At 32.7% G+C, this 72,089-nt stretch overlaps 4 protein-coding genes across 4 annotated transcripts; 2 read left to right on the forward strand and 2 right to left on the reverse strand.

Annotated features, from left to right (window-relative positions):
• Positions 1–6,158: 6,158 nt before the first annotated feature.
• On the reverse strand, positions 6,159–7,526 carry LOC127266102 (dirigent protein 23-like). The gene is made up of 2 exons (XM_051296225.1): positions 7,215–7,526; positions 6,159–6,571 (listed from the first exon to the last, which is right to left on the reverse strand). Exons 1-2 carry the CDS (start codon positions 7,474–7,476, stop codon positions 6,228–6,230), a joined length of 606 nt encoding a protein of 201 aa, XP_051152182.1. The 5' UTR covers positions 7,477–7,526; the 3' UTR covers positions 6,159–6,227.
• Positions 7,527–10,317: 2,791 nt separating this feature from the next.
• On the reverse strand, positions 10,318–11,416 carry LOC127265875 (uncharacterized). The gene is made up of 3 exons (XM_051295891.1): positions 11,110–11,416; positions 10,867–10,921; positions 10,318–10,585 (listed from the first exon to the last, which is right to left on the reverse strand). Exons 1-3 carry the CDS (start codon positions 11,414–11,416, stop codon positions 10,318–10,320), a joined length of 630 nt encoding a protein of 209 aa, XP_051151848.1.
• Positions 11,417–22,554: 11,138 nt separating this feature from the next.
• LOC127265876 (F-box protein At3g07870-like) lies at positions 22,555–23,624 on the forward strand. Its single transcript, XM_051295892.1, has 2 exons — positions 22,555–23,258; positions 23,375–23,624. Exons 1-2 carry the CDS (start codon positions 22,555–22,557, stop codon positions 23,622–23,624), a joined length of 954 nt encoding a protein of 317 aa, XP_051151849.1.
• A 24,386-nt stretch (positions 23,625–48,010) lies between these two features.
• LOC127265877 (zinc finger CCCH domain-containing protein 18-like) lies at positions 48,011–51,241 on the forward strand. The gene is made up of 7 exons (XM_051295893.1): positions 48,011–48,996; positions 49,084–49,251; positions 49,338–49,520; positions 50,528–50,580; positions 50,724–50,882; positions 50,975–51,041; positions 51,199–51,241. The coding sequence occupies exons 1-7, from the start codon at positions 48,011–48,013 to the stop codon at positions 51,239–51,241; spliced, it is 1,659 nt and encodes a 552-aa protein (XP_051151850.1).
• The last annotated feature ends 20,848 nt before the right edge of the window (positions 51,242–72,089 follow it).

Below are 72,089 nucleotides of genomic sequence, written 5' to 3' on the forward strand. Positions count from 1 at the left end.
TTTTTGTTTTGCTAGAAAAATAAACCTTTTTTTTTTTATTATGAGATACAAATAAAAAAAATTAAATATATTTTTTTTATGACAAAAAGAATTATATGTTATTATCATTATTATATTATATACAGTATTTATATATATACATATTATGTTTTAATATATTATATTTCATATCTAAATTTATATAATAATATTACAAAAAAATAATAATATTAATATAATATTCAAATATTTATTTTCAATGAATATTTATTTTTGATAATTCTCTCAATTATGTTTTGTTGTTCAATATATCATATGAAATTTATTGATATTATTATTTATCTAAACAATAATTTATAAATTAAATTTATACTCTCTCCGTCCCTTAATAATATATCAATTTTTCTATTTTGATTCATTTGATAACAAAATATCTATTTTTTTTAGTAATTGTACTTTCAACATTTAAAATACTTTTACAACTTAAATATATTATACAAATATTATTACCTTTATACGATACAATACTAATAAGGTTATTTTAGTTTTTTTTACTTTATTCATACCACATTCCAATATAATATTAATATTCCCAAAACTCCGTGTAAAAAGCAAATTGATATATAAATATGGGACGAAGGGAGTATAAAATAACAATTTATTTTTTCACTAAAATTAAACAATTATATATATTTTTTCCTATAAATTGCGTTATTTTTGTTACTTGAAAATGTAAAATATTACAAAACACATTGTGCCCACCATGGGCTGTCTAACGAGCCCACTTAGCCCTATGCAATTCAATCCAGACTATGTGATTGAAGAATCATCTCTTCAGTTTCATGATTTTTCAGCATATGTTTTGAATCAAGTATTGTTGTTCTCTTAGATTTACTTTTTTATTACTATCTACTATAGTGCTTATTTAGATTTATAATATTATATTACTTCATCTTTTCTACTCCATGTATTCTTTGGAGTTTTTTTAGTAAATTAAAAAGTAATAATATTTTTATTAGTTAGTGAAAATATACTCTTTCCGTCCCGAAATTAAATATTCATTTGTTTTTTGCACACAGTTTTAGAAATATTAGTATTATATTGGGATATAGTAGGAATGAAGTAAAAATGACTAAAATAACCTTATTAGTATGTGTGATATAAAGGTAATGACATTTGTTTAATGTATTGTAAGTTGTAAGGGTATTTGTAATGTTAGGTAGATAGTACATTTACTAAAAAAAGAAATAGATTAATCTTAGATAGAGTAAAGTTCATAACCAACCATTAGCACGTCTAGTGGAACACCGTTTGAATTTACACGCACTTTTATTGTGGAAAAATTGTGAGAATGAAGAACACCGTAGGTAAAAACAACAACATTAGGCTCGGATAATACTCAAGCCGGTAGTTCTGGAGGTTGTGGGAGTAACAAGCAAAATTAACTTTCAGAGTTGTCCATGACAAGGATGTCTAGCAGGCCAAAACAATGGTCGTGATAATCCAAAGAGAGGTTAACCAATGTTTCCATGTTGCAATTGGAGATGTGGCCTACAAAATATCCCGCTAGCTGATGGATGCTTTGAGGTCAACTATTCAAAATGACCTGCTTAAGACTCGAGAAGAAGAATGAAGAGCCTCTTCTAGAAGGAATAATAGATGGAATTATAGTCAGGCCGTGGGAGCAAAACCCATGGCCTAAGAAAGTATGTAACGGCCAAGAGGAGCACTATTAGGAAATAGCCATGGGACAAACTTGAAGTGTGGATCTGCTCGCTAGAGTGCTATTTGGAGTGAAGAACGGCTTCGTGGTCAGTCCAATCTACAATGTGGCCATCTTGGAATATTGAAAAGGCCACACTTCAAGGAAGAGTTGGATGATAATTCCTTACCTCAGGCCATCTGTTTGGGATTGGCTCTTCTTAGAGAACAAGGATAGATTCACACTCTCTCATCGTTTTTGAAATCTTGGCCAAGAGTATTAGGCGGGTGTTCCCTAAGATCAAATTCAAAGAGGAACCTATTTATCAAAAGCTCCATCCATCTTGGGTACTGAAATGTATTGCCATCCAAAGTAAGACTTTCAGAGTTCACCTTGTTCTCAGGTGATGATGGGAAGTCCATGGTTGAGCATATAAACAAATTCACAGTCCAATGTGGAGATTTGGACATTAATTAATGACTGGTATAATATATGATAATTGTTGAGATAGTTTAGATATTTAGTTTTAGATTTAGTAGATTTATATTTAAATTTGGTCTTATCTATATATTAGGTTACTTATATTTGAGTCTATCGAGTCAGCATAGTATTGCCTATATACAGACCCCTTGTTTTGATGATCAATAAGAAAATTTTATTATTTCCCCCAAAATTTCTAACATGGTATCGGAGCCTATTTTTCTCCTGCTGTAGATATAGCCTACCAACCCGCGTTTCTCCGGATACATTCAACCTGAGATGTACCCAGAGGTCTCCCAAGTTTGAAATTTTTACTATAGTTTCTAGTCCTTTCTTTTTTCTGATTCTGATTTTGTCTTCGATTGAAGTCATGTCTGCGCATATGTCTGCGATTCTGCGATCTATCTGCTGGGTTTCTTCAGAGCCATGTTTCTGATTGCAATGAGAGTCATGTTATATCCGACTTCGTGGAGAGTACTCCTATCGTTTTCGGCTCCAATAGCGAGTCATGCCGTTTTTTGCTCCAGTAGAGAGTCATGTCGTTTTCGATTCTAATTCAATTGAGAGCATTGCTTTTTGCTTTGACACGGTAGAGCGGTGGCGGCAATGAGAGACAAGCAACTGTTATTTTTATTTGTTTATGTATTCAACTTTCTTATCAAACTCAAGTTGGTTTCTGTTATACCACTTGAGTTTGAGAGAGATGTTGATATATTTTAGATATTCAGTTTTAGATTTAGTATATTTATATTTAGATTTGGTCTTATCCATATATTAAATTACTTAGATTTGAGTCTATCGAGTCTGCATTGTATTGTCTATATAGGCACTTTATTTTAATGATCAATAAGACAATTTCATTATTTTCCCTAAAATTTCTAACAATAATAATATATATATAACACATATTGTGAATGATATCATCGCATACTATATGTCATCATAAACACAAATATAATGTATGAACTTGTATGAACTTATAATACATGCTAATAAAGTACACAACATGTTTTTAATTCGAGTTATGTGTTATTTGTACTATTATAATACATTGATTATAACTAATCAGTAATGATGCCTATTAAACCAGATAAATTCCTAATTTTAAATATTCGATTTGATATAAATAATTATTATATGTCATATTTTGAATAAAAACAAAATTTTATTTAATATTTTATATAAATATAGATATTGAATATTTTCTCCGTTCAATAAAAAATATTCGCTTTGTCTTATTTAGTTGTCCATGATAAATATTTTTGTGAATTTATTTCCGAATCATTTTGGATTTATCGAACAATACCTCGCATATAAAATACAAATCACTAATAGCCGAAGTCATTGATTCGAATAAAACCCAAATTAATACAAACCGTATTAAAATTGATCTAATTAAAGAAAGGCATAATTCAATAGTGGAATTGACAAATCAAATAACCAAACAAAAAGGCCTTAATTAATTGAATTGAATCAAAGCACAAACGACTCCCTGTTCGATGGAATGTGTTTCACCCAATCGCGCCGGAACAAATTGACGAAGACGACAAAATCGACGACAGCGGCACGTCGCGGCACAGCAGCAGATTGATACTCTGACAAACTCGATTAGCACCGGACAGAGATTGCCCCTCCTATATTCTCTTGCGAGAGGACAAATGACGTTCGGCTCAGACCATGGTACGTGGCGGAGCCAAAAAGTTCGGATCGGTGCTGAAGGAAAGGTAAGAGAGGAGGATCAAAAATGAAAAAAATAAATTTGTCTTAGCATATTTTAAATTTTATTAGGTTACTTATCTATGTTAAGCATTATATTTTGTCATTTTTAATCATTATACAATAATATAATCTAAGTTAAATATAATTATATAAAAATCTATTGTGTAATAAAAATGTATTTTATAAAAATTTAGTAAAAAATAAAAAGAAAATTATTATAGTTTTTTTTATTAAAAATGATAGAAAAAATATAGTTTAATGTAGAAAAAAAATAAAATTATTGTTGTACAGGTAGCACACACGAATGTGCTAGATAGTCGCTATGTATGCTTTTAATTACTTGGCATTGAGGTATTATTATATATAAATATCGGTGGAATGAACATCTTATTTACTTTATTTTGTTACTGTCCTTTCTCTCTCTTTCCACAAATATATATAATTACACATACATAGACTATCATACTTACATATATATATATACACACACACAGTAGCTTACACACATATATTCTATGTCTATAATATTGTTACGTACAAAAAATAATAATAATAGTAGCAGGATCTTAAAAGAAGTTAGGACACGAAGTCGGGTGGAAAAGGAGAAAATATGCACTCAGGTCGGTTGGTCCGCGGTCGGTTGATCCGGTCGGTTGGTCCGCAGTCGGATAAGCAGGTTGGAAGGTCCGCGGTCGGACAGGCAGGTTGAAAGGTCCGCGGTCGGATAGGCAGGTAGGTTGGTCCTCGGTCGGATAGGCAGGTCATAAAGTCCGTGTTCGGATAGGCAGGTCGGATGGTCTGCAGTCGGATCAGATGATTTGCAGTCGGTTGGTTCGCAGTCGGTTGGTCCGCCGTCGGTTGATCGGCCAATACGGAATTTGGACCAAGCGAAGGTCTGTTAATTAGTCGCCTAATTAAGTGAACAGTAGTTCAGTCGCTTGGTTGGGGCGACCATTGAATCGTCTGGAAAGACCAGAGGGTGGTCGCTTGATGGGGCGACCAATGAGTCATTTGGTCTAGCGACCAGTTAGTCTCTGGATTTGTCGGTTGGGTGATGCGGTCGGCGAGACGGTTGTCGTAACCGACCATACGACGTTTCAAAACGTTTCGTTGTGGGCGGTTGACGGCGGTTGCTGGCGACGGTTTTGAAACGTTTTCTTGAAGGAATATTTAAGGATTTGGATTTATTCTGGAAAGGCATCTTCAATCGACATCAAATTCAAAAGAATTGTCTTTGGGATCACCACTTTATTTTCCAATATGTAGTTTTATTTTCCTATTTTATTTATGTATCCTACAGTGTTTAGATCTCAGACACTAATTATATCAAATTCGAAGATAATTTCTTATTTTCGGATTTTACTTTTTATTGTTTAAAAATTGCATCAACAAATATAATATTTATATCTATATATTGGTGTATATATAATATATAAAATAGTATTAGTGGTATAAATAATCAATATTTCTATTAGCTAATCCTATAATCATATTACAACAATTATTATTATTATTACTTCTGTAAAAACTAATAATAATAATAAAATAATTTTCATTATAAATATATTATTAAAATTAAAAATTATTAATTCTAAATTCCTGCTGCTACAGCTGTATATGTCACCATCTTGTGTCACTAGAGTACTATTTATTTATTTTTCTTTTCTATTCTCTACTTTCTCTTCTTTTTTTTTTTTTTTTCTTCTCTTAGTTTTTTTTTTTTTTTTTATTTTTTTATTTTTTTATTTTACCTACGACTGTTAGGGTTTCCTCGTCTTTCTTGTTCTTCCCCATTCTCAAATTAGAAACTGTCTCAAACCCCCAAAACTTAACTACATAACAAACCTTCTCTATATGGATAAGTGATTGGGCTTGGGATATATGAATTTGGGCTTGGAATAAAAAGGTTAGGCCAATTCCGTAGAGTGAGCTACAAAATGGACCAACTAATTTATTACGGAGAGATTCGTTGGATTAAGCTTTAAAACTAACAAAATTTCCAAAACTATGTTCATTTTCCTTTTATCTATCTCTCACAAATAATATTCATACACTTCAATATATTTATATTAATACGGGCATTTTTGCCCTTTTAATCTAATACTAATTATTTTTACACTTATTTATAACTAAAATCTAAAAAAATAAATAGTCACATTTCTTCTAAACAAAAGGAGTAACACATATTAATCAGTGCGCACTTTCGGGTAGCGGCTGCGGTTCTATGTCAAAAAAAAAAAGAAAAAGAAAAAAAGTAACACAATTAAACATAGAAAAAACATGTAATTATTCATTCACATTTCATACATACATAGTTAATAGTATGTTATAAATATGTAAATCAAACTCATGCCCCATAATGCAGAACTTGAACATTGATCTCCACCGTGACTCTCCCCGCCCCCGCGTCGAAAAAGTACGTCTTCCAGGTGGAGATCCCTACGGCGAGCCGGAAAAATCCCGTGCCGCCCACCACTGGCAACTCCCGATATGCGTGCCGGTACGGATTGTGCCCTAAAACCGACAGCGTGCTGCCATTAAAGTCCCCATCGGTGAACACAAAAATCACGGCGAACACCAATGCCTCCTCCTCTTGCGACGCCGTGCCGTACAACCCTCTTGCGTACCCCACGCGCTTCGACAAGAACGCCGGTGTCACTGTTAGCGGAATGTCGGCCGCCATCCAAGCACCTATTACATTTTGTAAATTTTCAAAATTGTATATTATTACGATGAAGTTATTTATAATTTACCTGTAGTTTCAAAAGTCTGATCATACTTCTTCAATATTTAAAAATTACACGAGACTTTCTTCTATTTTAAAAAATATTATACAGAATCCTTAAAAGAATCCCTTACTAATTGAGATAGATTCTTTTGTATTTTTAAAATATTACACAGAATCTTTAACAAAAAAAAAATAGTTTGTGGAATATTTTGAAAATTATGAAAAAGTCCAGTAACGGTTTCTAAATTATAAGGGAAGAGTATGGTGCAGAATTTTCAAAGTTTACATAGGTTATAAACAATTTTGCATATTATTAATAACGAAAAATTGCAAAGAATATCCTTTAAGTACACCCCATTATCACTTTTGTCTTATATTTATCTAGCTAGAAAAATATCACACATGCAAAAATCGTTATTTATATCATTTGGCTACGGGTAGTCTGCGTGACCGGGAATGAATATCACGCTCGGCTAAATGATATAAATAACGACTTTTGCAAACATGTAGAATATATGTTTTATGCAATTTTCTCTTATTAATAATAAAATCATAATACCCTAATCTAAATAATGAATCAAAATATCTAAAATATTTCAACAATACCGAAGTACGTAGGCGATGATGCCGTCTCGTTGCCGTGGGCGATGACTACCGACGTGGAGTTCTTGCCGCCAAGCCGGCCCTGGAAATAGAACCGGAGTTTGGATAACTGGTCGGGCCGCCGGTGGGCCATTTTTCTGAACCAGGTATCGACTTCCTTGGGGCTTAGAGCATCATCCTTAATGGGGGCGGTAATAACGCCGGAGAAAGCGAAGCTGAGGATTCCGACGGCGGCGACGGTAATTAATGCGGTGGAGTTCTTCATTGTTTTGTTGTAATTAATCAATTTCTCTCGGAGTTTATACCGACGACGGCCGGGCTCTTGTTATATAGAAAATGCACGTTTGTTTTCTTTATATGTTAATTAAATGCCACGTGGAAGACGTACGTGGCACGTTACGTGGCACTCGAGTATGAATGCCAAAAATAGAAAGAGTCCAGCAGGCGGCACCGAATATATAAAATTTAAGGATATATTGGTTGTAGGTGGAGGTTGGGCTTCAAATTTGAATTTTATTGTTGTTTTGGTTTCATGGTTATTATGATATATATATATATATATAATATTTTTTCCATCGTAAAAATTTATGTTCATTTGGTTATGAGATTTAATAATATTTATTTTTTTACAGTAAAAAAATTGTTCAATAAATTTTTATTGAAAAAAAAAATATATATATTTTTATAACAATTCAAAAAGGTAGCATAAATTTAGATGAAATAAAAAATTTATTAAAATTATAAACAAATTTATATAGTATTTTGAATTTTTGTAACTTAACTAAAAAATAAATTAAAAAGGTTTATTGTGTGTTTGCTTTGTGATTTCTTTTATATTTTATAATTTTCATTTAAATAATATCCGATGTAATGTAATGTAAATAATGTGAGTTTGTATAGTAAATATACATTCTTAGGGATTTAAGCGCCTAAAGGTTCGATGAAATTGCAAAAGCAGATTGAAACACAATTAAAGCACAAACAAAATATTACAAAATACGAAAAGAACACAAGATTTACGTGGAAAATCCAAAACGGAAAAAAAACCACGACGATGAGGAATCCACTAGATGAATCGAATGTTTTCAATGTTACAAATCGGATGATTAACTTGTCTCAACCCCCAAAAATATTCCATTATCAATATCTATGCAAAATAAAAGTTTTTACCTTCTAACATGGAAGGTAAATCAAATCTATAAAAATCACCGATATATGGAAGGATGGAGATATGGAATCTTAGAAAATCACTCATTGATCACGCCCATGACTCTACTGATTTGGTGCCAAGTCAACCTTGCCATCTTGGTCACGCCTGTGATTAAAGCCTTCAAAATCTTCTGATTTGGCAAGATATATAAAATCAAATCTAGAACAGGAAAGTCCGCCTAGTCACGTCCATGACTAAGGCTGCCGGAAACTTTTGGAAATCTTGGCTTGAAGAGAATTTGAGACACAATCCCAACAAACTCCACCTTGCCACAAATTCGATTTAAAAAATAAACCTCCTTATCACCAAGTTCCCGATGGGACACTCAACAACTATTAAGATTAACCAAGTCCAAACAATATTGGAACTTGGCAACGGCAAGTGGCTTAGTTAACATATCAGCGGGGTTCTCGCACTTATGAATTTTGTCCACTACAACTTTACCTTTTAAGACCGTATCTCGAATAAAATGGTGCTTCACAGAAATATGTTTGGTCCTTTCATGATACCGATTATTTTTCGTCAAATGTATTGCACTTTGGCTATCACAAAATATAGTAAGAACCTTTTGCTCGTAATCAAGCTCCATAACAAGACCTCTTAGCCAAATCGCCTCTTTAACTCCTTCGGTACCTGCTATATATTCCGCCTCGGTGGTCGATAAAGCGGTAACCGACTGAAGTGAAGATTTCCATGAAATAGAATAACCACATAAAGTGAAAATATATCCCGAAAGAGAACATTTGCGATCAAGGTCTCCACCAGCCAAAGTCCAATCCTCTAATGTGCCGGGTGTTCCGACTCCTAACTACCTTCTATTCAAGATGCGATGTACCTTTCAAGTATCGCAAAATTCACTTAACAACATTCCAATGAGCCTTTCCCGGATTGTGCATATAACGGCTCACAACACTCACGGCATGCGCCAGATCCGGCCTAGTGCAAACCATTGCATACATTAGGCTACCAACTGTATTTGAGTACGGAATTTTCACCATGTCCTCAACTTCATCTTCATAGCAAGGACTCAAGTTTTCGCACAATCTGAAATGCGCAGCCAAGGGAGTAGATACAGCTTTGCAAGATCGCATATTAAATCGATCGAGTACCTTCTCCACATACTTTCTTTGGGACAAAAATAACTTTCCACCTTTTCGATCTCTAATTATTTCCATCGCAAGAATTTTCTTCGCAATGCCCAGCTCTTTCATATCAAACTCATTACTAAGCTGCGATTTCAACTTAACAGTACAAGACATGTTACGTGAGGCAATCAACATGTCATCGACATAAAGCAACAAGTATAAAAATGAACCGTAAGAGTACTTCTGAAAATAAATACAGTCGTCATAGTTGCTGCAAGAATAACCTTGCCCAATCATAAATGAATCAAACCTTTTGTACCCTTGCCGCGGGGCTTGCTTCAATCCATAAAGCGATTTCTTTACCAAATTTTCCTTTCCGGAAATGACGAAGCCCTCAGACTGCTCCATGTAGATTTTTTCCTCAAGGTCACAATGAAGAAAGGCCGTCTTTACATCAAGTTGCTCCAATTCCAAATCAAACATAGCAACAGTACCGAGCAAAACATGAATAGAAGTATGTCGAACAACAGGAGAGAAAATTTCAGTAAAGTCTATACCTTCACGCTGACTGAATCCTTTGACGACTAGCCGTGCTTTGCAACGAGACTCTTCAGCCCCCGAAATGCTTTTTTTTTTTCTTGAATATCCACTTACAACGTAGTGGACGCCTACCCTTTTGAAGTTCAACAAGATCCCAACTCTCATTCTTGTAGAGACTTTGAATTTCCTCTTTCATTGCCATAAACCATTTAGGAGATTCGGCACAAGAAGTTGCTTCATCATAATTTTTCGGTTCACCGACATCACCGAATTATTGTGCCACGGACAGAGTATATGCCACCGCATAATCCTCTAAAAATCTGGAATGAGGATGAATTTGTCTCCTCGGACAATCTCTGGCAATTGAGTATGTATCATGTCTCACCGGAGCATTCAATGTGGTACTCGAACTAGATTCATCAACTTGCAGGTCAGAAGAGTTAGAAACATCAGCAGTGGGTCGGAACATCATTGGTAACTCCACCTTCTCTCCAGATTGCTGTTGGTCATTTGACAAGGATTTCGAACCTGCAGCTGAACTATTTCCAGAAGACAACATAGATTTTTTGTCAAAAGTAACATCTCAACTCAAAACTACATTGCGTGATTTATCATCCGCGTTCCATAAATGATATCCTTTCGACTAAGTTGAATATCCAAGGAAAATACACTTCAAATCTCTCGGAGCTAATTTTCCTTCGTCAACATGCATGTACGCGTGACATCCAAAAATACACAAAGAGGAATATTCGACTGGGTTACCTGACCATATTTCTTTTGGGATTTTAAAGTCAATAGCGGAGTGTGGAGATCTATTTACCAAATACACAACTTTGAAACAACTTCAGCCCACAAATCACGCCGATTCCATAATCCTGCATTCGAAAGCATACACCGAGCTCTCTCCACTAAAGTCCGATTGACTCGTTCTGCGACGCCATTTTGTTGGGGCTTTCTCGGCAAGGTCTTATGCCTCATAATACCATGCGATGCGCAATATTCATTGATTCACCACTGCAAAATTCTAAGCCATGGTAAGTTCTAAGAAATTTTTCTTTCTCACCCGTAAGATTCTTCACAAAAGCTTTCCACTTCTTGAAAGTGTCGAAAGCTTCATCCTTCCGCCTCAAGAAATACACCCAAATTTTCCGGAAAAAATTATCAATCAATGTCATAAGGTATCTTTTCCCGGTAAATGATGGAACCTTTGATAGTCCCCACAAGTCGGAGTGAATATAATCGAGCACGCCATGTGTACGATGAGAGGTAATGGAGAAACCGACCTTCTTTTGCTTTCCGAAAATGTAGTGTTCACAAAATTCTAAATTTTTTATTCCTTGATCACCAAGAAGACCTCGAGAGCTTAACATCTTCATTCATTTTTCACTTATATGGCCCAAAATCAAATGCCATAATCGAGTGAAATCTGAATCATTCATTGATGAAGCCGCTGCCGCCGAACCCAATACGGTATGACCTTGTAGGACGTATAAACATCCAACCCGATTCGCATTCATAATTGTTCTAGATCCTGTAGACACCTTCAAAATTCCACCTGTAGCTGAGAACTTATAACCAAGCGAGTCCAAAGTTCCAAGAGATATCAAATTCCTTTTGACATTAGGAGCGTATCGAACGTTCGTAAGAGTACGAACACAACCGTCGTGAGTCTTTATTTGAACTAAACCAATGCCAAGGACAGAGTATTGGGCATCATTCTCCATCAATACTACACCACCATTCTTTGATTCGAATGTAGTAAACCAGTCCCGATTGGGACAAAGATGGAATGTGCATCCGGAGTCCAAAATCCACTCGTTCTTAATGTGAGTTTCCGATGCCGCTGTCAAAACTGGATCGCCGTCTGAATCGGGATGCACGGCATCAACTTGTGTTGCCTCTACAGGTTTTTTTCCTTTCTCGAACCCTTCATTCTTTTTTTTCAACTTCCAGCATTCGGAAATAACATGGTCATACTTCTTGCAATAATTGCAACTCTTATGCGCATTCGATCCCCTCGACTTAGACCGAGATTTTTTCTTGCCTCAATTAGCTTTAAACATAGACCTTCTCCTCACAAACAAACCTTCATCGTTGTCATTTAATTGGCCACCAAAATCAGTTTTTTTTCTTTTGAAAACAAATTTGATTTAACTTCATCAAATCAAAGAGTTTCTTGAGAACCATAAAGCATTATTTCTCAAAAATGCTTGTAGGAAGGAGGTAACGAGACAATCAACAACACGGCTTTATCTTCATCATCAATTGTAACATCCAAAATTTCCAAATCCATGAGGATTGTATTAAATTCATTGAGATAAGATTGGATCGGAGTACCTTCGGGCATTCGAATTGTATAAAGGCGTTTCTTCAAATGAAGTTTGTTGGCGAGAGACTTCGTCATATACTGTGTCTCTAGCCTCAACCACAGCCCTCGTGCGGTAGTCTCATGAGCAACCTCACGCAGGACTTCTTTCGACAACATAAGTTGTATTGCAGTCAATGCCTTCTCATCCAATTCAGCCCAAGTATTGTCATTCACCCCTGCACTCTCCTGTCCATCCAATGCCTTCTTCAATCTGTTCTGAACTAAAATCGCCTGCATCTGAATTTTCCAAATAGCAAACAAAATCTTGCCATCAAACTTCTCAATTTCGAATTATGCAATCGACATCTTTAACCGTTGAATGCTCTGATACCACTTGTTAGGGATTAAGTGCCTAAAGGTGTGATGAAATTGGGAAAGTGGATCCAAACACAATTGAAGCACAAACAAAATATGACAAAATACGAAAAGAACACAAGATTTACGTGGAAAACCCAAAACGGGAAAAAACCACGGACAATGAGGAACCCACTAGATGAATCGACTGTTTTCAATGTTACAAATCGAATGATTAACTTGTCTCAACCCCCAAAAACATCCCCTTATCAATATCTGTGCAAAAAGGAAGTTTTGACCTTCTAACATGGAAGGTAAATCAAATTGATAGAAATCACCAATATAGGGAAGGATGGAGATATGGAATCTTAGGAAATCACTCATTGATCACGCCCATGACAAAAATATCATATGACTATGGTTTGTTTCTAATTTTTTTTTTTTTTTAAATAATATTCAGTCTGTTCACTTGGTGTTTTTAAATAAATTAATTTTTTATGTATGGTACGGAGAACTGTGTTGATAATATAAAAATAATATTTTATATTGAACAATTGACTTTTAATAAGTGGATAATGTATATATTATATTAATGTATGTATATTTATATTTTTAAATAATATTCGTAAAAACTTATTCCATTAAAAAATACTGAGTGAACATACATATTATTTTAGATATACTGAGTTGCATTGATATTATTTATAAGAAATGAATGAAAAAATAGATATATTTGACGACTACTTTTTTCTTGGATGATGGGAATGTATAATATGAAAAGAATCTATATGTTTTAAATAGATCATCTTGAGTATTCTAATTATATCTTTTTTTAATTTTTTTAATAAATTAATATATATATATATTAATTACTCATCATTAATACTTAAAAATTAATTAAGTTACACTTATCATATAGTAAAATAGTGTGAGTCTGTTTCCTATATTCTTTCGTCAATTTTTTTAATATTTTTATTAAAAAATTGGATAAATTTTATTAATAATAGTTATATGGATAAAAAAAAAAACGTGATTTAAGAAAGTCATTAAAATTATATTAGTCTACACCATTGAAAGTAAATAGTTCTAAAAAATTCACTATTGCAAGTAAATGCTACGTGATAAGAGACAATAATCACTTTAGTGATATGGAATCTTCTAACGCAAAACCCACATCGAAGAGTTCCTTTTCCGTCATGGAATAGTTTAATTAGGTTTCATTAAGTGCCTCAAATGCATAGTAGATTACAAAGGGTGTCTTGCTATCTCATTGCTCAAGTACTGTTCCTACGACTTTGACACTGGCATCACACATTAATTCAAATAGGAGTCTCTAATTCGGTGGTTGGATGAAAGGTGGAGTGGTGAAAAGGTTATTGATTTGATCAAAAGCTAGCTTGCTACTCTCATTGAATTCGAACAGGACATTTTTTTGCAAAAGTTTGAACAATCGACTCGCCATCTTAAATTTTTTTTGATGAATTGATGGTAAAATATTGCATGACTAAGGAAAGTGCGCAATTCCCTCACCGAAATGTGGTAGGGTAAGAAAGAAATAATGTCTATCTTAGGTTTATTGACCTCTATCCTTTTCGAAGAAACTAAATGATCAATGACAATTCCATCTTCAATAATAAACTGACATTTTATTTTATTTTATTTTATTTTGAGAAGCAATCTCGTTTCAATCCATCTTTGTGAAAATCAAAGTTAAATTCTCAAGACATGCATCAAAACTGTCGCATGCATACTAAAATCATCCATAAACACTTCAATTATTTGACCAATATACTTTGAGAAAAATGCTTACTATATACCATTGAAACTTTGTTGGGAGTGTTACATAATCCAAAAGACATTCATTTCTATGAGAAGGTGCTAAAGCCTAAAGGGGCATGTAAACATTATGTTCTCTTGATCCTCCTGTGCTATGACAATATGAAAGTAACTTGAAAAAATCCATCTGAAAAAAATAGTGATATATTCGAACTAATCACTCAACCATTTGATCAATAAAAGGTAAAGGAAAATGGCCTTTTTTTTGTAATACTGTTCAACTTATGGTAGTCGATACGTTAGCGCCATCCAATTTGATTTCCAATAGGAATTAACTTACCATCATTGCCAGCTTCAACCATAACTCCTGATTTTTAGAAACTACATGAATTAGATTTATCCATTGACTATCCGCAATAGCATAGATAATCTCAACATCTAGTAACTTCAAAATTTCTTTCTTCACCATGTCTATCATCATAGGGTTCAATCATCATTGAGGTTGCCTTTCTGACTTTACATTCTCCTCCAAGACAATTTGATGTGTACAAAGAAAGAGGTTGATACCCTTTATGTTAGCTATGGTCCAACCAATAGATTTTTATGTTCCCTTAGTATGCAAATCAATCGTTCTTTTTTATTCAGGAAGAGAGAAACTAATATGATAACATGCAAGGTTTTCTTTCTTCTTAATAAGCATATTTTAGCTTATCAGGAAGCAACTTCATCGCTAAACCCGGGGTCTACTTAATAGAATACACTATTTTTTTTTTTAGATTTGGCCAAAGTAATGTTGCATGTTCAAGTCTAAGTGTCCTAAATTCGAAAGACTGCAGGGTGTGCACTACTTATCTCAGACTGGAATTCACCAATTTATTTGCACTAAATTGTGAATCGATGTAGTATACCAAAGCAACCTCCAAAGCTTCCCCTCCACTCAATTCAAAAATTTCCTACGCACTTTCATCAATGATATCCACTCCATACAAGGTGTTAGTTTCTTCAGAATATTTCATAGCATAAAATTATTAAAGTTCACTTTCTCACCATCAAATTCATTAAAAGTATACCTTATTTCACATCAGTTTTAGTTTGTATGGTGCACATGATGTTCTACTAAGTAAAATCGGTGAAAGATTTGAAGGGTTATTATTATGCATATCAACCACATAAAAATTAACTGGTAAAATCATTTTGTTAACCCGTACTAGGATATCTCTAATCAATCCTTCAGAGTAAGCAATGGGAACACTATCATGATGAATTCATCAATGGTTACCGACAACAAGTGAATATTTTTCGAACTGAAAATAGTCGATTTCCCAAGTACAAATAACTAGGACATAATACTCGTTACCGATACGTGCTCCAGATACAAACACCGACATTTAAGGTATGAATGATAGTTATTTAGGTATTATCTATGCAGTAGCAGATATTGTTGGATGTAGTTAATTTCATTCAATCCTCTGACATATGAGCCAATTTATGAACTCGATGAAAGTACTTTCTCTCTCAGCTCCAATGGAAAAGTTTGGGCACGGTACATTTACATTCAACAACTCATGCCATGTTTTTCAATAAGAAGACCACAAAACATGTATGAATACCAACCAACATAATTTAACTAAGTCTTTTATGTCTTGTTTATCCATCCATAGTAAATATGTGTTGTTTACCTTTCTATATAGTTATAGGATTCACGAGAATACTATAATGATGACTTTATCTATAGTTACCGACAACAATTGAATATTTCGAATTGAGAATGATCGGTACACAAACACAAGTTACCAGAGCATAGATACTCGTTATCGGAGCATATGAGATCGTATTATAGGTACGTAAACCTTCACAGTATATGTATATATTTTTATTTCTTAGTGCAACACTAATGTACTCAGGTATCCGTGAATGCACTTCTGTTCATTGTAGATATTACTTCAACCATTCCAAGGTCTTTTAATGAATTAGTTAATTCCAATTTAAGAGCAGTATGCATAACTTTTCTGACTCGTTGCTGTTTTTACAAAAATAACCTTCCTAACTAATGGGTAACGTGTATATAAGCATATATATGTAGTTTGAAGGTATTTCGATCTAGTTAGACGGGTACATCGATCCGTTGTGGAGGTACAACATATGAATTATTGCAATTCTAATAATTTGAACAATTAATCATATAATCATTTACGGCACAATTCATAGTATTACCCCAAACATTAAGTTTCACCAAATTAAACCCACGATTCAATCTCTGAATCAATCTTAATACAATCCCATCAAACATGAGGAAAAAATCAAACCAATTTAACAAGCAATTCAATCCGAAAATAACATACTACCTAAATCAAGTACAAACAACATAACCCAAATCCATCCAAATTAATTGCAGACGTTCACTTATCCTATGCTGCTCATCGGAGTCTACAATTCAGAGGGCGGACCTTTCATTATTTTGGCTGCAATTTTACCACGTAGCTCTTCACATTATCAAACTCACCGCCGATGCTACAATGGGATGGACTGCCGTATTCGCATGGGCGTAACACTTGGCGAACATGCAGACCAAAGCACCACAGTCAAGCGTATCACCTTGGTACCAACATCTTATGTACTCGGGCGTCTCTCTCACAATAGGCCATAGGTGTACTGCATTCAGGTACAAGCATAATAATCACGTTTGTAAAAATAACATGATATTTTGTTACGTAATTTGGTTTATCCACGGTAAATTAATTATGTTTATTTTGTAAATGTACCAATCTATTTGCATTCCCTTGCCCGAATGATTCGCGTAGTGAATTTCAAAACAAACACAACCGACTTACGGTATGTAAATAAATACCTCAGTCCACATTAGGGATGGTTCGGTACGGTATATTGTATACCGTACCGAAACGGTCGTATCTATACCGTACCAAACTATTCGGTATGCTAAAAAACACACCGATACCGTCCTGAAGTTTTCAGAATACTGTATACCAAAACTTTCGGTACGGTACCGGTTATACCAAAAATTTCGGTATATAAAAAATTTCGGTACGATATCGGTATATACCGGTTATACCGAAATATATCATAAAAAAATTGATTTTTTTAAAAACAATACATAAACAATCTTAAAGTATAATTAATCAATACAATCAAATAACTAAAAAAAAAATAAATATGTCTTCCCAACATCATAAATCAATTCCATCACTGCAATATCATTACAATCTCATTCAGTAATTCCAAACGCATTCAACAATTTCAATTCAAACACCACAAATCAATCCAATTCGGTCATTCCATATAAAATTCGCATTCGACCATAGTCAAATATTTGGAAAGAAAAACAAAATATCTTCGAAACTTGAAGAAATTTCAGCCTCATTCGAGTTTTCGACCATAATCTCTTCAATTGCCTCAACATTTTCCTCACCTGAACTCCAAAAATAAAATGAAATATCCAAATAAAAAATAAAATTAAAATTACAACTTGAGCATCTAATTCAAAATTTGAAAATATAACTTCAATAACTGACAAACCAATGCTAAATCTGAATATGTTTCTTCACAAGTCAACTCCAATGATTAAAATAACATCTGAATGAATCAAAAATAGCAGCTAAAAGAATTAAAATAAATTAAAAATAATAGCTCAATCGAACTTTATATTATAGTGAAATGAATTAAAAATAAAATCACTTATTTTGCAAATAAGGAAATCACTTACCTTGAAAAAACAACACTTAAATATTTCAACTTGCTATCATGGTCATCACCAACACCTAAGAACAATACATGAAAATTTTCATCATGATATATCAAAATATTTTAATAGGCTTAATAAATAAAAATTACAAGACTTACAAGTTTATTAGGGAGATGAACTTTCTTGGGCCGAAATCAAAGTTAAAGAATGATCTTGAATATTTTTGTACCTATAAAAAGAGACAAAATTTTATTAATACATTGGACAAACATAAATAATTTTAAATTAAAATTACTTAAACATAATAATACTAATTGAATTTCTTACGCATTTCGATTTCTTCAATTTTCTTGTAAAATTCTAGATCATCATCGGTTGGATCCTTATAGAAGCTTATCTCATCGGCTTTCAACCAATCACTAGTGTACACCAATGCTTCTACAATTTTAGAACTTAAATTACTTCTAAAAGGATCTACAACTCGTTTTTCCAAACTAAAAATGGACTCACTAGCCACCGTTGAACCTGGAATTGCAAAAATATCCTTAGTAATAGTTGAAAGAATAGGATACTTAGTTTCACTTCCATTCCACCACTCTAATAGATTGACACATGGATTAAATCATTTCTCAATATCATCTGCCAAATATTTGTCCACTTCATTGGATATCTCTTCAAGATGATATTCTTCATTTTGTGCATTCACACATTTAAATAATTCATCACAAAGGCCAGCACCACCACCGCGCCGAAAAAACCATCTTCATTACTGCACTCTATCTCCATATTATGTCCCATCAATTGAAGTTTCATTCATTCTCATATATTCCATCCACAAAACTATCAAATTATTCTTAACAATATCAACAACTTCTTGAATCTTTTGAGAACTTCCTTTCAATATCTTAATGCGCGCTTTAATCACTTGGAGTTTGTTTCTTGGGTCCTAAACATTGGCAATAAAAATCAAATGATTCATGTTATCCCAACCCCTTCAATACTTATCAAATTTCAACTTCATTGCATTTGCAACTTTTCTAAGTGTTGGATCTGAAAGATCATTGCACATTTTTTCAATTTCAACCTGGAGGGCAATTAATGATTGCTAAATCAATTGAAAAGTTAACGTTTTGGATGCACTTAATTCCAATGTAGCATCATAGAACTTCTTCAAAAAGTATGTAAAGGCCTTTGCATTCTCCCAATCTTTCTCATTTGGTGGCCCTACTATTTCTTTGCCTTTTTTATTCTTTTCAAAAAAATAATTCATAAAGACACCCATTCTTCCACCATCCTATCAAACACCCTCCGATACTTCAATGCAACATCAAGCATCTTATAAGTTGCATTCCAACGAGTTTTCACATCCAGGGGCACTGTTGATACGCTAGAAAACTTGGTTAGAACTCCAAACTCCCTAATTTTATTCAATCTTGCAGGTGAAGAATGAATAAAATTAACTGCATTCCTGATTGATTTAATCGAAATATTTATTTCTTTCAAACCATCTTTAACAATTAAGTTAAGAATATGACACGAACAACTCAAATGTAAATATGTTCCTTCAAACATCAACATATTTTCCATTTTCAGTCTTCTTTTCAAATATTCAATAGCAGTGTCATTAGAAAATGCATTATCAACTACTATTGAAAAAACTTTTTCTATCCCCCATTCTCTCAAACAGACTTCAACCATTTTTCCAATCTCATCTCTAAAATGGCAGGTAATTTTAGTGAAACTAACAATTCGCTTGTACAATTTTTCTTCACTATCTATAAAGTGAGCCGTGATCACCATATAGTTAATATTTTGAATGGAAGTCCAAGTATCAGTCGTGATACTCACTCTTTGACCATTTATTGCAAGTTTCAGTTTAGATTTCTCCTCTAATAATAAATAATAAATCATACCTGCAACCTTTCATCGACCAGGGAGCCTGAATCTTGGTTGTAGCTCATGTACAAAATTTATGAATCTCTTTCCTTCAACTGCTCGGAAGAATACTTTATCACTAATCACATATTCAACAAGCTTCAATGCACACATTTTTTGCAAAAAAAAAAAAAAAATTTACTATTAGCAATGAAATTTTCAATAATAAAAAAAAAAATGTTACTATATTCAATAAGAAAAAAAGGTCCAATACACACGGTTTTTTATTGAAGGAGTGTGAAACTAATGAATTTCCTTGCCGAATTCCTAGAGACTTATTTGTCATAACACATTGTTTTTCTTCCTTTCCAATTCCTTCGTACAATGGACTTATTTTACATCTTCTCACCAAATGATTTTTCAACCCACTTGTACTTCCATGAATAGCAGGAATCTCAGCTTTACAATATTTGCAAATACCAATCGGTTGTTTGATTCCATTGCTTAATGTTCGAACTCTTTTTTCACGAAGGTAAAGTAAACATGAATTTACAGTTTCCATGAGTTCACTTGACACGTTACAAGCCATGCGTCCCTATCCGTTCACGAGTACATCAAAAGCAATTCCATAACTTTCTTAAAGTGGAAAAATTTCATACTTGTATATGTAACTCCTTTTAGTCTCGGCCCTGCACGGAAATTTCTCAAAGGAACTATTAAGAGATTAAATCTCAACCTAAATTTCTTGCAGGTCCGAACGCACACCTCGGGATGCATAAACATTATGCTCTCCAATCTACTAAATGTGAGCTTTCCACATTGAATTTATCTCCTAACGTTGTATCAAGAGGGAATTGGGTGTCTTACCCTTAGCAAATTTAAATGGTTTTTAAACCCATCTCAATAGACAACTTCTGCACTAAGTCCCTAGCAGTCCTTTTGTCAAAGTGTCAGCTAGATTATGTTGTGACCGAACGAATGCAACCAAAATTACCCCATTTGTGATAATTTCACTAATCATACTATGTCTAACACCTAGGTGTCTAGACTTCCCATTATAAATTTGGCTATATGCTTTGACAGTCCTTGTTGCACTATCAACGCACACAATTCTCCGTATTATTTGTTATGTTAAGGATATGCTTCTTCATGGTTTTTATTTTTCAACTCACTCGTCCTTCGTTCTTGCAGGCTACTCTGATGCAAATTGGGCAGGTGATCCTAATAATCGTTGATCTACTACTGGTTTTTGTCCTTCCTTGGTGACTCTCTAGTTTTTTGTCTCCAAGTCTTGTGTTGAGTCCGAGTATCATGCTCTTGCTGATTCTATATCCAAACATCCATGGCTTTGTTAGTTACTGTCTGATCTTGGTGCCCCCATCTTGTGTTTGTTACTCTTCATTGCGACAATTAGAGTTCCATAGAGATTGCGCATAGTAATGTCTTACACGAGAGCATGAAGCACATTAAGATCGAGTTTCATTTTGCAACACGTGGTTGCCAAGACTCATCCGTTGCATACAATTTTCACGAAGGATCAACCAACAAATCTCTTCACCAAATCTCTTCTTCCGGGTCATTTTCATGTACTTCTACGCAAACTCAAGTTGATGTCTACAACACCACCTTGAGTTTGAGGGGAGATGCTAGTATATATATTTATATTATTTAGTATTTAGATATTGACTATATTGCCCCTATTTACAAATTTATGTGTTAATTTTTGAATGAAATAAACAACTCTATTCTCCAAAACCAATATCTATTATATAATATATTCCCTATAAGAGAGTTTCATTTTTTCTTACTAATTATATTACTTATTTTTAGAAATAAAAGGAGATAAAATAATATCTAAGAAAATATCGCATAAATTTGCAAACTTCCTCCACATATTTGAATTTTTTTTATGATATTATTGCAAACATCTTGACCAATTTGGTTTAATATTAAAGTACAAAAGTATTGTGCTGATTTGAATGAGTTAGCATATATACAGAAGAAAGATTATATTTTTATATACCACAACAATATATTATATCATATAAAAATATGTATTGTGTACGTTATATATTATATTGTGTTGTATAAATATATCTACAATGCTGAAATAAATAATATGTTGTGCTACATGAAATTATATTATGTGTTGTTAAAATATGTATTGTATATTTTATTATCCTATGCTGTCAGATATCCGTGGTCTGTCTTATATATATATGTATTGACTGAGTCAAATCAACATAGTGCTAATTTGACCCAATTAGGACTATAACTGAAGCGACTTTACTTTATTTGTCGTGGATTTTGTGCGCGTGACTAGAATGACAATTCTTTTTTAAGGAAACATTAATTTATTTTTGTTGAGATTTTTATTTCTAAGATATTTCTTATTCATCTTCTTGTTTAAAATGTCGTGTCACATGTTCTCCAATGTCTACTTTATTCTTTTCTTCTTAAGCTGAAAAAAAAAAACCGTAATTCCCAAACCATCAATGGATTCTCTAATAAAGAAACAAAAAATGAACCTTAGCTCCATCAACCCCTTCTATAAGTTGCCCCATGAAACCATCGTGGAAATCCCCTCTAGACTCCCCGTCAGATCTGTAATTCAATTTACCTTTACCTGCAAAACCCTATACCCCATTTCCGCTGATCCTCTTCTTGTCAAACTACACCTCTCTAGATCTGAAAGTTCCTACCTAATCCTTCATTCTAAGAACCCCATTAAAACCCACATTTATTTTCTTCACCTTTCAGACCAGAAAGTGTACAAACTTGAAACCCCATTTGCCTCTTCCATGCCAGAATTAAGCATCATCGGTTCATCCAATGGTCTAGTTTATCTAATCGATTCTCTATTCCCAGAGCATACTTATATCTACAATCTCTTCACAAGGGAGTACTTTGAGATTCCCATTAAACGTGAGAATTGTGGCCAAATTTTTATCCATGGATTTGGATTTGATCATGTTGGTTGCGACTATAAAGTTGTGAAGATTTCATATTGCTGGGACAAGTATAGTCATCATCTTAAGGATGAGTATAGAGAGCTTATACGACCTTTACCATTGGTAATCAAGGTGTATAGTCTACATAGAAACAGTTGGACAGATAACGGGATTGTTCCCTACACATTAGAGACATGGTCATCTCCAGGAGTTTTAGTGAACAATAGGCTTCATTGGGTGACCTATGGGTGAAGAAGCCCAACTGGCAATGCCACAAGCGCTTGATTGTGTCATACAAGTTGGTTGATGACACAATTGATGAAATGGCTTGTCCTTGTTCCGATTTTAATTATATGTTTGATAGATGGATTATCAGTCATTTGGCAATATTGGACAAACGCCTTTGTGCTTCAGTGCCAATGATAGACCGTGATGCATTTGATGTATGGGTTATGAGAGAGTATGGGGTGGATGAGTCATGGGTGAATGAGTACTCCATATGTATTAACTTTCCGTGGTCACTGGTTAGGCATATTGAGACAACACACCATATTTGGCGGAAAAGGTTTGGAAAGAAAATGGTGAAGGTGTTGGGCATCTTGGAGAGTGGATAAGTCATTTTGGAGTATTTAGGAGAATGTTTGGTTGCATATGGTACTTGTAATAAAAGCTTCAAGGAATTGAAGTATAAAGGAATGCCTAGAATGTATCAGAGAATGTTTCACATCCGCAGCCTTGTGTCTCCACATTTGGTATATTCCACGCTCAATACTCCACATTTGGTAAATTCTAATATTGTTTTAAATGGTTTATATTAGGATTAAATGATAAATCAATTATTGTAATGACATTACTCTTTTTTCAATAGAAAGTCAACCTTAGTAGATACCCAATATCATCTTAATATGCAAACATAGTGTTAGAAGATGTTTGATGTTCTAACCGCCTTTTCTTGTAATAGTTTGCTTTTGAAAACTATATAAATGTTTTCTTGCAAGTGATACAACGAAATGTAACAATATGCCATGTTTGCAATTTGTGAAGGGTGACAAGACACCCTAGGATTTCATCAATGGGTCAAAGTTGCAATGTGATTGTAGATTGACTTTGCCAATTATTACAAAGTCAGTATGATTAAGTATTGGGTTATGTATTCTAAAAAAGGAACATATAATCTGCTTATATAGGTGATATCACCGATACATTTAATTTATTATATGTATATTTTCTTTTCTAAAAATCCTAACAGGTTGAGTTCAAATTATCTAATCTGCTTACTTTAATATAGCATAGATATATAAAATTGGTTACATGAATTGAAATATAAGGGAATGCCAAGAATTTATCAGTCAACATTTCACTTTGGTAGCCTTGTGTCTCTGCATTTGGTATATTTTACGCTTAATACTGCACATTTGGTAAATTATAATATTATTTTAATTGTTTCAAAGTAGGATTAAATGATAAATATATGTAATAACATTACTCTTTTTAAAAAGAAAGAAACCTCAATAGATACCTAATAGCATCTTAATATGCAAATATGATGATATAAGATGTTTGATTGTTCTAACCACATTCTCTTGTAATATAGTTTGTTTTATTTGAAAATTATAGAAAAACTATATTTTCTAATCATGTTGAATTCAAATTACTAATCCTAACATGTTGAATTCTCAAAATCCTAACATGTTGAATTCAAATTACTAATCAGCTCACTTTAATATAGCATAGATATATAAGATTGGTTACAAGTTATTTACTCCCTGTAAAAGTAAATTATGAAATTGTTCATTATTTTAAAGACATGACTTTTAAGTTGTATTCATACGATGCTAGAAACATACAATACAAATGATATAATGCAATGGCTACATAATTTCATTTGAATGATTTCTTGACAATAGATAGATTTCATTTGAATGGTTTCTAGACAATAGATATACAATCTGAATGAGATTATTATTTGGCTAACTACGAACGTAGTTGAGATTTTTATATATAAATTCGAAGTTCATCAAAACATATATTGCTTTTCTAACTAGATTTAAATTATATCCTAAGCATAGTTATTCATTTGCTTATTTTCAGTGATTTAATAGTATAAGCTCATTACACGTTTCTCATTAATTTAAAATAGATCATATTCGCATTTTTTTGATGAGTTTTACCTAGCTTCTCACCTGTCAAATTTTCTTTTATTTTTTTTTTTTTTACAAAAATTTTTAAGTGAATACACACACCTAATATTTTAAGGTCTCGTTTGGATTACTTTTTCAAATGGTCTTTTGGTTTATGTTTCTAAACAAATATTTTATACTTGTTTGTATTAAATTTTAAAAAATTTAGAAGCATTTTTATATTAAATTGTTTGTATTAACTTTTATAAAAAATAGAAGCATTTTTAAATTAAAATTACTGTTACTCAATACTCCACATTTGGTAAACTTTAATATTGATTTAATTTGCTTTATAATAGGATGGAATAATAAATCATTATAAAATAAATAATTGCAATAACATTACTTCTTTTGCAATAGAATTTTAACTATAGTAGATATACAACAAAATCATTTAATCTGCAAACATAGTGCTAGAAGATGAGTGATTGTAACCCCTTCCCTTGTAATTGTTTTGTTTATTTGAAAAATATATAAAAACTTATGTTTCCATACAGGTGATAGAATCTAACATATTTGCAATTGTGTATGGGCGAATTGGGTGCAAATACTAATGAAGCATAGTATGAGACACATAACATTGTTGCAGTGGATCAAAAATACTTTATGATTATGGACTGTGTTGAAATTGTGCTTTAGTTTGCGGCAACTTTATTTTCTTTATTTTATTTATGTTTCAGTTTTTAAAATTGTGGACTAAATCAAATAACTTAGGGTTGTTCCTAGCTTTTAGGAAGTAGTTAGTGATTCAATTTTATTGCTATCTTTTAAAGCCTCTCCTCAAGCGAATAAATGTGAGATCCAGTTTCAGTTTCTCAATTTTATTTCTCCTTCCAATTCCTAAAACATACCAACAATATGGTATCAGAGCCTTCTTCTAAAAGGACCTTTGATCGACTCGGAGTCACTATGGATTCAGAAGTTGTCTTCACTGTGCCGGCACCGCCTGTGTTCAACAAGGAAGGATACCAAATCTGGGCTGCACGCATACAGGTTCATTTGGAGGCAAATGATTTATAGGAAACAGTAGAAGAGGACCACGAAGTTCCTCAACTACCTGAAAATCCAACTATAGCGCAAATCTGGAATCACACTCAGAAGAAAACAAGAAAGTCAAAGGCAAAGGCAACACTCTTTTCCCCTGTCTCACAAGAAATTTTTGTCAAAATCATGACATTGAAGTCAGCCTATGAAGTCTGGGAATTTATGAAAAAAGAATACGAAGGAGATGAAAAAATCAAAAGAATGAAAGTTATTAACCATACGAGAGAGTTCGAGCTTCAAAGGAGAAAAGAATCTGAAACTGTGAAAGAGTACTCTGACCGAATGCTCGGAATTGCAAACAAAGTAAGACTTCTTGGCTCTCAACTTTAAGATTCCCGAATAGTTCAAAAAATTCTAGTAACTGTTCCTGAAAGGTTTGAAGCCACTATATCTTCAATTGAAAATACTAAAGATATGTCAAGAATGAGCTTGACAGAATTGACACAAGCACTGCAATCACAAGAACAAAGAAGGTTGATGGGATTTGAAGAATCAGTTGAAGGGGCATTAGTTGCAAAAAATCAGAGCACTCAAGCTAAGAAAGGAAACTCAAATTTTGATTCTTGCAATACACTAAAGGGTACTAAGCCTAGGTTTACCTCCTTCCAAACATTGTGGAAAAAAGGGACATCCACCCTTTAAGTGCTGGAAACGGCCAGACCAGCCGTCTAAATTTTCCCCTTGCAATCATTGTGGAGAAAAGGGGCATCCACCTTTCAAGTGCTGGAAACGACCAGATCAAAAGTGTGAGAATTGCAATAAAAAGGGTTATCATTAGAGAATCTGCAAAAGTGACACTCAACACATGAATGCCGCTCAAACAACCGATCAAGAAAAAGAACAGCTCTTTGTTGCCTCTTGTTTCTCAACATGTCATTTGAGTGAGAAGTGACTCATCGATAGTGGTTGTAACAACCACATGACCTTTGATCGAGATCTCTTCAAGAAATTGGATACCACTGTATTTTCGGTGGTGAAGGTTGGCAATGGAGAACATATTGCATCTGAAGGACAAGGAACTATGGTGATTGAAACCACCTCATGTACAAGGTTTATACATGATGTATTGTATGTACCAAAGCTCAACCAAAATCTGTTGAGTGTTGCCTAGTTGATTCATAATGGTTTCAAGGTGATATTTGCAGATAATTGTTGTATAATAAGGGATGCAAAAGGTAATGATCTCTTCAAAGTAAAAATGGATGGAAAAAGCTTTGCACTTGATCCTTTAAAGTAGGAGAAAAATTCCTTTTTTGCAAAAAAATCAAATGCAGAAGTTTGGTACAAAAGGCTTGGACATTTCAACCACAAAGCAGTGCTGAATTTGAAGGCAAAGGATTTGGCTCAAGGTCTTCCTGATCTTGAATCTAAAATTCCAAATTGCAAAATTTTTCAATTGGGAAAACAATCACGACTTCCTTTCAAGAAAGCTACTTGGAGAGCTACTGAGAAGCTACGGTTGATACACACAGATTTAACCGCACCTCACAAAACTCCATCACTAAATTGAAGTAAGTATTTCTTGATCTTCATTGATGATTATCTAGATTTTGTTGGATCTATTTCCTCAAATAGAAGTATGAAGTTCCTGGTGTGTTTCAAAAATTAAAACAACGGATTGAACCACAAAGTGGTTGCAAAATTCGGAGCTTAAGATCTGATAATGGCAAGGAGTATACTTCCAATCAATTTAATATTTTTTGTGAGGAGGCTGGAATTGAACATCAACTCACTGCTCCATACACACCACAACAAAATTGAGTTAGTGAGAGGAAAAATTGTACCATAATGGAGATGGCTAGATGCTTGATGTTTGAGAAAAATTAGCTGAAGGAATATTGGGCAGAAGCAGCCCATGCTGTCGTATTTCTCCTTAATAGACTGCCTATCAAAGCTTTAGCTGACAAAACTCCGCATGAAGTTTGGTATGGATTCAAACCTTTCTTAAAAAATCTCAAAGTATTTTGATGTCCCTGTTTTGTTTATGTTCCACAAAACAAAAAGGATAAGCTGGATAAAAGAGCAGAAGCAGGAGTTTTCATCGGTTATAGCACAATCTCAAAGGCTTATAGAGTTTTCCAACCACATAGTAAGAAAAATCAATTAAGCAGAGATATGCATTTCATGGAGGATGATTCATGGGATTGGAATGCAAAGCAACAAATTACCTTGGTTCTTGATCCAACCCCAACATTGGAACTCAAAGAAAATGAGTTAATTGATGACCCCCTGTTAGAGGTATGAGATCATTATCTAATATTTATGAAAGATGCAATGTAGCTATTTTTTAACCTACAGATTTTTGGGAAACAAAAAATGATCCAAAAAGGACCTCTGCAATGGAAGATGAAATCAGGATGATTAATAAAAACCAGACATGGATATTAGTGAAAAGGCCAGCTGATAGAAAAGTAATGGGAGTCAAATGGGTGTACCATACAAAGTTGAATCTTGATGGCTCAATAAAAAAACATAAAGCTAGGCTTGTTGTGAAAGGGTACACTCAGATTTCTGGTGTTGATTTTAGTGAAAAAGCCAGCTGATAGAAAAGTAATTGGAGTCAAATGGGTGTACCGTACAAAGTTGAATCTTGATGGCTCAATAAACAAACATAAAGCTAGGCTTGTTGTGAAAGGGTACACTCGATTTCTGGTGTTCATTTTTTTTACACTTCTGCTCCTGCGAGGCTGGACACTATTAGATTATTGCTTGCAATAGCTGCATAAAAGGGCTGGAAAATTTATCAACTCGATGTTAAATCATCCTTCTTAAATGGTCTCTTGGATGAGGAGATTTTTGTTGAACAACCCAAAGGGTTTATTTTGAAAGAGCAAGAAAATGATGTTTACTTTCTAAAGAAGGCTTTGTATGGCCTAAAACAGGCTCCAAGAGCTTGGTACAACAGAATTGACGAGCACTTCATGCAATTGGGATTTAAGAAAAGTGTCAATGAAGCTACACTTTACATAAAAGGTGATGAAATCAATTTCATTATTGTTTCATTATATGTAGATGAGCTGTTAGTAACAGGTAGGAATGAAGAACTTGTAAGGAAGTTCAAGGAAAATATGAAAGTCTTTGAGATGACAGATTTGAGGGAAATGACTTACTTCCTAGGAATGGAAATAAAGAAAAACAATGGAGTGTTCATTTATCAAGAAAAATATGCAAGGGAGATTTTAAAGAAATTTAGAATGGATTAATGCAAAATTGTATGCACTCCAATGCCACAAAAGAAAAAGCTGAAGAAAGAAGATGGATCTGAAAAGGTTGATGAAACACTCTATAGAAGCTTGGTGGGTTGCTTGATGTATTTGACAGCTACAAGGCTTGATATTTTGTACACTGTGAGCCTTCTATTCAGATTTTTGAACTATGCAATTGACACTCATCTTACGGTTGCTAAGCGTGTCCTTAGATATGTAAAAGGAACACTTAGTTATGGAATCAAGTTTTCTGGGAATCAAGAATGTGTTCTACAGGACTATTCTGATAGTGATTGAGGAGGTTCGCTGGATGATATGAAAAGTACTTCAGACTATTGTTTTGAGTTTGGTTCAGAAGTATTCTCACGGTGCTCCTAAAAGATAACGTGGCTCAAGCAGAATTTATAGCAGCTAATGCAGCTGTAAATCAAACACTTTGGCTAAAAATGTGTTGGAAGATTTGAATCTGAAACAAGACAAAAGCATCAGCATTTTTGTGGATAATCAAACTGCAATTGCAATTTCTCATAATTCTGTATTTCATGAAAAAACCAAGCATTTCCATATCAAATTGTTCTTTCTTAGAGAAGTTCATAAAAAAGGCTTTGTTGGCTTAAAGTATTGCAAAACTGATCTACAGTTAGCTGACATACTAACAAAGCTTTTATCAAGAAGCAAATTTGAGTTTCTTAGAGAGAGACTTGGAGTTTGTAGCATTCAAAGCAAGGATGAGTGTTGAGATCGTGCTTTAGTCTGCTGCTGTAACTTTATTTTCTTTATCTTATTTATGTTTTAGACTTTAAAATTGTGGACTACTTCAAATGACTTAGTTAGGGTTGTTCCTAGCTTTTTGGAAGTAGTTACTGATTCAGTTTTTATTGCTATCTTTTAAAGCCTCTCCTCAAGCGAATAAACGTGAGATCCAGTTTCAGTTTCTCAATTTTATTTCTCTTTCTAATTCCTAAAATATACAAACAACAGGCTTTGCAAATCAACATGTGTACCAATTTTTAAATTTACAAAGTCAACATGTTCAACTATTATGTTATTATCAATGTATTCTCAAAAGACAACATATGTTTGCTATAGGTAATATCATCAATAATTTTAATTTATTATTAGTATATTTTTTTTATTCTTCAAAATCTTAACATCTTGAGTTCAATTTGTCTATTATCTAGCTCGACTCACTTATATAATATTGGTTGGTTATATGAAGTTATTTACTATTTGTAGAAGTACCTTATGGAATGGGATTTTGTTTCAAAGGCATTCACTTTTAGTTCATTCTTATGATGCTACCAACATACAATCTAAACGAGATAATGCAATGACTACAAGATTACATTTGAATGGTTTCTTGACAATGGATACACAATCTGAATGAGATCACTATTGGGATAACTACTAACGTATTCAAGCTTTTTATATATGAACTTGTCTTTGTTCATTAAGACAAATGAAATGAAAATATTGATATAGCAAGGCTGGTTAAAATTTTTTGTCACATTACAATTTTGATGCTCTAACAAGAATTGTCCAAATAGCTCCAAGTGGCATTTTTCGCTTCAAAGTATAATCATGAATAAATCATAAACAGGAAGTGCAATATATATAAATTAGTGAGATCGTAGGCACCAGACTTCTAAATCATATCAATGGCCGATGAGAGGGGCATCGCTAGCTCATAATGACTTAGTCACAATTCCTAGATCCACAAACCTAAGGACCCAACGGACCCTTGCTTAAATCTCTAGATGTGACTACATTCATTCTTTCGCTCACAAATATATATTTGTTTAATTCATTTAAAAACTTATTTATAATTTACTTGTGGTTTTTAAAGTCAGTACCATACTCTCTCATACTCCCTCGTGATTTAGAAATTGCACAAAGCTCTCTTGTATCTTAAAAAATATTGGACAAAATCTCTTAAAACACGTGAGACTCCGTTGTATTTTTAACAATATTGTATATAAAGAAGTATTATTAGTAAATTCTATCAAAAAAAAAAAAAAGAATAAGAATAAAAATAAGAATAAGAAAGAAAGAAGGAAAGAAAACCATTTAATTCAAAATCTCAAAAAATTTGAGAAAAAAAATGTAAATTATGAGGTCCATACCGTCTTGGCTACCATGTCTCACTTACTGTAGACACGAGAATTTAGGAGGAGTATAATTAGTAAATAATTAATAATGTATTAATGAAAATAAGTATCGTATAATGAAAATAATTTTAGATTAATATTCAGATAACTATTTAGTCTAATTAAAATTTTTTAAAAAAATGGGAAAATTGTAAATAATGTCCCGTATGTAGGTCAACTTATCATTTTCGAACATTTTTTTTTCCACTTTTGCAATTTAGGACATTATGTGTACTCCGGGCATTATTTTTGCCCTCCGGCGTCGGAAAAATGCACGTGACCGTCACGTGTGCCTTCGTGGCATGACGGCGCATACGTGGACATCGCCGTTGCTGTGTTGTCGTCCGCGTGGTGGTCAGACAGGTGATGTGAAATTATTATTTTTTTTCACTTCCGCAATTTAGGATATTATGTGTACTAAGTATTATTTTTGTCCTCAGTTTTCGAAAAAAACAATTTATTCTAAGGTCATCGGATAGGTGACGTGGAATTATTTTATTATTTTTTTAAAAATTATATATTTTATTAAGATTTTAATTTGGCCCTATAGGATCAAATTGCAAACAACATATTTGCAATTTGATCCTATTGGACCAAATTGAAATAAACAAAAAACCTAGAACAAACTATTTTTCCGGCGCCAGAGGGCAAAAATAATATCCGGAGTACTCATAATGTCCTAAATTGTGAAAGTGAAAATACAATAATTTCACGTCACCTGTCCGATGACCACACAGATGACAGCACAGCAACGGCGACGTCCACGTATGCGCCGGCCATGCCACGAAGGCGCACGTGACGCTCACATCCGTTTTTCCGGCGCCGAAGGGCAAGAATAATGTATGGAGTACAGATAATGTCCTAAATTGCGAAAATGGAAAAAATGTTCGAAAATGATAACCTACATAAAGGGCATTTTTTACAATTTTTCCCCAAAAAATTATAAATTAAAAAATTTAAAATAGTATATTCTCTTCCAAAAAAAAGGAAAGAAAAAAATTAACAAAATATGCTAATTTTTTTTCCATCCCATTATAGAAAGACAAAAACTAACAAAGTTAGCGTTATTAATAAATAATAATACTTTATATTAAATTGTTGAGTATTTATAAGTGTAAGTATATTTATATTATTTGGAGATACATTCTCAGTTGATTGAGTCAAATTAGTATGATATACGTTATTTGATTCAACCATCATATATAATAAATACAAACAGACATATATTACATACAACATATCATATTTATAACAAAATAATATTGTGTTATATTAATATATATATTGTCTCATTTTACTATATATGTTGATCGGTCAAATCATAATGTAGATTTGTTATATTGTTACACAAAATAATATTGTGTAAATATTTGTTATATTGGAGTATTTTATATATCAGGCACTTCACAACAAACCTAGTCATATTCAAATGCTATTTATAATCAGAATAAACTTTAACTTTATTTAATTTCTAAATAGTTTGTTATTCCAACAAATCATAATAATATTTTATTTCTAAATTGTTTGTTCGATCATTTTAAATTATATAAAACAATTTTCTTTTATAAAAAAAAAAGAAATATATAATAATGATTAGTATGCCCACATTTATGAACCAATAAAAACAAAAAAAAAGTTTAAAATTCTAAAAAATTGTATTTTGTAGGGTGGTCATACATGCATCTTTCAAATACTTCTTCATCTTATCAAACACTATTCCCCCTAAATTCACATCTTTTTCTTCTTCCCAATTCCAGATATGAACTTGAAGTAATTGAAAGAGAAAGACTCTCAAACACATCTCAGAAATGAAAATTTGAGCAATTTCAGAAAGATTTAAAAAAGAAAATCTGATATTTTCTTCGTACCAGAACGGTCCGGTTCTGGATTGGCCGAGTCGGACTGGACTCGGCGAACCATGATCCTATCCCCAACAATGCCGGTGGCTGAATTGGAGAGGCACAATGGCAGCGTCAATTCAATTGCGCGGGCACCCCATAGCTACCGGCACATATATACTCTGCTGGAGATGATGCTCAGCCCTTGCTTCGGGAGTTGCCCACCGTCTCCGGCCCCAACTGGATCGATCCCGTATTGATGTACGCCGCCGGGGCTGAGATCAATCAGGATTGGATCGCCATTGCATTTGGTAACAAGATGCAAATGCTCAGAGTGTAGCAGCAGCAAGAGATGAAGATAATGCCATAGGGGTGAGTAGATGTATATGTATATGAGTATACATTCCATTTGGATTGTGCTATCTATCTGTTTGATAATGGCTGTTTGGACAAGGGTTATACTTATTGTGCTTAACTTATGTTGTTGTGATTTTGGGCATGATTTGATTCGTTTCCACTATCAATCATGTGTTTGTTTATGCAGAAATGAATGCTCAACATTGATTTGGGTCCCAAGATTTATGGGGTTTTCTTGGCTTCTGCTTGTCCTATAGCTTACAGCAACATTGGCATACATACAGCTGGTTTTTACATTCTTGATTGATTGGTGTTGATGTAAATGTAATGTTGTGTGTTGTCTGGTGATTAGATTAGTAGATGAACAAGATTGGTTTTGGGGTAGAAATTGTTAGTTGTTGGACCCTAAAAAAAATAAAATAAACTTCCAACCTAACCGACCACTACAAGAAAATATCATTTTTTTTTTTAAAGAAATTTTATCGTCGTTAAATTTACTTTTTCCATTACTAATGATATTAGAGACGGAATTAACGATGGAATTACATTAGCTACGTGATCTTTAATGACGGAATTCCGTTACAAATATACTATTTTTTTTTTTTTTGTAGTGAACTAAAAACAAATTTATTCAAAATTATTATTGTTTTATATAACTTTACATATTACTAAATTATATCATATATTATAATTATTCATAAATAAATACTTTGTTTGTATCATATATTATAATTATACATAAATAAATGCTTAAATATATTATAATTATACATAAATAAATGTTCTTTTTGTTCTTTAAATTTAAATTTATGTTTGTTTTTTTTTCTTTTTTTTTTCACAAATATATACTACACACTCTTTAATTTATATTATTTAATATTATATTTATTAATTATAAATACAAATATTATCTTAGAATTATTTACACATTCAATTTATTATATATAAAAAAAAAACTCACATTTTTAACCCACTTATATATTATTCAATATAATACTATATTAATTAAAACACGTCCCAATTGAAATGAGCACACAATTGATGGATGGAAGAATAATAAATTATTACAAAACAAAATAAACATTAATATATTTTAAAATATATTTTTATATAAATTTGTAATTTAAAATAAAAAATAAATAGTTCTATTTATATATTACATTATTTTTAAAAATATTTAAAAAGTACTTTTATACATTTTATATTAATTTATTATTAAAAATTATCTACGTGTAATTAACATACTAAATTATATTTACAATATTAAAATAATTATAATATAATTAATTTTTTAATTTAAGATTGAATATAAATTTATTATTTTGTATATGTGCAAATACTAGTATAATTTAATTTTTTTTGTTAAAGCAAAAAAAAAAAAAAAATTGTGGCACAATGGCCTACTTAGTGAGACAAAAAATGCCGAAGGGCTTGGCCGTCCCTTGGTGCAGACGAAGGCTTGAAGAAGTGCAAAAATAAATACTTACTTGATATGCTTTCATTTTGAGTTTTAAAATTTTTAATTGAAATAGTTGTTTCATGTGATATAAATATGTATTTATGTGATGTTTTGAATATAAAATTAAATTTTAGTGTAATAAAATAAAGGTAAATTATATAATACCCGTGTTTTTAGTAAAAAATGCATAAAACACTCTATATTTTATTTACTGCGTAAAACTTCCTGTGTTAATATAAAGTTTGCATGAAATACTTTTTTTTTTTTTTTGTCCAAAATTGATATTTAATTCTAAATAAAGACTTAAATTATACAATTTTTATATAAATAAAAGGTGTAAAATATTTTAAATAAGTTTTTGAATAAAATAAATAATAAATAATTGATTAAATCGTTTATTTTTATAGTTTTTTATAAAAATAAGATAATAATTTGTTTCCTAAAAATTATAAAATGAAAGATTAATCAATTATTTATTTATTTATTTTATTCAAAAAATTATTTAAAATATTTTACGTTTTTTATTTGTATAAAACTTGTGTAATTTAGGTATTTATTTAGAACCAAACATCAGCTTTGAGCAAATAAGGTCTTTCATGCAAAATTTATATTAACACAAGGAGTTTCACACAATAACTAAAACACGAAGTGTTTTATGCATTTTTACTAAAACACAAAGGGGTATTATATAATTTACCCTAAAATAAATAAAAATTAGATGTTTGAGTTGATATTTTTGGAGAGGAAATAAAATTAAAATAGTAAAATCATGAATAAAATCTTACAAGTAAACATAGCGTTCTTGTGTTTGTTCTCTATGTAAAAAGGCTTTGTTAGTAGAAAAATTGATAAAGCCCACAGACAGGTCAGCGATTTGTCATTGCTAGTGCTCTTAATATTTTTTGTGGCACAATTTTTCATAAATATTATAAAAAATGCAACATATACACATTAGCACAATATATAATATGTATACTTTATTTACTCAAAAAAATTCAATTCCATACAAAATATTATTTTGTTATATTATTAACATAATTATCTATATCTAATATCAAAACACAAAAAAACGTCTTAATTATATATTAAGTTATTTTTAAATATATTTAAAAAGTACTTTTATACATTTTATATTAATTTATTATTAAAAATTATCTATGAATAATTAATACACTCAATTAATATTTATACTATTAAATAATTATAAATATAATTATTTTTTAATTTAAGAATTTATTATAAATTTATTATTGTAGGTGCAAATACTATAATTGTTTTTTGTCTAACAAATTTACTAAGAATTTTAAAATAATATTTTTTTCGTAACATTAAAATGTCTAATTGAAATTTTAAATTTTAAAAGGTACATAAATTTATAAATATAAATTGTAAATAAATATGTGTAAAATTGTTAAATTATTGAGTTTGTGCACTTAATTTCTTGTGTGGTACGATTCTCATAAATATTATAAAAATACAATCACACATTAGCATAATATATAATAAATGCACTTTATTTACTCTGCAAAACGACAATAATTAAATAAAAATATTATTTTTTATATTATTAACACAATTCTCTATATTTAACATCACACACAAAAAAAAAAAAATGCAAAGTGACCAAATTGCTTTCATTTTTTGAAGTGAATAAAAGATACTCCCACAATCCGGCGACAAAGTATAAAGACAAGTTTGCCCTTACTTCTTGGTATAAAAGTAATGATGTGATGGTAAAGTAAGGGTATTCGTGAAAAAAAGTGAGGTATTTAATAAAATATTTACTTTGTAATTAATTAGACAACTCAAAATAGAAATATGTATATTTTCTTAGTGGACGGAGGGAGTATATATTGTGTGAATACATCTATTGTATTTATAACAATATTCATCGTCCCGTAAGGAATTACCTGGTGGTATGAGAGTTGAACGTGTAACCGTAACATCATGAGTTCAAACTCCCGACGCCTTAGGTCAAACTGCTTGTGTGACATATCTTATGTTTGGATATTAAAATGATATTTTGTATCTATTAAGGTTGATTTTCTATTGCAAAAGAATTAAGGTTACTACAACTATTTATTTCTTATTGATTTATTGAGCATATAATATACTAAATGTGGAGACACAAGGCTACCGATGTAAAACGTTGCCTGATAAAATCTCGGATTCCCTTATACTTCAATCCTCGAATGTTTTACTATGAGGATCATATGCAACCTAATGTTCTCCTATATACTCCAAGAGAACTTCTCCACTCTCCAAGACACACTTTCTTTCCAAGTCTGTTCCACCAAATATGGTGTGGTAGCTCTAATTAGCTTATCAATGACCTGGAAAGTGAATACATAGGGGGTACTCTTTCACCCATGACTTATACACCCCATACTCTCTCATAACCCACACATCGAACATCCCATTCTGGGACAAGTGTGTTCATTGATTGTTTCATCAATCAAGTTGTATGACATAATCAAACGCTTCTGGTGGTTCCAGTTGGGCTTCTTCATCCATACGGTCACCCAATGAAGCCCATTGCTCACTAAAACTCCCGTAGATGACCATATCTCTAATGCGTAAGGAATAATCCCTTTACTTGTCCAATTATTGCTACGCTAATTGAACACCTCAATAATCGATGGTAATGGCCCTATCAGCCCTCGATATTCCTTTGTAAAATGATGAGTATACTCATCCCGACAATATGCAATCTTGACACCTTTATAGTCACAACCAACAAGATCAAATCCAAATCCATGGATAACAATTTGGCCACAATAATCAAGTTTAGTTGTAATTTCAATGTAGTCCCTTGTGAAGGGATTGAAGAGATAAATATACTTATTGCTCAAGGAATGGATGAGATAAAGTAGACCGTTCGATGAACCTAAAATGCTAAATTCCGATATGGATGAGGCAAATGGGGTCTCAAATTTGTAGAGGTAGGTTTGAGAGGGTTCTTGGAATGGATATGAGATTGGAGCTGTCGGATTGAGAGAGATGTAGCTTGACGAGGAAGGGGATCGGTGGAAAGGGGATTTAGGATTTCGTAGGTAAATGTGAATTGAATTAGAGATTTGACGGGGAGTCTAGAGAGGATTTCAATGATTGTTTCGTGGGGCAACTTATAGAACGGATTTATGGAATTAGAGTTCAATTTTGTGCTGAGAGAGTTTTTGGGGTTTATTAGAGAATCCACTGATTGTTTGAGAATTAGGAGTTTTTCATTTAAGAAGAAGAGAATGAATAAGACATTAGAGTTACAACATGCGACACAACATTATAAAAAAGAAGATAATAAAAAATGTCTTGGAAATGAAAATCACAATATAGTAATAATAAATATAATAATAATAACAACAACAAAAACAATAATTATAATAATTTTTCTTAAAAAATTGTCATTCCGTAAATGTGAACCAAATCCACGACATATAAAATAAATGGACTTCTTCTTTTTTCTTTTTTTACTAATTTGTACGATTGTTGATGCTTTTGTACTTTAATGTTCAACCAGATTTATCAGGACACCTACTATATTATCATAAAATTCTAATACAATTTTCAAATATACAGAGGACGTTTGCAACTTTCCGCAATATTTCCATAAATTATTATTTTTTTTCCTTTTAGTTAAAAAATAATTCATTTTAATAAGTAAGAAATATATACATAAATAAATATCAGTTTTTATTTCGTAAAATACATAAATTATTTCGTAATGATATTTTTATTAATCTTTTTCTTATTTATATAATATATTCCGTGGAAAAATTTAAATAATAATAATAATAATAATAACTAGTTTTATAAGTTTGTCATGATGGGAAGTTCCCAACAATTTCCTACATGTCCAAAATGGTTGAAAAAAATATGATAAAATAGAAAACGTTTATTAGCTCTATTGTTTTACATTTTATTTATTTGTTCATTATTTTTGTAGACCATCTCCAAGAAATTCCGGTATGCTTCTGAATTCAATATTCATGAACATCCCGAAAAAATTACAGTTGTTTGAAGATTTTAATCAACGGATGAAATTGCAGGTAAGATAGATATGTAATTTGATTCATATAATTAATAAGTCAATATTTTATTTTAGCATAAATCAAGATAATATAAATATGGATAGATGTTGGTCGTGTTCATAATCTAAACCAATTCACATAAAAAAAAGAAATGATAACTCCACATTCGTTCACTGACGTCCATAGAAGAAAATAAATGCAGAGAAGCCGGAGCGTAGAACAAGATGAAGCAAAATGATGTGTATTTCGGTAAGTTCCAGTGTGCTATGGATGAAGATAATATTTTCAAAATTACAGAATGTGGTAAGTTTTTTCCATCGATCGCGAAAATAACGTATTGGTGAATTTTTATTATATCATATCCCTATCTTTTGAACATCATATTCTAAATATATATGCATCATAATCATATTAGTCATTCAACGTATAAATAGTTAAACAAAAAAATTATTGAATCAATGGTTGAAACAATGGAAGATTTGCAGGCTTCTATTAGTACAATTAGATACATTATATTTATCCTAATTGTCGAATCCAATAGTTATGCGAATGATATGTAGTCTGAAATAAAAACAAAAAAAAATGGTTTATATTATTTTCTTAAGCGATTTTAGATCTCATAATATTTTTGTATAAGTTATGTAAGTACTTTAATTTTTTTTTAATACAATTTCATCGATTGCTTTATAAAATTATATTTGAAACTAATAAGGTAAAGGACATCATACTTTATCCAAATTTTAAAGTGTTGAAATAAATTATTTTGCCCTTAAATATAAGATCAACCTTCTAAAAGTATATAGAGTTGAAACAGTCTCCAAATTAAATTATATCAATTATTTTTTCATTATTTAAATGCCTAAAAAATATATAGAAGTAAAAAAAAAAAAAGCAATTAATTTAGTTACTCAATATTCGCGCTTGAGCAACATCATAATACTATATTCCGTAAACCATATTACATCGAAATAAACAGCGTATTTTATAATGATGTATATCATTTGACTCTTCAGGTGATGACTATTAGACAAATGCATCTTCTTCAGGCTCCAACAATGCGAACAACTCATATTGTAGATACGCGCATAGACGAAGATTTTCCGTGTGAAAACAAATGTAAAAAAGGCAAAAAATGATCATCAAATATACAATACATTCACTATTTCTGCAATAAAAATGGGTACAAAAATGGCAGTAAAGTTGACCCCAATAATAAACGAACATGTTTAGAGGATGTTATCACTTAGTCATACATATAAACATAATGGTGAAAAATATATATAGCATAGTCCATCATTTAAACTTGACTAATACATTATAACTATGCAATATATAAATCATAAATACGAGTCATAAAATGAAATATATCATAACTATACGTGCAACATCCCTATATGCAACTTATATTATTTATATCTGATTTATGAATTTTGGTATCCTTCTGATGTTATACAAAATTCAGGAGCATCGTGATTTTTTTAAATTTGTTGGATTATTTTGATTGGCAATCCAACAGTTGAATTTAAATGGGGTGTTTTGGTAATTTAATAAATTAATTAAGGATCTTTAATTAAGGAGAAATCAATTAGAAAAAATTATCTCAAATACTTCCTATATATTCGGGATTAAGTTAATCCTAAACAAAATAAAAAATGTTTGCAAATAATTAATTTCCAAAATCGTATACATTCAAAATATAATGATGTATACAGTATCAGAAATGATGTCTCTATAATATTCTCATGATATTTTATCGTGAAATGCTCTTCATATATAATCTACTCAAATGATGTTCAAATAAATGTATTATGATGTATTGTCTTAACTTGCAAATGATTTATTATAACGGAATAAATTTGACTGTATGTTTCCTAAAATACAAGATTTCCTCCCTACCCCCAATTTATTTGCCAACGCTAATTTTACCATGGAGAGACTTCCTTCTTCCTCTCATTGCCCTGCCTACATCGACCACGCATTCCGCGACCACCGACGACAACATCTTTAGCCGTGCCCTCCGCTGTCAAACACGCTAGCCACCTCCGCCCTCAATTCGCCTTATATTTACACCTCCGCAGTTGACAACCACCGCCGATGACATTTCTGGCTGCGCCCAACACCATCAAACATGCTAGACGCCTCCGCCCTCAATTCCCCTTCTATTTACACCTCCACAGTTGACAACGACATCTCTAGCCACGCCATCCGCTGTCAAACATGTTTCCCGCCTCCGCTCTCGATTCCCCTATTGTGCAAGGTAAGGGGAAGGGGAGAGGTACGGTTGATTGACGCTAAACAGATTTGGTGGTTGTTTTTTTGCGTAATTTTTTTATGGTGATCATGCGTATATATGTGTATTCTTTATTAGTCTCTTGCAGAAAAAAAAATGTCACCACAGTTATTCCTAAAAATATTTTTTTGGTCTCCGTATACGTACGATGTATATTCATGACATATATGTTGTTTAACTCAGAATAGACTAATGATACTAAATCTTATTATGCACACTTTTATTTCATATTATGGTTCATATTTATGATTTGTATATTACATAGTTATGATATATTGATCATAGTCTATGTTGGATATATTTTTCACCATTATATTTATAAATATAATATATAACTTCAATAGACATGATATATAAATTACCATTTCCGATATGGTCCTGAAACCACCCTAATTCAATTATAACCATAGGATCTATAATAGAAGAACGGTCAAGATCATATATAGGGGATGATTGAGTAATTTACATTATATAATAGATAATACAATCATTAAGTTATGCATAAATTAAAAAGATATATCTATATAATATTTATTTATTATTGTGGTTATACTAAATCCAAACTCAATAATTTTCATACAAAAAAAGAAAAATAAATTTATGCGCTCTCCACCGACGCCGATCGATCGACCCGAGAAAATATACTAATGAACTTGAAAGTTGGAAGAAGATGGATCAAAATGATGTGCATTTCCTTGAGTACTAGCAACCTGTGGTCGAAGATGAAATTCAAGAAAGTCATGAACTCAATAATTTTTATTTTTTATTTTTATTTATCGGGAAAGTAACGTAGAATGAATTTATTTTACATCATATTTGTATTAGTTGAGCATTATATTATACATATGAATACAACATAAATTTAGTGCTTATCTAGCAACTCAGTGGTCGTATTAAGTGGTACTGAATCATAACCAAAATCGATAGAAAATACGGATATTTAATGGTATGTTGCGAAACTTTAATTCTACATTATTTATCAAATTCAATAGTTATGCGCATAATTCATTGGGAATAAAAACAATTGAAATTATTTCATTGGGTCGATTTTAGATTTTATTGTGTGTAAGAATAAATATTATATAAATATTGCCTGAAAAACAAATGTCATATTTCACGAAATAGTGATTAATAATTTTCAAAATAATTCCATTAATTTATTTATATTTGATGCACAAATGTATATGAGGAAGCAAATTAAGTCAACGTACTAAAAAAAATGAATATTTCACATGTAGAAAATATTGCATCATATTGCGATTTATTGAACATCACTTGAAGAAATATACCTTGAGTCTAGTTTCTTATAAAACATCATTTTAGTACTATGATGACATCATACTTGACAGTACTATATATTATTACCCCACTGAATTGAAAAGGGTCCATGAATCTATGAAATAGTGACAATTCTTGATCCCTCTCAATTCCGATACAAGGTACTTATTAGATCGAATAAGTATAAGAAAAAACAAACAGCTAGGGAAGCTATAATTGTAAATCACAATCGAATCATGGAAGCTTTGGTTTATACATTCTTTATCGGTAACTATAACCTAAAAATTTAGAATCACGATTAATTGGTGGTTTTAGAAATCCAAATCTTAATTGATTTTATTATATTGGGTAATAGGCACCAGATCGTATCAAAATTTAGAAGTGTTGACATTTATAATTCAATCTTATTTCCGCTTAAATTAGAGATAATATCCAAAAAAACTGAAGATTTGATACTCACCTTAAATCAAACCAAATACAATTATTTTATCCATTATTTTAACATCAGATAATCGTATAGAATAAATATTCCGTTTTGTGTTGGGTAAAAAAAAAGTTTAGTATTTACCTATACAATGTTTATGCTAAATTGACATCATAATTTTATATTACGTATATCAATTTATGATACTATGTGTATCATAATTTACAATGTTGTGATAGACACCATCTAAACTATATCTATACAACATAATAATATAATGTAGGAATCAAATAACAAAATTGATATAAATTCGAGTTATACATAGAAATAGTAGTTCTATCTACTACAAAACCAACACAGACAATTTTTTTTTTTTTTAAATCAAGTATCTAAATACAAAGCACTTATGGTCGACATGTCAATAATCTATTAACTTTAAAATTGGATTATACATATATAGACATCGAATAACAAAAAGGAAACCCCTAAAGCATGTTCCCTTACTGAAATTCTTTAGGGAGTTGCCGCTAGACTGAAATAGCTTGTCGTTATTGAAATCGGCAACCTTCCTGGGGACACACGGGACTTGTATGTACTTAGTTTTCTTTGGCTTGGGCTTTACCGATGGCTCTGGAACTAGATTCTTTGTTTTGGTCATTAACGGCGGCGCGGCTGTGTAGTCGACGGCGGGATTGGAATGACTGCGGCGGGGTGGCTGAAAATTGGGAATGAGGGTTTCCGGTCCAATGGGATTAGCGTTCGGGTTATTTTGGTGGATGATGGAAGGCGAACGACGGCGATGGAGTGTGGTTGACGGCAGGAGGGGAAGACGACGGCGGCATGGCTGGGAGATTCATGACGGGAGTGATTTCGCACGAGGGTTGGGGCTGGGTGAATTTTTGGAGTTTGGGGGGTTATTTCATCTAGTAAATACATGTATATTGTTAATTATGGAAAAACTTTTTATTATGAAATATTCTGAAATTAATACATAAAAATATTAATGCGAGATTATGATGATAATTTCCAAAAAACAATTCCGTTGATTGAGTTAACTTTGATTCGTGAGTAGGTTTGAAATTTTTAGAAATCAGACGTCAAACGTACTCAATATAATGAATATCTAAACTTGTTAAAAATATTGCATTATATTACGAATTATAAACATCAAAATAAGATAGTATATATTATTCTATTTTACCTTAGACATCATACTAGTGATACTATGACAGCATGTGTGAAATATATGTACATCATTACGTTTTTCGAATATTTTTTTATTTGGAAAAAAAATTAATAGCATACGTTTCTAATTTATTTAGATTAATGTTTCCATTTATAACGTAATTAGTTTAACATATTTAACTTTTTCTTAATTAATTGATATTTAATTACTTCTTTTTAAAATTCCTAAAGTACCCTCACTGAATAACAACAATTGGATCGTGATAAATTTTGATCGGACGGACACGACGAGTTCACAATGGTCCTGAATTTTATATAAGGTCAAAAAGATACCAACAGCTTTATCTTATAGTATTCAAGAGGGCATTTGATTGGATTAAATACAAAATCCAACAATCTTTATTCTTCAGCTACATCATTTGTCAAAAAGATAATTATACTCCCGACTAATCAAAGAAGATGAATGGTAGACATAAAATCGCCAAAATTTATTCAAAGATTGATAAGAAAGTAATGACAAATTAATTATTATATGATAAAGTAAACAATATAATGTTGTGGGTGAATAAAATTATTTACTATTAATAAATTATATATAAATTTAGGTGAAAAAAGAGAAAAAAAAAAGATGACATTGATTGTGTGTGGTTGATGATTTTTTTGGATTTTGATTTTTTAATTTGAACGTGATATTTAATAACAACAAATTATATAAATGCTTTCACAATAAGATATGAAAATTGAATTAAAAAAATTGTGATGCTAGCCCTTATTTGTAATACCGACTAAAATTGGTAAGTAGGCCATCATAGGTCTATTTTAGTGGATATAACAGGTTTGATCATAATTTTTCACTCGATTTTTAATATATATTATTAATTTTACAAAAATCAAAATTTAATATAACATATTATTTTTTATAATACCGATACGATTTTTATTATCTCATATAAAATAAATAAATAAAAATCAAAACACTAAACAAACAAACCCACGTGTTTGTAAAATGTTTGTTTAGATCTTATGATATTAAGTTTTGTTTTGCGTCTTTTTTTTTTTTTAAGGTGTGAAAATTTGTGGAAGTTTTATACTTCATCCGTCTCATATTTATCTATTCATTTGTTTTTTGTATGGTAGTAGAAATAAATGTAAAAAGACTAAATTAACTTTATTAGTATTGTATGATATAAATGTAATGACATTTGTGTAATATATTGTAAATTGGAAGGATATTTGTAAGGGACTGGAGGCAGTATAAGATATTTTGGATGTTTTATTATTATTATTATTGAATTTTTGAAAAAGTTATGAATTTTTTTATTTATTTTAAATATAAATCGATACTACGATACTATTCAACAAATGGTTCAATAAAAATATACTTATTTTCATTCACAAAACATCGAATTAAAATGTTTCACCATTAAATTAAATTTCAAATAAAAAACCAACTAAACTAGTGGTGTTTTTTTTTCAAATTAAAAATTCTAATATTCGTCGCGTATATTTTCAATAAAGATATAGTTTTCTGTCAAAAAAAAAAAATACTATTTAAAAAAATATGTATATCCTTAAATTTTTGCTTGTTTGTGAGATTTTAGTTTTGATTTTACTATTTAATTCAAAATTGTTATTAAGAAAAACAAAAATCAAACATCTATTTTTCATTTATTATATTAGATTAGAATTTAATTTTATATCAAAACAAAACATCATTACATATTTATCACATCAAATAATTATTTTAATTTAATTTTTTTTATTCAAAATCAAAATCCCACAAACATTATGTTGTAGAATTGTTTTGATCATATTAAAATTGAATATTAATAATATATAAAAAGAAAAATTAATCTAATATTTCCAAATATAATTGTCCAATTATATATATATATATTTGAAATAAAATTATCAAAGTCTAAATATAAGTGAACACACATTATTAATTAATAATGTGATACTTGTTTTGTTGCGTTTACTCAAACCATTAGTTTTGATGGAAACTTTAATAAATATGTTTATAGATATTTTTTGTGTGTAATTTTCAAGATATTCATGTAATATGTGTAATGTATGATTACATTTACTGAAGAGAATATATTCACACAAATAAAAATAACAAAATAATAATATTTTATTGTGACAAAAGAAATTTTATTTATTTATTTATTTATTTTTCTTATAAAATCATGCAACTAATTTTTTTGACAAATGGCATGCATGCAGTGAAAAGAAGAGGTACGATACAAAATACATGATGGGCGATGTAAATGCGAGCCATCAATACACCTACACCTACACACACACACACACACACCCATGCGGGTGTGTGATATGTCATTTGGTTTTGGACTCCATGGACCTCCGGAGGATAGCCGCAGCAGTATACGTAATATTATTTATATATATATAAGTACGGAGATTTTTTGAATCACACTTCGAGCTCATTTGCATATGCCCTTGGGAAAAATCTACTCCGAAGCAACGAGATGGATCGGGCGAATGCGGAAGCCAGAAAAAACAAAATTGATGATCGCATGGTTCAGAGGTGCTTTTTTCTTTTCAATAATTTCTTTTTGTTTATGGCAGCGGAAAATTGATTTAGGGTTTCAATCGGTGCGTGAATGTGAATGTGAATGTGAATGTGTATGCATGTTGTATGTATAGGTGCATTGGAGTCGTGGCCAAGGCTGAAAATAGGGTTGCAATTAGAGCAAACGACAATTGGAGTTCCAGTGTCCGTTTTCTCTCCGATATCGTGAGCAATGTTGTCTGTTTTCGGAGAAATCGCGCATTTATACCCACCAAATGCTCACGCATACTCAGAGACGGGTGCCTGCGGTTCCACCAGAGTCCAGACTGAAGTAAGAGTCTAGCTTCACTTTTTCTCCAAGTCGCTACTATCTGCAGCAGGTTTTGGTTGAGTAATTCTGGAAATTGTTCAGTAAGTAATAGTAGTTGCTCGTTTGATTTCATTTCGGTGAATAGTTCATGCAGACGAGATTGAAGTATTTTGTGTGTGCTTTGATTTTTTGCATGTTGTTGATTTATCCTTGGTTTAGAAGCTTTTGAGCTTCACCTTGTGCGGTGGTGGGATGATTGATTCTTTTTTGTGCCTTTGTTGGTTTTGGTGAATTTGTGTAGAATTTGCTTTCTCGAGTGTTTTCTGTGAAGCTTGATTCTGATGAAATGGATTTCTTTAAAAATATTACTATAAATAAAAATGGAAAAGCTTGATGGAAATTTGGGGACAGGGATCTGCAATAGTAAATGCTTATGGAAGTAATGAATTCCCTATGATCTAAATGTTTCTCTACACGAAGTATAGTGAATGAAGTCTGCTAAAACTCCATCATGTTTCTTCATGTTGTGTTTCTTGAGTTGTTTCAATGATGCTTCTTTTGTAACTTTGTTTGATCCCAACCATATTTCAGTTTTTACTTCGATAGATATAATTAATTATTAGAGTCTATGAGATTGTTGTTGGTTTAATTTGTTCTATTCTTTTATTGCATCTGTATCTGATCAGCATCAGTATTTCTGTTTTGGTGATTAGGTTGAATTATGGAATACTCAGAATCCACCAAGATTGTGTTTCAGAGAATTCAGAAATTCGACCCTGAAAATGTTTCCAAGCTCATGGGTTATCTCCTGTTTAAGGATCAAAGAGAACAAGAAATGATTAGGCTGGCCTTGGGTCCAGATTATATGATCCAGAACCTGATCGATCAGCTTAAGCATGAACTTGGAATTGCCCTGAAGTCAGTTGCCTCATCTCACGCTTCCTCTTCACAAGCCTCACGTCCTGCCTCAAACCTTCCCACTACATTCACTCCTTTTGTACCTGCTTCATCCCGTCTACCTGCACTGGCTCCTCTTCCAGCCAACAATGCCCAGTGGATTCCTCAAATCCCTCATGCCCAGCAATTAATCCCTAATGCTCAGTTTTTCCCTACACCAGGCTTTGTAAATCCAGTAGCTGTAAATCCGGCAGCCACAGGATTCGGTGTTCTGACGCAACCTCAGTTACCTCCTTTGGAAGATCAGTTAGGATCTCTCAGTTTAGCTGGTACATATGGCCACCCGCAGAGCTACAATCCTGATCTTGCTTTGCATCAAACTGTTGATCAAAAGGCTCCAACCGTGTCTCCTTCCTGTCCAGAAACACCTGAGATAGACTTGAAGATTTGTGAAAGCTACCAAAGTGGATATTGCGAGTATGGTGGTGACTGCAAAGACTTGCATGTCATTAGAACCAAAAGTGGTTATTATATGGTTCTGAACACCCCCACAGATGAAAAGGCGCTGAGTAGCAACCCCAACTTACCCCATGGAGACCTTAGACAGCTTGAGATAGATTTCATTGACATTCTGAAATCTAGAAGAGGGATTCCTGTTACCATCTTGTCTTTGCCATTTATATACTTCGATAGGTATGAGAAGGTTCTTCAGCTGGAACCTTATATAGCAGAAGCTCGGGCGCAAGGGTTCACTGGAGACGCAAACGACTTTCTTGCTCAAATGTCAAAGAGTTTTTGTGTGATCAACAGGTGCAATATGCAAATTTATAGCTTTTTTACAGTGACCCTCCATAGATAACAATCTGATGGTTGTGTTCTTTGTTAAATTTTGTACAGGCCGTACGGCATGCAATCTATAATCTTGGAGGATGACATTCCCAGGTACTTGAAATTTGTTGAAGAAGCAACAGAGCAGGACCCAATCGGAGCTTGCTCTCACCAGATTTATCTGACGTATCCCCCGCAAAGCGATTTTACTGAGCAGGATGTTCATAGTTATTTCAGGTATGGAAACTTGTATGCTGTCACCAAGTTGCAAAATGTTAACTGTCGGTCTCTTTATATGACGCAAGCTTCTTGTTTCACCGCAGCCATTTCGGCCCTGTCAAAGAAATTCGGATTCCTGTCCAGGAGAAGAGGATGTATGGATTTGTCACGTTTGCATGTCCGGAGACAGCTTCTCTGGTCCTGTCAAAATCCAATCCTCACCTTATACGTGGAGCACAAGTACTGGTCAAGCCATATCAGCACAAGCGAGCGACGCCCCCCGAGAGGTATAAAAAGCTTTCGTCACACTTGCCAAACGACCTTTTCAGGACAAAAACATAAATGATTGATTCGCTGCATTTGTTTACTTATTGCCTTCAACGCAACATGGATTTTGCAATATTGAAGCTAGTTGAATTTTTGCTGTTTTTGTCGACTTTATACCTCCCAGCGTGCAAAGCTCCCTGAGAGATATAAAAACACTTTCGTCACACTTGCCAAACTACCTTTTCAGGAGAAAAACAGAATGATCCATTGACTGCATTTGTTTGTTTATTGCCTTACACGCAACATGGATTTTGCAATATCGAAGCTAGTTGAACTCTTTCTGTTTTTTTCGACTTTATACCTCCCACCGTGTGATGCTCCTGAGAGGTATAAAAGACTTTCGTCACACTTGCCAAACGACCATTTCAGGACAAAACATAAATGATCCTTTCGCTGTATTTGTTTATTTATTGCCTTACATGCAACAGAGATTTTGCAACATTGAAGCTAGTTGAACTTTTTTGTTTTGTCGCTTTTTCGCATGACTTTGCTTTATTATTATTTTCCTGTTAAATGCTAGGCATCAGACATGACAGAAAAAAATCCACTAGGCTGTTGGCATGTCAGCTGTATTCTAGTTACCTTAGAGAGCTTCTTTTTTATATTTAACATCAAAATTAGAACCTTAACATCAAATATTATCTTGTAGGAATTTCGATCATGCTTATATAAACTTATAAGAAGCTTGATCGAACTTTCCTTATGATGAAGGATTTGCTTTTGTTCTTGTACACCTCTACTGATTATGAATAATTTAATGAAGAGCAAGCAATGTCCTTATTGGAAACTCTTTAATTACAACTGATTTCTTTAATCTTCCAGCTTGAAAATGACTTCGCTTCTCAAACAGAGTGAAAAATGGAATTTCGTTTGTCTGCATTCGAATGTCACCTCTTTTCTTAATTTCTAGAAATCACACGTAATGTTCTCACGTGTGTCTTCCCTTGTCGTATTTATTTCTGCGCAGAAAGCCGGAACAGAAAGTGCAACTTCATGCTTCTGCCGCACCATACATTCCTTGTAATGCACCTCTTATGATCTTCATGTTCACTTTACCTACACTCATTTTTAGCTCCGATGTTTTGTTTTTGTTTTTTTCATTTTTTTTAAAATCATTGTTCTACCCGATTAACTTGTTCAATTCATTCCTCTGTTGTATGTAGTGAGTCTCACTTCACTCAGGAAGGAGCATGAAGTGCAGGGCGACTACAAGATGAAGCACGTTGGTGCTTCATCGAGCCAGGGTCGCCCCCCAGCCGGCCAGACTTCAGGCAGCTCCAGCTTTCCCGAAGGTCCTTACATCGATGATTACTATGTTTTCTGTATATATATCACCATTATTACTTATTCTATTTCCTTACACTTCAATTGACATATAACTAGCTGGATTTTTCTCGATTCTTAACTTGTGCAGCTATGCCAAGCAGTTACAGCAACAGGGAAGCGCAGTTTGATCCCGCCCACAGCGCTGAACTGCAGAGGTAGAAAAACTTTATATTACGAAAATCGAACTTCACATATATTCTTTTATCCACATTTCGGACAAGCATGATATTTGCATCGATCAATCGATCAACTAGATGGAAACAACATACTCTGATTCCGGATGCGGATTTATGTGTTCCTTTTGTGTTGCAGTTTCAATGGCATAGAGCTCCCGGAGAGCCCGTTTTCCTTTTGAGCTGCGGGCTGGGCGTCGCTTGTGTAAGGTATTTTTGAATTTCTTTTTTCATTCTGCGAACAATGCCGAGACTGGGAGACGGCATAATTAAGCCGAATCTGCAGTCTGGCTGTCTGAGGCAAGATAATGTGTATGTATCTGTGGGGATTGGATTGTTGTGTTTCTGCATATGTGCAGTTTGTGGATTGTTGTATTCTTGTGCGTGCACGAGAATGGGAGGGGAGGGGAGGGGTGGGGTGGGGTGGGGTGGGGTGTGGTGGGGTGGGGAGGGGAGGGGAGTTATGTTGTTGCTACTTTGGGTGGGTGGTTTGCTGGACTTCTATCTTTTGTGTGCATAGCATTGGAGGAGAATTGTGTCTATGGTGGTGTATATATATATATATATTTATATGTGTGTTTAATTATTATTGTTGTTGTTTAATTTTTTAGGTAAGATGTTATATTTTTTTTAAAATGTGAAATACTCTATAAATTTTAGGAACGATTATTGCCAATCAACATCGTGCTAATCAACTCTAGTTAGTAAATGAATATTACTTTTCAACCTATTATTTGAATTAAATCATTATGTGCTACATGAATTGCTACTATGTGTTCTTGGATTATACTATCAATTTGTGATATATCAACATGCATATTGTGTTAATGAAGCGTGGCATTTTGTTGTGTGGATTTTATCATATGCTATGAGTTTATACCATGTACTTCATGTCATGACTTAGGCGGTGTCAATTTGTGTTTTCAGATCTGCGTTTGCGTTGGATTGAGCTGTGAGTGTAATAAAAAGTTTGTCAACCTGAACACGATCCGATATTCCAGATCCACGACAAGAACTTTTTCGGGTCAGGTTAAACAATATCTGATAGTTGGATTTGGAGGTATCGAGAGTTTGAACTTATGACCTCAGAGTCACGTATTTACCCACACTTCCCGACCGTCCCATATAAGACTAGTCAATAGTATTCATTACCTTAGTCTGCATTCTAGATATAATCATAATTTTTAAGATTGATATACAATTGCAAAAAATTACTAATAAAAATAATACTCTTAGATTGGCAACAAATTAATGTGACTAGCGCTACTCAAAAGCTAACTCGTTAAAACTTGAACTTGATTTGAACTTGGATTGTCAGCTATTCTAATAAGTCGAGTTTGAATTCGAGATACTACTCAAATAATTATTAAGCCTTAACTTGTCAAATTTCAGTTTGTTTATAAGTTTCAGAAAGTACAAACTCCTAGCTTATATTCAATTTGTATAAACTTTGGTATTTTAGATTGGTAAAAATTTCAAATCTCACATACTTTTTAGTTTGTATTTAGTTTAATCTAAATGACACTTTAGATGTGATAATTTATTAAAAAAATAATAATAATTTATTTTTCTAAAAATAATAAAGAAATGTATAATAAAAAATATAATATTTTTAATAAACATAAATTTTATACATAACATTGTAATCAAATGCATGTATGTGTGTTTACTTTGGTTATATATATATATATATAGATATACTAATGCTCGTGAAAGCGCGCTACGTCGCGCGTCTTTTTGCTGTAGTTGAACTTTTTTTATGGAATGAATTCGTATATTGTTGCGTCATGGTATTTAATTGTTGTATGTTTCGTTAGTTGAGGAATTTGTGTATTTGAATAAGGAAAACATATAAGCGTGTTTTTATAACTTATCTATATGATTGTTCGGGTGAATGAGTTTGCAATTAAATCATTTGTTTTCACAATTTAATTGGAACTAGATTAAGTATCAAAGTAATTGTATGACTTAATAGTATGTGTGGTTTAGTAGGTGAACCGAAACGTGTTATGAGAATCGTGCTTGGTAAGCTGGTTGTTATGAGCATAAGTTCATTTTATATTGGTATATAAACCCCAAAATTGGTGATGATATATAATTATACAATTTATATTATCTAATTGTGTAATTTTGACTATATAATTGTCCAAACATGTAAATGACATCCTCAAATGTTCTTTACACTGAATGTTGGTACGGTGTTGTTTATTTTGCGCATCGTATTACTCCCTTTGAATGTTGGATGCAAAAGTCATTGGTATATTTGTAAACTCCCTTTCCGTTGACTGACTACTTGGGGCATTGTTTCATTGATCGAAAAATGACTGCAACCTTTAATTTGTTAAATAGATGGTCTGGTGGTGTGTACCGATAGAGCGATTAGCTCCCGTAGATCATTACCGGCTGGCTTCTTTCTTCCGGCTTACTAGAAAGGGTGTTCTTCTGTTAGAGGTGGTTGGTTGTTCATGATGTCAAAGCTTTCATGGAAACTGGTTCATATTTCATTTATCATACAATCGACTTAACGGTTTGAGATGGTCTTGTTAGGAACGAGCTCTGAGTATTGTTACCGACCAAGGTCCTACGGGCTGCAATTGTAAACGACGATGGTTTGTCACTGAATTGGGTAACTTCTTCGGGATAATTCAAACAGTTGGAAATAAATCAAGAGAGTCGGTTGGAATTAGTGGGTATATTAGTTTATGTTCATAGAATTTAATTTTTTAAGTAAATTACAAATAAAAAATATTTCAATATACATATATTTTAAAAATATAGAAAAAAAGTTATCTAAAAGAAATATAATATAAACAGATATTTTGAAAATTCAAAATTTGGTTTTTTTTATTTTTTATTTTTAATTTGGTTGTTTGCACAATTTACAAAAATTATATTTATATAATTTCTTGCCTCAACTGCCGGAACTTTTGTGTCCCGAAGGTCGGCCTTTGGTTTTCAATTGGGGTGATTGGTCGGGAGACGACCATGTCTTGAGCATGGAAAACCATCAACCGATTGATCAAGTATAATTTTAATACGGTAAAAACGATTCTTACTAGGTTCGGTGGCTGCACAGTTGGTACTTTGGGGTGCGGCGACTGTGAGGAAGTATGCTTTTCGGTCGGTTCATGGCCCCGAGCAATCATCAGAGGTTTACGATGGGGTTGAGTAGACAGCGGCCTCGGCCTTGATATCCGGAATTTCGCAACCTCCTATGATGTATTTTCTTTCGGGCTACATTTTGTAAACTGGGAAATAGTTGAGGGTATGGGTTTAGGGTTTCGGGTTTAGAGTTTAGCCATGTCTCTGATTTAAGTGTTGTAGTATTATGTAGAGATATGTGGAAGCCTGAGATTGTAATATGTATGTTTTGTTGTCGTGTTTTTTATGTTGTGATAATTAGTTGGGATAATACGATAGGAAAAATATATTAATGTAAGGATTATAACAAAGCAGAAACAGACAAATATTTTTTGCAGAGAGCGGCTCCGCTGGTGGTGGAGGCGGAGCTGGAGAAGGGAGGGCTGTGCTGTCAATTGATAGAGGAGATGGAGGCCGCGATAACAATCATACACGAGGGGGATGGATGGTAGGGATAGACAACTAATGCCCAATTGAGGTCCAGATCTCAGCCGATGAGTGACATCCATATATCAGTGCATCACAAAGCTATTTCGGCTCTAGAGGATTTTAAATTACAAACGTAATAGAGTAACTACTTATATTAAGTCCATTGGGGATAGTAAAGGAAAGCATTTGTTCTTTAGAAAATAGAAAATCGCGGTTCTTAAACAAACATCGGCGTACATCTTCATTTCTTGGCAGCCAATTTTGTTTTCTTTGTTGATGTGAAAACCTCTGCTTGAGTGTCATCATCCAGTAGAAATGGCCATAGTTTCTTCCAGACTCTATCTATCAGAGAGAAGTGGAATGTAAATTGTGTACATAAAGATAGATTCAATAGTTGATTGTTATAGTTTAGGAGAATGTAAAAACCTTAAAAATATATCCAACATAGTCCATCATTTAAATATGATCAAAATATCATAACTATGTAATATATAAATCATAAATATGACCCATAACATGAAATAGAAGTGTGCATGATCATTAGTCTATCATGAATTAAACAACATATGTGTCATAAATATACATCGTACGTATACGGAGACCAACAAAAAGATTTTCAGGAATAACTGTGCTGATTTTTTTTTTCTGCAAGAGACTAATCAAGAATGCACATATACGCACGATCACCATAAAAAAAAAAAAAATTGCGCAGTATTGAAAAACAACCACCACAACTGTTTATTGTCAATCAACCCTGCCTCTCCCCTTTCTCCTACCTCACACGATAGGGGAATCGAGAGCGTAGGCGGAAAACATGTTTGACGGCGGATAGTGTGGCTAGAGATGTTGTTGTCAACTGCGGAGGTATAAATAGAAGGGGAATCAAGGGCGGAGCCGTCTAGCGTGTTTGACGGCGTTGGGCGCGGCCAGAAATATCGTCGGCAGTGGTCGTCAACTGCGAAGGTGTAAATATAAGGGGAATCGAGGGCGGAGGTGGCTAGCGTCTTTGACGGCGGCAGGCACAGCTAAAGATGTCATCGTCGGCGGTTGCGGAATGCGTGGTCGACGGAGGCAGGGCAATGAGAGGAGGAAAGGAGTCTCTGGATGGTAAAGTTAGGTTTGGTAAATAAATTGGGGCTTGAGAGAAATCTTGTATTTTAGAAAACATACAGTCAAATTTATCCCGTTATAATAAATAATTTGCAACTTAAAGAGAATACATCATAATACATTTATTTGAACATAATTTGAGTAGATTATATATGGATAAAATATCATAAGAATATTATAGAGACATCATTTGTGATATTGTATACATTATTATATTTTGAATGTGTACGATTTTGGAAATTAATTATTTGCAAACATTTTTTATTTTGTTTTGGATTAACTTAATCCTGAATATATCGGAAGCAGTTGAGATAATATTTTCTAACTAATTTTTCCTTAATTAAAGATCCTTAATTAATTTATTAAATTACCAAAACACCCCAAATTAAACTCAGCCGTTGGATTGTTAATCAAAATAATCCAACTGATTAAAAAAAATCAAGATGCTCCTGAATTTTGTATAACATCATAAGGATACCAAAATTCATCTCCAAGGCAAATGTAGTGTTAGAAATCAATTGTAAATGACTCAAAATTAAGAAGTGAGTTATTTATACCAAGCATTCTTCTTACGGCTAGATCCAATCTCCTGGTCCCTGCGGAAAGGAAAAAGAATTTCACGCTCTTCCTTCCAGGAAGGGAGAAATCCTATTGATTGCAAACCATTGAATTCGGAATATGGTAAAGTAGCTCCCGGTGGTCACCAACTTCCTTGACCTTCCGGCACTGGGCAGGCGTCAGCCCCCATACATGGTCTTACGACTATAGCATTATTATTCATAATCAAAAGAGAACCTATGTAAGTACCATGTAACATACTTGATATACTCAAATCATAATAATCTAATCTATGGATATAATTAAATATAATATAACTAAATAAAATCTAAATCTCAATAGCTAAAATATTTCAACATTCTCTCAAACTCAAGTGGTGTCAGCGAAACAACTTGAGTTTGCAAAGAGGGATCGAAGATGATGGAGCCACAAATCGTCCAAAATGTCAGAATAAAAAATAGTGTTCTCAATTGAATTATAGCAAAAAAACAACGGGACTTTCAACAGGGTCGGAAACATCGGGTCTCTCAATAGAGTCGGAAACAAAGATACTCTCAACGTAGCCGGAAATATGGCTCTGGAGAAATGTGGCAGACAGATATGCAGACATGACTTCAAATGTAGACAAGATGAGGACTCCAAACAAATTAAAAATCAGTTGAAAAACTAGAAACTATAACAAAAATCTCAAAATTGGGAGACCTGCGAGTACATTTCAGATTGAATGTACTAGAAACTTGGGTTTTTGACTGTGTTTATTCTCGAATAAAAGTAGACTTTTATACATGTTAAAAATAAACTGTAAATGACTAAAAATAACATTATCATTCATAATCAAAACATTAACTTATATATCCGATAAAAAAAAAAAAAACATTAACTTATATAGATATTATTTCAGATTTAATAGACTCAAATTATAATAACCTTACTTATGGATAAAATTAAATCTAAAATAACTAATCCAATCTAAAATTAAATAATTAAAATATCTCAAGATATAGTTTCCCCTGTATTTGTAGGATCCGCTCCTCCGAGTCATCTTTTCGTAGGCCAAATTTCACCTTCCCGGAGGCGATGGTGTTTATTTTTTTTAATTATAACTTAATTTTAGTTTATTATAAAATTTTGCTCCATTTATTATGGGTGTGTTTGGCAATTAGCTGATAACTTTTAGCTATTAGCTGATTCAATTAGCTGTTAGCTGTTAACTGATTCAATTAGTTGTTAGCTGTTAGCTAGCTGATTCAATTAGCTGATTTAACTAGCTTATTCAATTAGCGGTTTGTATTAAAGTGTTTGGTAAAACAACTGTTTGACATTAGCTGTTTATACATAAAATGACTATTAAGGACATTGATATGCTATTTTTAAAAATATTTAATTTTGTTCATTTTGGTTTGAAATTTATGAGAATTTTGGTTATTAATTATTGAAAATTATAAAAATATTATAAAATATTTATTTTTATTTTTATTATTTAGATCCGAGAAAATTATTTTTACTAAAAAATAATAATTTTTTATTGAAATTATGTAAAATATAAAATAATAAATCTTTCGTATATATATTTTTATTATGTTAATTATTATTTTAATATATATAAATAAATTAATAACCTTTCTTTTTTTTATTTGATTTAGTTTTAATTATATATTTTACAAATAAAATAATTTATATCTAATAATTAATAATAGTAATTATTTTAAATTTACAAAAAAAAATAAAAATATAATTTAATAAATTAAATATATTAAAAATAATTAATAAATACTGGTATAAAAATATATTTGTATGTAAAAAATAAATAATTAAGTTTTAAGGATAAACAAAGAATAACCAAGATTAAAATGAAAAAAGGTCTTTTAAAACGCTAGAAAGATGATCTTTTCAGAAATTAGCTTTTTGGGTCCAAAAAGCTCTTTCAAAAAGCTAATTTACCAAACACCTAAATTAGCGTTTTGATTGGTCAATTAACTAAAAGCTGTTCAACAAGCTAAAAGCTCTTCAAAACGCTGTTTCCCAAACACCTCATATATCTTTTGAAAATTTTAATTTTTTATTGATAAATAATTTATTTTTGCATATTTATATTTAAGTTTTGTAATTCATATTATAATAAATTTAATTTAGTGTTAGGTTTTGGTCGCTTATTGTTTTTCACTGACACATATTTTATAAATATTATTAAAAGATATAATATACAATCACATTAATAAAATATAATATATATTTTATCTACTCACAAAATATCAATAAACACAAAATATTATTTTATATTACCAACACAATTTCTCTTTTACAATATACAAAAAAACAAATAGATTAAAAAACACAAATTTAACAAACTTATTAAAACTAAAGGTATTTTTACTAAAATATTGGATATTATTTGTAAATTTCAAATATTATATAAAATAGAATATAAAAAGAATATTTTTTTTTTTCAGTAATCATCGACTTTAGATAATACACACTACAAGAAATTATCAATTTTGTAACAAGATTTTTTTGTTACTAAATTCACTTTTTCTGTTACTATTGACATTATAGATAGAATTACTTTAGCTACGTGAACTTTAGGAACAAAATTCCATTACAAATATACTAATTTTTTTTTGTAGTGACATGCCTCGAATATTTTTTCACCCAAGACTAAGATAACACAATACAATGAGGCATAATCTAGTGAAAACAAAACCAGAACCAGGGCATGCAATCTTATCAAATGTATCAAGTGGTTTTTCCTACACCTGTTTGGCTTATTAAACCATAGATCCGCCCAATGGATCCTATGGCTCATTAATAGTTCAGACTGTTGATCTAACAAATAAGGAATAGCTCCTTTATTAGTCCATATATTGTTGCATCGATTATACACATCAACCAGAGGCAACAACTGCTTGTCCGTCCCTCGAAGCACACCATTTGAACAAATTAAATTAAATTTGGACAATTTTACAGTCCCAACCAACCGGATCGCAAACCCATGGATTTTGGGATTGCAACAGAAATCAGGTTTGATTGGGACCTCAAAGTAGTCCCTAGTGAAGGGATATATAGAGATAAATATTATATTTAGGCAAATTGTTGATCTGGCGAAGTAGACTATTGGATGAACCTACCATAGTGAAACTCATGGAAGGATGAAAAGGTACTTCAAATTCATAGACTTTCGGGTCGGACAGATTGAAGAAATTCATGTGGCTTTTCGTGAGTGCATTCCGAATATGGGATTCAGGATTTTGCTGGTGAAGATGAATTGCATCCACGCTTATGGGGAGTTTAGAAAGAATTTCCAATGCACAATCAATTTGTAATGTAGGTAAGAAATAACTCTTAAATCAAATATCAGCGAAAACGAATATGATAATTAACAAACCTGCGGTCATTGTCTGTCCTTGAAATCTTCTTCTTCAAGCATTCGAACTATGGAAAGATATTGCCAAACATTGGAATCCTATGATGTTGCTAAACCTTGAAACCCTAAACCCTAAATCCTAAATCCTAAAACGATGTTGTCAAATCCTGAAACCCTACGATATGTTGTCAAATATGGTATTTTCTGAGAGAGTAAAAAGAGAAACCGTCCATACTCAAGTATATTTGAATATGGAGAAAAATTGGCCACGATTTAGGAATTTAAATATGATTAATTAATTAATTAAAGTAATAAAGGTAATTCATCTAAGAAATTGATGGAATTAGGGTTCCATTTTTTAGATAAAGACATGATCTCCCCTCTCATCAAATTAGTCCAATTTTAGTTTTATTAAATTATTAATATTCATAGCTTTATTATTTGTTTGGTTGTAAATTTGAAAGTTTTATTAAAATTTTGAATAATAAAAACTAAAATTAGTTATCTAGTATGATATAAACAAGTATTTATGTGATGTTTAGAACCTTAAATTAATTTTTAAAGTAATATAAAAAAATTAATATTTAATTTGATATTTTTATGATTGAAAATTAGTTAATATTAAGATTTAAATTTTGAATTTTACTTGTTTGTTTCAAAAAATTAAAAAAGAAAACTTATGACACTATCAACGACTGGAAATATCAAATTGCTCAAATATGTATATGCCATATTAAAAATATCAAAAATATTAACATTATTTTATAAAGTAAATTTAAACATGGTATGGTACCATAACAAATATTTTCAGTACAGTAATTGTATATGCATTCTAACTTTCTGTACACTGTAATTCATTTTTCTCCTTAGCAACTCTGCAAAAACTCACAAAATTATAAATTCAAAGTATTTCCATGCTAACTTCACGCATATTGCAATTCATTTTCACTAGTGAACACTTCCCTTTCAAGTGGAAAAATAGTTCCTATACGATTTTTCTTAACTGTCAAAAGACGACTAAAATATTTCTCTAGGCACCAAAAAACTCACAAAATTCAAACTTCAAAGTATTTCCATGCTAGCTTCCCGCGACTGCAATTTATTTCGCTCGTGAACACTTCCCTATCAAGCGTGCGAAAATAGTTCCTATAAGGTGGAATTTTCTTTTCAACTGCAAAAACACGACTAAAATATTTCTCTAGGTGCGCAAAACATCACAAAATTCAAACTTCAAAGTATTTCCATGCTAGCTTCCCGCTATTGCAATTTATTTTCGCTCGTGAACACTTCCCTCTAAAGCGTGCAAAAATAGTTCCCGTAAGGTGGATTTTTCTTTTAAACTGCAAAAACCCAACTAAAATATTTCTTTAGGTGCGCAACAAATTAGAAACTTCAAACTTCAAAGTATTTCCTTCCTACCTTGCTGCGCATTGCAGTTCACTTTCGCTGGTGAACAATTCCCACTCAAGCACACAAAACAAACTTCCAATAAGGCGGATTTTTTTTTTAAAAAAAAAAAAAAAAAAAACAAATTAACCTTAGAGAGTGGGGCAAAAGACAACTAATTAAAATATACTGAAAATTACAAATAATGCACTGTATATAGGTCAAATTATCATTTTTAATATTTTTTGCACTTTCGCAATTTAGGATATTATGTGCACTCCAGATATTATATTTTCTCTCCGGCACCAGAAAAAGACACGTGACCGTCACGTGTGCCTTCGTGGCATGACCAGTGCATACGTGGACATTGTTGTTGCTCTGTTGTCGTCTGTGTGATAGTCGGACAAGTGACGTAGAATTTTTTTTTTTTTTTACTTTCGCAATTTAGGACATTATGTGTACTTATTTTATTTTTGCCTCCTGGTTCTGAAAAACAATTTGTTCTAAGGTCATCGGATAGGTTAACGTGGAATTATTTTATTTTTTTAAAAAAATTATACTTCTTTTTAAAAATTAAAATTTGGTCCAATTGGACCAAATTGAAAAAAAAAAAAAAAGTTAGAACAAATTAGTTTTTCGGCGCCAGAGGGCAAAAATAAAACTTTGAGTACACATAAAGTAAAAAAAAAATTGCACGTCACTCAACGGCCACGCGGACGACAACAGAACAACAACGACGTCAACATATGCGCCGGCCATGCCACGAAGGCGCATGTGACGCTCACGTGCGTTTTTCGGGCGCCGGAGGACAAAAATAATGTTCGGAGTACACATAATGTCCTAAATTGTGAAAGTGGAAAAAAAAAATGTTTGAAAATGTTTATTGGACCTACGTACAGGGCATTTTTTACAATTTTTCCTAAAATATTTCTCTAGCGGCGCAAAAATTCACAAAATTCAAACTTCAAAGTATTTCCATGTTAGCTTCCCGCTAAATAATTTATAAACGTATTGTCAGATTCACCCTCATCTCACTTCCTGATAGGGCCTTTTCAATACCAATGAGATCAAACGGAGAAACTTAAGCCAAAGGAGGCAGAGGCCGTAGGTCCGACTCAGCGTTGGTGCGCCAGTCTACTTAGCAACTGTTTTAGATAACCTGGCTCTTGAGGTGATTTATCATATCTATTTTTATATGATTTCTGTGTCCTAATTTCTGGTCATTGAATCGGAGATTTTGCTTTAGTTTCTTGTTTCTTAAATTTAGGTGTTGGAGCTTGCAGGCGACACAGCACAAAACTAGAATTATTCGGACACAAATTCAAGTTCTTGTGCAAACTGATAACGAGCTAAGGGAACTGTTTGGGAATGCTACAATTCCCAGCGCTGGTTTATCGAGCAATATTTGTGCAGAGCTTTTTCCGAGTAGTAAAGAAAATCAATGAGAGGGTAGTACCTTATTTTAGGCATCAATTTTTCATTCCCCCTTTCTAACAATAGTAATTATCCATTTTGAATGAAAGTATCTATTTGCCTTGTTTATTTTATCATATTAATGATGTGTCAAGAAATAGAATTTAATCAAAATATAAAAGAGCAAGTTATCTTCAAATAGCATAATGTTAAAGGAAAAAATAATGCACAAACTATCTTCAAATAGCATAATGTTAAAGGAAAAAATAATGCACAAACAATTAACAAACACTATGATAGTCAAGAATGATAAAAATAACAATACATCCAAATTTACCCAGAGATGACAAAAGCCTGCCAAGATATAGTTCTGTGAGAGCGCAAAAAAATTCATAAAATTCAAAATTTAAAGTATTTCCATGCTAGATTCTCGAACGCTCTACAATTCATTCACTCGTGAACACTTCCATTCAAGCTTGCGAAAGTAGTTTCTATAAGATGAAAAAAAACATTGAACAAAATTAACTTTAAAGCAGGCAAAAAGATAAGATTATTTTGGGCACGTTTCAAGATTCAAGATATTTCAATGCTAGATTCCCGTGCTTTGTAATTCATTTTTCCTCAAAAATTCTCATTCAAGCATGCAAAAAAATGGTCCTATATTATGATAGCCAAGATGTTCCATAAGTGTCCAAAAACTCACAAAATTATAAATTAAAAGCACCTCCATGCTAGCTTCCTGAACATTACAATTCATTTTTGCTCGTGAACATTTCCCTTTCAAGCATGCAAAAATAGTTCCTATAAGGGGGATTTTTATTTTTTTAACTGCCAAAAGATGACTAAAATATTTTTATAGGCGCGCAAAAAATTCACAAAATTCAAACTTCAAAGAATGTCCATGCAAGTTTCCTGCAATTGCAATTCAATTTAGCTCGTGAGCACTTCCAAGTCAAGCGCACAAAAATAGTTCCTACAAGGCAGAAGTTTTTCAAAATTAACCTTGAACAGGGCAAAAGACAACTAGGTAAAATAATTCTCTAAGCGCGCAAAAATCCACAACAATTAAACTTCAAAGTATTTCCATGCTAACTTCCCACGCACCTCAATATATTTTCCCTCCAAACACTTTCCTTATAAGCCCATCATCAGATTCACCATCATCTCACTTTCTTGATAGGGCCTTTAAGTTTAATCCTAAATGAGCTTGAATGGAGAAATTTCACCCAAAGGAGGCAGAAGTCGTGGGTCCTCCAAGTCTCGCTCCCGTTCAAAGAAAGCTGATCGAATTTCCCTGTCCGAAGAATTGAAAGGTTTCTGTAGGAAGGCAACCCTACCACTCGATTCAGTGCTGGCGCGCCAGTCTACTTAGCAGGTGTTTTAGAATGCCTGGTTCTTGAGGTAATCTATCATACCTATTTTTATTTGATTTATGTGTCATAATGTCTGGTCATCAAAAATCGCTGATTTTCGTTTAATTTCTTTTTTTTTTTTAAATTTAGGGGTTGGAGCTTGCAAGCAACACAGCCAAACAGACCAATAAAGCTAGAATTACTCCAACACAAATTCAAGTGGTTGTGCAAACTGATAATGAATTGAGGGAACTGTTTGGGAATGCTACAATTCCTAGTGCTGGTTTTTCGAGCAATATTCGTGCAGAGCTTTCTCCTAAGAGTGGTGAAGGATAACAATGACAGGGATCATTGCCCACTTTTCGTAATTGTAATTCTCCATTCCTGAATGAAAGTACTTACTTTCCAAGTTTCGTCTATCATAATAATAATGTTTCGAAAAATAGATTTTAATTGAAACATAAAAGATCAAGTTATTCTCAACCAACATAATATTAAAGAAACACATGGTTCGCCTAATATGACTTGCCTTGTCGGACCTAGTTTGTAGGATATTAGGTTCGGCCTGGGGTTTACGTAAAGCACATTTGTTGAGTAGTGACTGCGGGTTCCCACATTATATAAAAAAAACAAATAATGCAAAAACAATTAACAAACATTACAAACAATTGTTTCAGATAGTAAAGAATGACAATAATAATAATGATATAACAAAATTCACCCTCCATGTCAAAAGCCTTCCAAAAAATTTTTCTAAGTGCGCAAAAATATCAAAAATTTCAAAATTTAAAGTATTTCCATGCTAGTTTCCCGCACACAGTACCATTCATTCACTCCTGAACACTTCCCATTCCAGCGTGCAAAAATAGTTTTTATAAGACCCAAAAAAACATTTTCTTAAATTAATTCTATAGCAGTCCTAAAGACAACTAAAATATTTTTCTGAGCATGCAAATATTCAAATGATTCAAAATTCAATATATTTCCATGCATGGTAGCTTGCTGTGCACTTTATTCCTTTTTCCTCCTTAACACTTCTCATTCAAGCAGGCAAAAATTGTTCCTATGATGGCAAAAACTCAACAAAATTAACCCTAGAGTTGGCTAAAAGATACCCAGGATATTTCTATAGACGCGCAAAACCTCACAAAAGTATAAAGTCAAAGTATTTTCATGCTAGCTTCCCACGCATTGCAATTCATTTTCGCCATAAACAATTGCGGGCAAAAATAGTTCCTAAGGCGGAAATTGTTTTATTTTTTATTTAACAAAAACAGCCTTAGAGCGGGCCAAAAGATAAATAAAACATTTCTCTAGATGCACAAAAATTCACAAAATTCAAGCTTCAAAGTATTTATATGCTAGCTTACTGCTCACCACAATTATTTTCAGTCTTAACACTTTCTTTATAAGCCCATCATCAGTGTCACCCTCATCTAAATTTCTTGATAGAGCCTTTTCACTCCCAACCAGCTCGAACAGCTCAACTTCAGCCATAGGAGGCAGAGGCCGTAGGTCCTCGAAGTCTCACTCTCATTCTGAAAAAGCAAGATTGAATCTCACGGTCGTAAGAATTGAAAGGTGTCTGCAGTAAAACAACCACGCCACTCGACTCAGCGCTTGTGCGCCAGTCTACTTAGCAGCTGTTTTAGGGTACCTGGTGCTGGAGGTGATCTATCTTGTCTATATTTGATTTATGTGCCATAATTTCTGGTCATTGAATCACAATATTTGTTTCGGTTTCTTGTTTCTTAAATTTAGGTGTTGGAGCTTGCCGATACAGCCAAACGGACCAACAAATCTAGAATTACTCCGACTCAAATTCAAGTTGCCATGCAGACTATTAATGAGGTTAGGGAACTGTTTGGGAATGCTATAATTCCCAGTGCTGGTTTGTTGAGCAATATTTGTGCAGAGCTTTTTCCAAAGAATGGTGAAGGACAACAATGAGAGGGCAGTACATTATTTTAGCCATAATTGTTTGATCCCCTTTCTGTTAATTGTAATTCTTCATTATTGAATTGAGGTATACCTATTTGCCTAGTTTCTTCTATCATATTAATTCTTTCGAGAAATAAATTTTAATCAAAACATAAAAGATACCCAGGAATGATAACAATAACAATATATCCAAATTTATCCTAGATATGTGAAAAGCTCGCCAAGATATTTGTCTAAGCGCGCAAAAAGATCACAAAATTCAAAATTTTTGAAGTATTTCCATGCAAGCTTCCTGCGCGCACTACAATTTATTCACTCTAGAACACTTTCCATTCAAGGGTGCGAAAATAGTTTCTATAAGACTAGATTTTTTTTTTAGAAAAAAAGATTAACTCTAAAGCAGGTCAATAGACAACTAAATAAATTTTTAGGCGCACAAAAATTCAAAACATTTCCATAGCTAAAGGGTTTGGGCTTTTGTTCTAGGTTTGGGCTTGGATTTTTGGGAATTAAGGATTGGGCCGATTTGGTGGGCCGGGCTACATAGTGGGCAACTAATATATCGAGGAATTCGTTGGAATTAGGCATCGAACGGCCAAAATTCTCAATATACTCCACCTATTTTGGCCGTAATTTAACCAAATCCCAAAATACGTATTTACTAGATATACACTTATCTTACACCAATGGATTTCATCATCGTCTTTTTGTCCGTCGCTGCATCCACAAACAAAGATTAATGCAGACAAAATACATCACACAATGAACACACAAATCGAGCAACATACATGCATATTTACAAAGGAAAGCAATCACAAGCCGAATACAAAAAACATTGAATCACATAATAGGAGCTCCACCTTATTTGACGCCAACTAGAACACTCAGCACTAGACATAAAGAATATCTTAGGCACTAAACTCTACGGCTCTAGCACACACCTCTATGGGCTATGCACAAAGTCCTACGACCTAAGAATCTAGATAGATCGATCACTAATACTAAGATCTCCGGAGACACAACCACTCATATATCTTACCTAGAAGAACACCGAGCAACTTGGATGAATCCTAAAGAACACCAAGCAACTATAAACATAGAGGAACACTTAACAACTAGGAAGAGAGCTAACCCTAGAAGAACACTAACGACTAGACTGAAAGCAAAACACTAAGCACCTAGTTCGATCGAACACTACCACGGAGAATACCCGGGAGGACAAACACAAAGCAAACAATCAATATATGCCATAACAAACAAATAATCACATAGCATACGAATCAAGAATTATGCATTATCACCAAGAAATCATGCAAGATTATCCTCCAATTATATATTTATTTTAGGCATTTTCCAATTAACACATAACATGCAATTTTCTACTTTAACAATTTGGCTAGCACAAAAAATTCACAAGGCTATCAACATAACAAGAATATAATCAAGGAATAAAAAACTTCCAAGCAATATTACCAAGAACAATACAATGAAATAACAATCAATTCTTAGATTATTCAATCTAATCACCAAGAAACATATATCCAATCAAACACCAAGAAATGAATAGCCAACCAACACAAAGAAATTCAACATATTATTTAACAACAATTTCACCAAGATTCACCAAGAAAAATAATATACCGAAAATAAAGAGACAAGGGTTTAGACTTTTACCACGATTCGAGTCCTACCATACTCGAACCAAATTTTCTCTCAATTTTGGAATCGGTTGTCAAGCTCTGATACCACTGTTGTGAAATTATTCATGGATCTTTTGGATTTAACGAACATACCTCATATACAAAATACAAATTATTATTAGAGGAAGTAATTAAATCGAATAAATCCAAATTTAATATAAACCGAAATGAAATTGAAATAAAAAATTAATATTAAAGGCTAAAAAACTGGAATATCAAATGAAAATCAAACAAACAGGGTTGCTGGAAAATTAATTCGAATTGAACAAATTCTTCCCTATTTCAAATTTCAATTTCGAGAGAGACAAATAGTACAAAATTAATTGGAATTGGGCTTTTGTTCTAGGGTTGGGCTTGGATTTTTTGGAATTAAGGATTGGGCCGATCCGGTGGCCCGGCCTACCGAGTGGGCCAACTAATTTATCAAGGGACTCGTTGGAATTAGGCCTCGTCCGGCCAAAATTCTCAACATAATGAACTAAAGAGAATTTGTAATCGAATTCATTTTACTATGGTGGCTCGGGCTTTTTTCGGTGATTTTATTTTTTATTTTAAATTTGTTTGCCTGAATTTTTTATTGTCAATGCTTTTTATTGTTGATTCATTTATGAATATTGTTTTGTTTTGCACTGGAATTGTTTGATTCCCATGTTGTTCTATATGTATACCTTCTTAATTTTGTTTTATTCATTCTTTTGACCATTCGAAGTTAGCTTCATATCTGTTGTTTCTAATCTTATATTGAAATCAATTCTATTCATCAAAGATTTGGCCTGCTTAGATAGAATTTGTTAGAATTTTGAAATTTTGGAAAATTTTGATATTTAATGTGATGTTTTGTGAGAGGAGATAGCCATTTGATCGAGATAAAGTTAATGTTTACGAATAGCGTCGAAATTAAAATAAACGTGTATTTAAACATATCAAAGTTAGGTTGCTAGCATATTTCCATAGCCTTTGTATCTTGCAATAACTATGGAAGAACTATGATTGTGATTATGTCTTCATTAATCTAGAGGCTTAAGGTAAAATCGGGTGAGAAACCTAATTCCATATTGCTTAGGCGGTGTACTTTTACGCATATGTTAATTCCTGTGTCACGCTGTGCCACAACACCTTTTGAGTCGCAGCAAAAAAGATTTGCATTCTAAGTATTTACAGAGTTGCCAAAATTGAGGAATACTAATTTATTTATTTTGGTGGGTGTTATGACAGATTAGGGTTAATGATCGAATAACAAACAGAAAACGTAAAGAACACATAGATTTATGTGGTTCACCAAAAATGAGTTAGCTACCTCGACGGACATAAACGGAGAAAAGATTTTATTACAGACTTTGAGCCACTTGGCCGCATGCCTTGGACGTATGGCCTAACTGTATGGCCTGGCCGTATAGCATAAGTCTACGCCAATAATATCTAAATCATATATCTAAATCTAGGATATAATATATAATATCTAAATCATATCTCTAGGATATAATACCTATTATTCAAATCATATCCCTAGATTCAAAGCATATTATCAAATCTCCACCTTGACTTGAATCCTACATCCAGATGCATCATTACAATTCCAATGAACAGACTCCACCATTCTACCCCAGATTTGCTCCTTCTCGGACAACTACCAGGATGCATCATTACAATGTCAGATGAACAAGTGGCAAACTAACTTGAAGGCATATCACCAGATCTCCACCTTGACTTGAATCCCACTTCCAGATGCATCGTTACAATGCTAGATGAACAAGTGGAAAACTAGCTTCAAGGCATCTCCACCTTGACTTGAATCCCACTTCCAAATGCATCGTTACGATACCAGACGAACAAGTGGCAAACTAGCTTCAAGGCATCTGCGCCTTGACTTGAATCCCACTTCCAGATGTATCATTACGATGCCAGACGAACAAGTGGCAAAATAGCTTCAAGGCATCTCCACCTTGACTTAAATCCCACTTTCAGATGCATCATTACGATGCCAGACGAACAAGTGGTAAACTTTAAGGCATCTCCACCTTGACTTGAATTCCACTTCTAGATGCATCATTACGATGCCAGATGAACAAGTGGTAAACTAGCTTCAAGGCATCTCCACCTTGACTTGAATCTCACTTCCAGATGCATCATTACAATGACAGATAAAAAAGTGACAAACTAGCTTCAAGGCATCTCTACCTTGACTTGAATCCCACTTCCAGATGCATCATTACGATGCCAGAGGAAAAAGTGGCAAACTAGCTACAAGGCATCTCCACCTTGACTTGAATCCCACTTTAAGATGCATCATTACGATGACAGACGAACAAGTGGCAAACTAGCTTCAAGGCTTCTCCACCTTGACTTGAATCCCACTTCCAGATGCATCATTACGATGCAAGACGAACAAGTGGCAAACTAGCTTCAAGCTATCTCTACCTTTACTTGAATCCCACTTTCAGATGCATCATTACGATGCCAGATGAACAAGTGACAAACTAGCTTCAAGGCATCTCTACCTTGACTTGAATTCCATTTCCAGATGCATCATTACAATGTCAGATGAACAAGTGGCAAACTAGCTTCAAGGCATCTTCACCTTGACTTGAATCCCACTTCCAGATGCATCATTACAATGCCAGACAAACAATTGGCACACTAGCTTTAAGACATCTCCACCTTGACATGAATCTCACTTCCAGATGCATCATTATGATGTCAGATGAACATACTCCTCCGTTCTACCTCAGATTTGCCCCTCATCGGGCAACTACCTTTGTAGCTTGAACAGACGTTGCTTCAAAAGCAACTTATTGGTTAGAGATTTCGTCATGTACAAACTCTCCAACTTCTTCCAGAGGCCAACGGTAGTTTTCTGATCGGCAACTTCGATGATTACATCATCTGACAGACACAACATGATTTTTGAGAGGGACTTCTCCTCTGCGATATCCCATTCTTCATCATCTACGTCTTTACCTCTCATTTTTCCAGATAGCGGCGTCTACAAACCCTGCTGCTTCAGCAAATATCGCATCTTGATCTGCCATAAGCCAAAACTATTCCTCCCAGTGAATTTGTCAACCTTTACAATGAAAATAGACATTGTTGATCGACTCACGAAACCCTAATAGTGCGGAAATAAACAAAATTCTGATCGGAATGACCAGACTTTGATACCAGTTTGTTATGACAGATTAGGGTTAATGCTCGAATAACAAAATGATAACATAAAGAAGATACATATTACGTGGTTCACCAAAAATGAGTTGGCTACCTCCACGCACATAAATGGAGAACATATTTTATTGCTAGATTTGAGCCGTTTGGCCGCATGGCTTGGCCGTATAACCTAACCGTGTGGCCTGGCCATATGGCAGCCTTTCCGAATGGGAATATATGTCAATAATATCCAAATCATATAACTAAATCTAGGATATAATATCTAATATCTAAATCATATCTCTAGAATATAATACATAATATTTAAATCATATCATTAACAGTAGGGTGTTTTAGTAAATTTTGTATTCTGGTCCTGGCAATGGGAGAGATACAACCCTTATGCCATTGCCATATTCTTACTAAATGCTAAGAGTGTGAGGCTGTACCAAATAATTGTAATAGTACTAAAGTAGGGAGTCAAAAATTCAATAATTGTTCACCAATTAGAAATAAAAACGGATGATACGTGGTACATAAATATCAACTGGCAAGACGGACACCAACATGCTTGCCTTCTGTTGCTGCTCTTACTATTACAATGTAATCTAACAACTCACTCATACCCATACCATACCATTTTGCAAACTTGGATTTAATTTTCATTTGCTTTTATCATTTCAAGTGACTAATGTCTTTCGTTTCTTGTGCTTTTTCAATGGCAGCAAACTATAAAAGAGCTAGATTGTTGCATGCTATATCTATTGCTGTTCATTTAGGCCACTTTGATGTGTTTACATTTGTTTTCCTAGTGTTTGTATTTTCCCAAATCAGCACACTATGGCAGAGCTACCAATTATCGATGATAGACAACAAATAAATATTGTAAATATGTTTGAACTTTTATAGCTGATATGTATTCAACCTGCATTTTAATATCTGAAAATTTTAAGTAATTTCTTACACTTAAGTATAATACCTTTTTTTTTTTTTTAGAGGGGGGAGCCTGTGAAATACACAATTGCCATTTTGGTGTTCCGGTGTGTTTCTTTTGTATAATAACAGCTACATGCTCATCTTTCTTACTTTACAGGTTGCGCTCTGAAGGTAATTGGTCTGTACGAGAGAAGAGCTGTAAAGTACTTTCTAATTTGATAAGGAGGTATGTCTCTCTATTTATATCTTATTAGTAACACTTGGTTTTAGATATGGCTTACCTACCATTCTTGTTTTTGCATTTCCAATGGAAGACCTAAAGCTTGGGATGGTGCCATTGCTAGTGGGGCATCCGGTTCAAAGAAGAATATCACAACTATAGATGTGTTTTGAAGGAACTGGTTGAATGGTTGTGTTCACAGGTTTGTTTTTGTGCTCCTAAATGCATTAGTTCCCCTTTGTTGATCCTGTTATGATGCAAAATTTTGTTTTCAAATAACTGATGGCCATGGGATAAATCAAATCGTAACCATCACTTTTGCACATGCTGTTTGATGCAAGT

This window comes from Andrographis paniculata, unplaced genomic scaffold (assembly GCF_009805555.1).
Source record: "Andrographis paniculata isolate CXL003 unplaced genomic scaffold, ASM980555v1 Contig74END, whole genome shotgun sequence".
NCBI classification, from domain to species: domain Eukaryota; kingdom Viridiplantae; phylum Streptophyta; class Magnoliopsida; order Lamiales; family Acanthaceae; genus Andrographis; species Andrographis paniculata.

What these genes read in the sequence shown, in the direction of transcription:
- LOC127266102 (XM_051296225.1), bottom strand. Translation starts at nt 7,476, where the DNA reads ATGAAGAACTCCACCGCATTAATTACCGTCGCCGCCGTCGGAATCCTC. An exon ending in ATCATCGCCTACGTACTTCG is followed by an intron (nt 6,572 to 7,214) that starts GTATTGTTGAAA and finishes AAAATGTAATAG; the next exon opens with GTGCTTGGATGGCGGCCGAC.
- LOC127265875 (XM_051295891.1), bottom strand. Translation starts at nt 11,416, where the DNA reads ATGTTAAGCTCTCGAGGTCTTCTTGGTGATCAAGGAATAAAAAATTTA. An exon ending in TTTTGTGAAGAATCTTACGG is followed by an intron (nt 10,922 to 11,109) that starts GTGAGAAAGAAA and finishes TTTCGAATGCAG; the next exon opens with GATTATGGAATCGGCGTGAT. An exon ending in GTTTCAAAGTTGTGTATTTG is followed by an intron (nt 10,586 to 10,866) that starts GTAAATAGATCT and finishes TTCTGGAAATAG; the next exon opens with TTCAGCTGCAGGTTCGAAAT.
- LOC127265876 (XM_051295892.1), top strand. Translation starts at nt 22,555, where the DNA reads ATGGATTCTCTAATAAAGAAACAAAAAATGAACCTTAGCTCCATCAAC. An exon ending in CTTCATTGGGTGACCTATGG is followed by an intron (nt 23,259 to 23,374) that starts GTGAAGAAGCCC and finishes TATGTTTGATAG; the next exon opens with ATGGATTATCAGTCATTTGG.
- LOC127265877 (XM_051295893.1), top strand. Translation starts at nt 48,011, where the DNA reads ATGGAATACTCAGAATCCACCAAGATTGTGTTTCAGAGAATTCAGAAA. An exon ending in CGAGCGACGCCCCCCGAGAG is followed by an intron (nt 49,521 to 50,527) that starts GTATAAAAAGCT and finishes ATTTCTGCGCAG; the next exon opens with AAAGCCGGAACAGAAAGTGC. An exon ending in CACAGCGCTGAACTGCAGAG is followed by an intron (nt 51,042 to 51,198) that starts GTAGAAAAACTT and finishes TTTGTGTTGCAG; the next exon opens with TTTCAATGGCATAGAGCTCC.